This window comes from Spinacia oleracea, chromosome 2 (assembly GCF_020520425.1).
Source record: "Spinacia oleracea cultivar Varoflay chromosome 2, BTI_SOV_V1, whole genome shotgun sequence".
Classification (NCBI taxonomy): Eukaryota; Viridiplantae; Streptophyta; class Magnoliopsida; order Caryophyllales; family Amaranthaceae; genus Spinacia; species Spinacia oleracea.
In genome coordinates this window covers 31,287,234-31,359,322 of record NC_079488.1, presented here as the reverse complement: position 1 = coordinate 31,359,322, position 72,089 = coordinate 31,287,234, and the positions used below count along the sequence as shown (strand labels likewise).

At 39.0% G+C, this 72,089-nt stretch overlaps 2 protein-coding genes and 1 long non-coding RNA gene across 3 annotated transcripts; all 3 read right to left on the bottom strand.

The window, feature by feature from the left end:
* Positions 1–20,584: 20,584 nt before the first annotated feature.
* On the bottom strand, positions 20,585–22,254 carry LOC110794140 (S-adenosylmethionine decarboxylase proenzyme-like). Its single transcript, XM_021999083.2, has one exon. The coding sequence runs from the start codon at positions 22,092–22,094 to the stop codon at positions 20,769–20,771; it is 1,326 nt and encodes a 441-aa protein (XP_021854775.1). The 5' UTR covers positions 22,095–22,254; the 3' UTR covers positions 20,585–20,768.
* Positions 22,255–51,522: 29,268 nt separating this feature from the next.
* Positions 51,523–52,465, bottom strand: LOC130466864 (uncharacterized). The gene is made up of 2 exons (XR_008927007.1): positions 52,395–52,465; positions 51,523–52,212 (listed from the first exon to the last, which is right to left on the bottom strand). It is a non-coding gene; the product is annotated as an uncharacterized lncRNA (long non-coding RNA).
* A 529-nt stretch (positions 52,466–52,994) lies between these two features.
* Positions 52,995–54,753, bottom strand: LOC110794139 (ATP-dependent DNA helicase Q-like SIM). Its single transcript, XM_056835427.1, has 4 exons — positions 54,289–54,753; positions 53,570–53,737; positions 53,242–53,461; positions 52,995–53,150 (listed from the first exon to the last, which is right to left on the bottom strand). The coding sequence occupies exons 2-4, from the start codon at positions 53,631–53,633 to the stop codon at positions 53,057–53,059; spliced, it is 378 nt and encodes a 125-aa protein (XP_056691405.1). The 5' UTR covers positions 53,634–53,737; positions 54,289–54,753; the 3' UTR covers positions 52,995–53,056.
* Positions 54,754–72,089: the final 17,336 nt, after the last annotated feature.

Genomic DNA, 72,089 nt, shown 5'->3' with positions numbered 1-72,089 from the left:
CTAATTGACTTCGATTATTCCAACTAAGATATGCCATATCTTATGGACCTAGATTGTGAAATTACAACACACAATCATTGATGATCATATTTGGTCTCAAGTAATCATCAACATGATCTAACCTAGATCTTTATGATTTCTTGCCAAGTGGATTTTATACTTCTGAATCTTTGAACTAGCCAAACAGATTCAACTTATATCACATTTGAGTAAATAAACCTATATTCACTCAAATCCATGTGAAATAATAAAGTCATAAAATCTTTCTTTAGCTTTGAACTCTATTGTCTAGGCGTTCTAACAATAGTTCATATCTTTTGTTACTTTCAACAAGTAAGACTAGTTGTCTTAAAATGATCTAGAAATCAATCAACTTTCAAAAGTCCATCAAAATAGAGCTTATGAATGTTAACTTGTTGATATGGTCTAAGCAACAATGCCAAAGATTAGTGGAACTCAAATCAAGGGGTTGATTTGAACCTAGTAAAGTTCTTTAAAGAGTTGTTTGTTTTAATCAAGCATATTGACTCAACCTGTAATTGACCATTTCATTCAAATAAACAAACAAACATTGTCTTTGTTTTTCTTGAATGTGAGTCTTTCTGTGTTTGAAGCAGAAATTTAGGTATGCTGATTATGGAACAAAATAGCCATTAAGTTCCAGCCTTTGAAAGGACTTAAAACAAACTTAGATGACCCTACAATTAATGTAGCAATGCCATGCTTCATTTCCCACTTGTAGGTCATTAGTGTATCCTAGCTTCCATTGTTTGAGTTATTACCGAAGTAAGAACCTCAAGCGGTATATGATACCAAGGAAGTTTGATTGCTAGGTCACTTCTCTTTAAACATAAATTTATAGGTAGAAACGGAATCGTAAATTCCTTTCATTTGTTCCTTGTTTTCCTATTTCTTGTACCCTTTCTTATAGTCTTAAGAATTGAATTCTTTAGTGTTGACTTTTATACTTTGTTAGACATGTCCAATGTCACCAACAAGGTTCTTTACCATTTTAATTTATGTTGAATATTTTGTTTCAACTAGATGATCTTACCAGAAGCTTCTAAAGTTCTCTAAGCATCGATCTATTCGAATGTCTAGGGACTAGACTCATTCGAGAATTAAATGGACAAAGATATTACGTTGTTAACCATTGGTAAAGCTGAGCGTATTAAACTCAATGCTTTATGATCTCAAAACTACATTGTATTTTGAATTCACAAGCACCAATTGGTTTGCCATTCGATTTTGATATTCGAAAACAACCATAAAAAGTTGCTAAAAGAAACGTACATTTTAAATTGCTACTTTCTCTCATTTCCGTGAATCGTTCTTGGATTCACTACCAATCGAGGAAATTTACTGTTACCTTTCTAAAAGGATTTATTGCAGTGCAAGATATTTAATTATAAACAATAATTAAAACATACATTGAAGCATGCAAAGTCTAAACATTTATCATGAATAATAACTTGAAATTAAAGCAACCATGCAATTCAAACAAGTTATTAGCATTTTATTCGATTTTATTGTTCCGGCAGGTGTGAATAAAATGATTCCAAGATCCTAAAATCATTGAAGAACTAAGCACAGTTTGTCGACTTAATCCTAAAATATCTTAGGTAAGCAAAAGCCTTTTGCTAATAGTCTAGAAACTATTCTTGGTTGATAGGTACGTCTAAGAACTTATTAGGTAAACCTATCGATTTTGCCACGACATAAAAGGACTCCTTACTTATATCGTTGAGTTTCACCAAAACTAACATGTACTCACAATTATTTGTGTACCTTGCCCCTTTAGGACCAATAAGTAACACCTCGCTGAGCGAAAACTATTACTAGATTGATGTAAAGGATATCCAAGCAAGTGTATATTTTGGAATGGCACCTTTTAACTCAATTTTTAAGTTTGGAACTTAAGGCTCTTACTATGTTGGTTAGATTTTAAGTGAACTAAGATCCTTAATCATGCAACATAATCAAGCCACAATCTCATGCATAATTAAGACATATTTAAAGCAATAAATAACTTAAAGCATGCATAAGATAAATGTGATCTAGTATGGCCCGACTTCATCTTGAAGCTTTAACTTCAAAGTCCGTCTCGAAAATCTCCGTGGGAGGCACCATTTTCTTCAAATAGGATAAGCTATAATTAAAACTAATTACAACTATTTGATGGTACGCAGACCATATTTGAATTGAGAAACGACTTTGGTACTTTAGACCAATTACATTCAAATTAATGGTACGCAGACCATATTTTCTATCCTATTTGGGCCATACTAGTCACTTCATAACCTGCAAAACAGTACATATACAATATATACCATTCACCCATTCATTATCATGAATGGCCCACATAGCTGGTTAGTAAAACACATTATGCATCACGTAAACATTTGCAGCAATTAATCAAGGGCACCAATAATCTACCAATTATTCAGTCCTTATTAATTCTAATCAAGTTGTTTTAACCTTAAGGATTCGTAGACCTAACCAAGAGTTTATGACTAAAAAGCGCTCCCACTTAAACCAATAAATTTATATGCTTTACTAATTTTAAACATAAAAATGTATTTCTAGTCTAACCGGAAACATACAAATTTAATTAAAATTTAAAGCTCATATGAATTTATAATTGAATCCAAAAAGTTTAATTTAATTTCAGTCGTATTTAAATTAATTCATGATTTTAATTTTAGTAAAATAATTAGAATAAATAAAATTTATTATAATTACAATATTCAAAATTAAAATCCAAGAAAATAATTTAAATTATTAATTTTAAAATTAATTAAAATTACGTAAACTGAAAAATTTCAAATTAAACATTCAAAACGATCTAATCGCAACGCAAACACCCTACGCATCGCACGCCCATGGGCCACACGCACACAGCCATCGCTGGCCATGTGCGCGCAGCCCATGCGCTCGTCGCATAGCTGCTGCATCTTCCATCGCAAGCCATCGCACAAGTGGTGCTCGCTGCGCGCGCGCCAGCGCTCGATGCACGCGAGCCATCGCTCGATGCACGCGAGCCATCGCTCGCTGTGCGCGCTCGCCAGCGCTCGTTGCGCGCGCTCCAGCGCTCGATGCACGCGAGCCATCGCTAGCTGTGCGCGAGCCATCGCTCGCTGTGCGCGAGCCATCGCTCGCTGTGCGCGAGCCATCGCTCGCTGTGCGCGAGCCATCGCTCGCTGTGCGCGAGCCATCGCTCGCTGTGCGCGAGCAATTGCTCGCTGCGCGCGATCGACGCTGGGCGCAGCGCTCGTGGCACGCGAGCTTGCGCTCGCTGCGCGCGAGGCAGCGCGCGCTTGCGCGAGGCAGTGCGCGTTGTGGCGCAGCTCGCTTGCTGCCCACACGCGACTGCCCTGCCTTGCCTTCGCCCATGCCCATTCGTCCATAGCTCGTGGCCCACGACACAAGGCAGGGCTACTGCCTTGTGTTCGTGCACCATTCCCCTGCTCATTGCATTCGTGCCGCACGGGCGACGAGCTCCCTTGCTCGTCGTCGCATGCCCGCACTATACAACACCCCTTAAGGGTAACACGAAGCGTCCATTGCTTTGTGCGTGCAAGTTATATGAACGAATCGCATAAAAAATTTAAAATTTATATTTAAAATTAATGACAAATTAATAAATAATATTAATTTCATAATTTTAGGGCGAAAAATCGAAAATTTATTATTCAATTTATTTCCGATTATCATGGATTCAAGTCTAGGTCATAAAAATTTAAAATTTATCCTAAATTTATAATTTTTATGGTGGTTTTTAATCATAGGTTTCTAATTAAATTATAATTAATTATGAAAATCAAATTAATTCTAAATTATTATAATTTTCAACAAATTAATCATAATTACAAATTAGATTGCATAATTAACAAGGCTAGGCATTCAAACTTGTTAAACATATACAGTAGGTCAATAAAAAATTCAAGATTTATCAACAAGAATCGCAAATATTTAATTTAACATCTTAAATTTACGAAATTTTGCATTCGAAAAACTAAAACCTTCGAAAAGTCATAGTTAGGCTTCGAATTTGAGAATTCTGGGTTCGGCATTGACACACAAATGACTCGATTTGGATGAGTAACGAAGAAACTGCCGAAAAACTGCGTACGTATAATTAAATAAACGCAATTTGCAATTAATTAACAATTACGAAAATTAATCACCCCTTTTAATTCATGCAAATTTGTAATATTTAACCATGTTCATGCAATTTAGATTATGAAAATAATAAGGGGCTCGTGATACCACTGTTAGGTTATGATACATATGACAATTCATAAATCATGCGGAAATAATATTAATCCACAGCTTACTCTTGACTGAACCCGTAGGGTCACACAAATAGTACGTAAACGGATCAAGTATCTAATGGCATTAGATACTCTATCTATGAATATTCGGAATCGACGGATCTTGGTTTCAGTGGGAGCTGAGATCGTCACAGGCAAGAAATGAATACTCCGGAAACGATGATATTGCTGGAAACGGAAATATGGATCGTATCGGAAATATAAATATTATCCAAGTCGTAGATGTTGCCGGAAACGGAAACATGGTACGTATCGGAAAATATTATCGGAAATGGAAATATTGCCAGAATCGGAAATATTGCCGGAAACGGAAATATTGTCAGAATCGGAAATATTATCGGAATCGGAAAATAATTCCGGAAACGGAAATATTAAATATTTGTTCGAAACGGAAATTAATTCCGGAATCGGAAATGTTAAATATTGTTCGTATCGGAAATGAATTACGGAATCGGAAATTTAATCGGAAGCATATCGTACGAATAAGCATCGGACGAGGCCTGCCGGACGAGGGCCCAGCACGAAGCCAGGCCATCGCCCAGCAAGCCAAGCGCGCCACACGAACAGCCAAGGCCACGCCAGGCCCAGCGCAAGGCCAGGCCCAGCAGGCCGTGGCAGCGCGCGCAGCGCGCGCAGGTGCTTGCGTGGGCTTGTAGCTCGCGTAGGCCTCGCTGCATGGGCTGCTGCTCGCACGCACGCGCATGGGCGGCCCATCGTGGCTGCCGTGTGTGTGTGTGTGAGTTTGTGTTCATGCACGATTCCTAAAACGTGCAAAGTTCGGTTAATGATTAAATTCCTAATTCTATTTGATAAATTAATTAATTAGAGTTCTTGTAGGATTCTAAGTTTAATTCATTCGTATCCTAATAGGATTCCAATTCTCTTTCCATACCCCTATAAATATGTGGCCTGGGTTCACAATTTATAACGAGTTTAAAAAAGTATTCAAAGTGAGTTTTCGAGAGAAAAATTCAGTCACACATCTTGCTCAAAAGTGCCGAAAATTCTAGCACCTTAAGGGCGATTCTAGTTGGTCAATCTTAAGGCGGATCCGGACGTGCTGTGGACTATCTACGGAGGGACGACACTTGGAGTCCTAAAGACTTGTTCTTGTTCGGTTCGGGCGCAGCTAGGGAAGGCACGCAACAAAGAGTATGCATCTAAATTATGCTATATGATTATGTGTAAATAATATGTATTCCTGGGTTAATGGTTGTTTCCGCATGATTTATGTAATATCATATGTATCATAACCTAACAGTGGTATCACGAGCCCCTTATTATTTTCATAATCTAATTTGCATGAACATGGTTAAATATTACAAATTTGCAAGAATTAAAAGGGGTGATTAATTTTCGTAATTGTTAATTAATTGCAAATTGCGTTTATTTAATTATACGTACGCAGTTTTTCGGCAGTTTCTTCGTTACTCATCCAAATCGAGTGATTTTTGTGTCAATTCCGCATGTAAAAGGCATTCTAAAATTTTGACAAAAATTGTTTTTTTATGCCGAACCCAGAATTCTCAAATTCGAAGCCTAACTATGACTTTTCGAAGGTTTTAGTTTTTCGAATGCAAAATTTCGTAAATTTAAGATGTTAAATTAAATATTTGCGATTCTTGTTGATAAATCTTGAATTTTTGATTGACCTACTGTATATGTTTAACAAGTTTGAATGCCTAGCCTTGTTAATTATGCAATCTAATTTGTAATTATGATTAATTTGTTGAAAATTATAATAATTTAGAATTAATTTGATTTTCATAATTAATTATAATTTAATTAGAAACCTATGATTAAAAACCACCATAAAAATTATAAATTTAGGATAAATTTTAAATTTTTATGACCTAGACTTGAATCCATGATAATCGGAAATAAATTGAATAATAAATTTTCGATTTTTCGCCCTAAAATTATGAAATTAATATTATTTATTAATTTGTCATTAATTTTAAATATAAATTTTAAATTTTTATGCGATTCGTTCATATAACTTGCACGCACAAAGCAATGGACGCTTCGTGTTACCCTTAAGGGGCGTTGTATAGTGCGGGCATGCGACGACGAGCAAGGGAGCTCGTCGCCCGTGCGGCACGAATGCAATGAGCAAGGGCGTGGTGCACGAGCACAAGGCAGCAGCCCTGCCTTGTGTCGTGGGCCACGAGCTATGAACAAATGGGCATGGGCGAAAGGCAAGCCAAGGCAGTCGCGTGTGGGCAGCAAGCGAGCTGCGCCACGACGCGCACTGCCTCGCGCAAGAGCGCGCAGCCTCGCGCGCAGCGAGCGCAAGCTCGCGTGCCACGAGCGCTGCGCCCAGCGTTGCTCGCGCGCACAGCGAGCGATGTCGCGCGCCCAGCGAGCGATGTCGCGCGCCCAGCGAGCGATGTCGCGCGCACAGCGAGCAATGGCTCGCGCGCACAGCGAGCGATGGAGCGCGCGCAGCGTGCGCTGGCGAGCGCGCACAGCGAGCGATGGCTCGCGTGCGTCCAGCGCTGGCGCGCGCGCAGCAAGCACCACAGCGTGCGATGGCTTGCGATGGGAGATGCAGCAGCTATGCGACGAGCGCATGGGCTGCGCGCACATGGCCATCAATGGCTGTGTGCGTGCGGCCCATGGGCGTGCAATGCGTAGGGTGTTTGCGTTACGATTAGATCGTTTTGAATGTTTAATTTGAAAATTTCAGTTCTCGTAATTTTAATTAATTTTAAAATTAATAATTTAAATTATTTTCTAGGATTTTAATTTTGAATATTGTAATTATAATAAATTTTATTTATTCTAATTATTTTACTAAAATTAAAATCATGAATTAATTTAAATACGACTGAAATTAAATTAAACTTTTTGGATTCAATTATAAATTTATATGAGCTTTAAATTTTAATTAAATTTGTATGTTTCCGGTTAGACTAGAAATACATTTTTATGTTTAAAATTAGTAAAGCATATGAATTTATTGGTTTAAGTGGGAGCCCTTTTAGTCATAAACTCTTGATTAGGTCTACAAATCCTTAAGGTTAAAACAACTTGATTAGAATTAATAAGGACTGAATAATTGGTAGATTATTGGTGCCCTTGATTAATTGCTGCAAATGTTTACGTGATGCATAATGTGTTTTACTAACCAGCTATGTGGGCCATTCATAATAATGAATGGGTGAATGGTATATATTGTATATGTACTGTTTTGCAGGTTATGAAGTGACTAGTATGGCCCAAATAGGATAGAAAATATGGTCTGCGTACCATTAATTTGAATGTAATTGGTCTAAAGTACCAAAGTTATTTTTCAATTCAAATATGGTCTGCGAACCATCAAATAGTTGTAATTAGTTATAGCTTATCCTATTTGAAGAAAATGGTGCCTCCCACAGAGATTTTCAAGACGGACTTTGAAGTCAAAGCTTCAAGATGAAGTCGGGCCATACTAGATCACATTTATCTTATGCATGTTTTAAGTTATTTATTGCTTTTAAATATGTCTTAAAATGCATGAGATCAAAAGCTTGATTATGTTGCATGATTAAGGATTTTAGTTCACTTAAAATCTAACCAACATAGTAAGAGCCTTAAGTTCCAAACTTAAAAAATTGAGTTATAAGGTGCCATGCCAAAATATACACTTGCTTGGATATCCTTTACATCAATCTAGTAATAGTTTTCGCTCAGCGAGGTGTTACTTATTGGTCCTAAAGGGGCAAGGTACACAAACAATTGTGAGTACATGTTAGTTTTGGTGAAACTCAACGATATAAGTAAGGAGTCCTTTTATGTCGTGGCAAAATCGATAGGTTTACCTAATAAGTTCTTAGACGTACCTATCAACCAAGAATAGTTTCTAGACTATTAGCAAAAGGCTTTTGCTTACCTAAGATGTTCTAGGATTAAGTCGACAAACTGTGCTTAGTTCTTCAATGATTTTAGGATCTTGGAATCATTTTATTCACACCTGCCGGAACACATAACTTGAATAAAATGCTTAATAAACATTGAATTATGCATGTATGCTAGAATTTAAGTTTATTAAGAGAAACTGTGAATGGTTATCTATTTGTTTATTCTTTTCAATTGTAGTTTTTAATATGGAAAACAACAATTCATTCAACATTCGATCAATTCTCGAAAAGGAGAAGTTGAACGGGAAAACCTTCCTTGATTGGCAAAGGAACTTGCAAATAGTTCTTATGCAGGAAGAAAAGGAGTATGTCCTAGATGAGGCGATGCCCGAAGCTGCAGGCGACGGGGTCACTCAGGCAGCCCTCAATCGTTGGATTGATGCCAACAAGGATGTGAAATGTCTAATGCTCGCCACCATGAGTGCGGATCTGCAGAAAACGTTCATCAACTCAGATGCTTTCACAATCATCAGTGAGTTGAAGAACATGTTCCAAGATCTGGCTCGAGTCGAAAGATTCGAGACTCATAGGCAAATTCTTGAGACCAAGCTTAAGAAAGGCGAGCCCGTAAGTCCACATGTTCTCAAAATGATTGGACTCATTGAGAATATGAGTCGGCTGGATCAGCAATTTTCTCAGGAAATGGCTATAGACACCATCCTCCATTCTCTTCATAGCGGGTATGATCAGTTCAAACTGAACTACAGTATGAATAGTCTGGACAAAACGCTCACTGAGCTTCACGGTATGCTGAAGACCGCTGAAAAGACGCTCAAAAGTGATAAGCATGATGTGCTTATGGTGCGTGGGGGCAAGTTCAAGAAATCTGGAAAGAAGAGGAATGCTAAGAAAGGTGGCAACAAGGCCAGCCCAACTAAGCAAACTGGCGCCAAATCTGTAAAGAGGAAGGTCAGTCAACCCACTTCTGAATCCGAATGCTTCTACTGCAAGAAGAAGGGGCATTGGAAGAGAGATTGCTTGAAGCTAAAGGAAGATCAGAAGAACGGAACAGTCGTTCCATCTTCAGGTATTTTCGTTATAGACTGTATACTTGCTAATTCAACTTCTTGGGTATTAGATACAGGTTGTGGCTCACACTTATGTTCCAATCCACAGGGACTAAGAAGAAGTAGAAAGTTAAGCAAGGGTGAAGTCGACCTACGAGTGGGAAATGGAGCACGGATTGCTGCATTAGCTGTAGGAACTTACTATTTGTCGTTGCCCTCCGGGCTAGTTTTGGAACTGGAAGAATGTTTCCATGTTCCAAGTCTTACTAAAAACATCATTTCAGTTTCTTGCTTAGATGCTAAGGGATTTTCCTTTTTAATAAAAGACAATAGTTGTTCGTTTTATTTTAAAGAGATGTTTTATGGATCTGCTAGATTAGTCAATGGACTTTATTTATTAGATCACGACAAACAAGTATATAACATAAATACCAAAAAGGCCAAAAAGGATGATTCAGATCTCACCTATCTGTGGCATTGTCGATTAGGCCATATAAACTTGAAACGCTTAGAAAGACTTCAAAAGGAAGGAATTCTAGAACCATTTGACTTAGAGGATTATGGTAAATGCGAATCATGTTTACTTGGCAAAATGACAAAGCAACCTTTCTCTAAAGTTGGAGAAAGAGCAAATGAACTATTGGGTTTAATCCATACAGATGTATGTGGACCAATGAGTACAAATGCTAGAGGTGGTTTCAGCTACTTTATCACTTTCACTGATGACTTCAGTAGGTATGGTTATGTCTACCTAATGAAGCATAAGTCTGAATCCTTTGACAAATTCAAGGAATTTCAGAGTGAAGTAGAGAATCAATTAGGCAAGAAGATTAAGGCACTGCGGTCTGATAGAGGCGGTGAATATCTGAGCTATGAGTTTGATGACCATCTGAAAGAATGTGGAATTCTATCAGAATTGACTCCTCCTGGAACACCACAATGGAACGGTGTGTCGGAACGGAGGAACAGAACCTTGCTAGACATGGTCAGGTCAATGATGGGTCAGGCCGAACTTCCATTAGAATTTTGGGGACATGCACTAAATACAGCTGCACCCACTATAAATAGAGCTCCGTCTAAAGCTGTCGAAAAGACTCCATACGAATTATGGTTTGGAAAGCCTCCAAATGTGTCTTTTCTTAAGATTTGGGGATGTGAAGTATACGTCAAACGATTAATTTCAGACAAACTTCATCCAAAATCTGACAAATGTATCCTTGTGGGCTATCCAAAGGAAACAAAGGGGTATTACTTCTACAATACATCTGAGAACAAAGTGTTTGTTGCTCGAGATGGTGTCTTTTTGGAGAAAGATCACATTTCCAAAATGACAAGTGGGAGAAAAGTAGACCTCGAAGAAATTCGAGTCGAACAACAAACTCTAGAGAATGCTCAAGATGACATTCAGGATGAAACTCAGAGATCTTTAGAAGAATCTAGTGAGAATCATGGTCAATCTAGAAATGTTACCCCGCGTAGATCGCAAAGATATAGATCTCAACCGGAAAGGTACTTAGGTATTTTGACGAACGAGAGCTATGACGTTCTATTACTTGAAAGTGATGAACCTGCGACTTACAAACAAGCTATGACGAGCCCTAGCTCCAAGCAATGGCAAGAAGCCATGCAATCTGAATTAGACTCCATGTCTGAAAACCAAGTATGGGATTTGGTCGATTTGCCAGATGGCTATCAAGCCATTGGAAGCAAATGGGTTTTCAAACTGAAAAAGGACAAGGATGGGAAACTTGAAGTTTTCAAAGCTAGATTGGTTGCAAAAGGTTACAGGCAAGTCCACGGTGTGGATTACGATGAAACTTTTTCACCAGTTGCAATGCTAAAGTCTATTCGGATAATGTTAGCAATCGCTGCATATTACGATTACGAAATATGGCAGATGGATGTCAAAACTGCTTTCTTAAACGGCGTTTTAACAGAAACTGTGTTTATGACACAACCTGAAGGTTTTGAGGATCCAAAGAATGCTAAAAAGGTATGCAAGCTAAAGAAGTCAATCTACGGATTGAAGCAGGCATCCAGGAGCTGGAATATACGTTTTGATGAAGCAGTCAGTGACTTTGGTTTCATCAAGAACGCAGACGAATCTTGTGTATACAAGAAGGTCAGTGGGAGCAAAATTGCTTTCCTAGTATTATATGTCGACGACATATTACTTATCGGAAATGACATTCCTATGTTGAACTCTGTCAAGATTTGGCTTGGGAAATATTTTTCGATGAAGGATCTAGGAGAAGCACAGTACATATTGGGCATCAAGATTTACAGAGATAGATCTAAAAGGATGATTGGACTTAGTCAAAGCACTTATATCAATAAGGTGCTTGATAGGTTCAAGATGGCGGACTCCAAGCGAGGCTACCTACCCATGTCTCATGGAATGACTCTAAGCAAGACTCAGTGCCCAAAAACACTTGATGAGCGTAGACGAATGAATGGGATTCCATATGCATCATTGATTGGTTCAATAATGTAAGCTATGATATGTACACGCCCGGATGTTGCGTACGCACTCAGTGCTACGAGCAGATACCAGTCAGACCCAGGAGAGGCGCATTGGACTGCTGCCAAGAACATTCTGAAGTACCTAAAAAGGCACAAAGATGACTTCCTGGTCTATGGTGGAGATGATGAATTAATTGTTAAAGGCTATACGGACGCAAGTTTCCAAACCGACAAAGATGATTTCAGATCACAGTCTGGGTTTGTCTTCTGCCTCAACGGAGGAGCAGTAAGCTGGAAAAGTGCTAAGCAAAGCACCATTGCGGATTCTACAACTGAAGCGGAGTACATTGCTGCATATGAAGCAGCAAAGGAAGCTATATGGCTAAGGAAGTTCATAGGTGAACTTGGTGTAGTCCCCTCCATTAAAGGACCAATAGCCCTGTATTGTGACAATAACGGAGCTATTGCACAGGCAAAAGAGCTTAGACACCACCAGAGAGCCAAGCATGTACTTCGTAGATTTCACCTTCTACGAGAGTTCGTTGAAAGAAAAGAAGTCGAGATAAGCAAGATTGGAACTGATGACAACATATCAGATCCATTAACTAAACCTCTGCCGCAGGCGAAGCACAACTCGCACACTGCAGCTATGGGAATCAAGCATATTGGAGAATGGCTTTGATGTCTCTATTTAATGTTTTAAAGTTTTAGAGTTTAAACCTTTGTAAAACATTACTGGTTAATCATTCACAATAAATGAAAAGAATTCATTTTTCCATTTAATTTGTGGTTTATTAAATGATGAGTCCCTTCAATTTGACGATATATTCAAGATAGACTGTCAGGACCAGTCCTGTGACTAAGAAATGTCTATCAAGTGAACTTGAATGTCAAAGGTTGAAAATGGTCCCTAATCGGAGTTTTCTATAAAATTGGACGCATAGAAAACGTTAGACGATTAGAATGCAAGATGACTAGTAGTTCTGTTTCTTGAACTATGTGGACATGGCAATGTCATAATCATTTGCATAGATACTTACTTTGGGAAGATTAGTATCGGACAAGACCTATGAAACTTTACTGTAAGAGATGAAAATCTGTCATAAGTAAATTTCATTAAAATTATTAGACATTAAATCCTCAATACCTGAGTGATTTGAGATTACTTGTTTGAGAACTGGTTGCTTTGACGTTGACCAACCGTCGCACCGTAAAAGGAGGCTATAAAGGCAACGCTCAGGTAATCACCTATCAAACGAAGTCTAATCTCAAGATCGCAAGATTGGGATTCTCCTCCCATAAATCGGGATGAGATGCTTAAAAGTTGTACAAGGCCACTCGGAGAGCTAGAAACTGTGAAATGCATGGCCGTGCTCGGATGAATCATAGGCTATGATTATCTGTTTATTTGATCAGTTGAACTCTGAAACCGAGAAACACCTCTGGACATAATAAGGATGACAACTCTTACCTTATGTTCAAGAGCAAGCATCGAGCGACAAAGGAATTAGGAAATGCACACTTGTCCCTAAGGACAAGTGGGAGACTGAAGGAAATAATGCCCTTGGTCCAAGTATGCATTCTATGATAAGTCTAATAAATGCGGTTCAGTATTAATTAACAAGTTAATAATTCAGTGAGATCAAGTGAGCTGAATGCCTAGCTAGAGGCCGCTTCAGTTCAAGTGGAATTAATAATATTAATCCACAGCTTACTCTTGACTGAACCCGTAGGGTCACACAAATAGTACGTAAACGGATCAAGTATCTAATGGCATTAGATACTCTATCTATGAATATTCGGAATCGACGGATCTTGGTTTCAGTGGGAGCTGAGATCGTCACAGGCAAGAAATGAATACTCCGGAAACGATGATATTGCCGGAAACGGAAATATGGATCGTATCGGAAATATAAATATTATCCAAGTCGTAGATGTTGCCGGAAACGGAAACATGGTACGTATCGGAAAATATTATCGGAAATGGAAATATTGCCAGAATCGGAAATATTGCCGGAAACGGAAATATTGTCAGAATCGGAAATATTATCGGAATCGGAAAATAATTCCGGAAACGGAAATATTAAATATTTGTTCGAAACGGAAATTAATTCCGGAATCGGAAATGTTAAATATTGCTCGTATCGGAAATGAATTCCGGAATCGGAAATTTAATCGGAAGCATATCGTACGAATAAGCATCGGACGAGGCCTGCCGAACGAGGGCCCAGCACGAAGCCAGGCCATCGCCCAGCAAGCCAAGCGCGCCACACGAACAGCCAAGGCCACGCCAGGCCCAGCGCAAGGCCAGGCCCAGCAGGCCGTGGCAGCGCGCGCAGCGCGCGCAGGTGCTTGCGTGGGCTTGTAGCTCGCGTAGGCCTCGCTGCGTGGGCTGCTGCTCGCACGCACGCGCATGGGCGGCCCATCGTGGCTGCCGTGTGTGTGTGTGTGAGTTTGTGTTCATGCACGATTCCTAAAACGTGCAGAGTTCGGTTAATGATTAAATTCCTAATTCTATTTGATAAATTAATTAATTAGAGTTCTTGTAGGATTCTAAGTTTAATTAATTCGTATCCTAATAGGATTCCAATTCTCTTTCCATACCCCTATAAATATGTGGCCTGGGTTCACAACTTATAACGAGTTTAAAAAAGTATTCAAAGTGAGTTTTTGAGAGAAAAATTCAGTCACACATCTTGCTCAAAAGTGCCGAAAATTCTAGTACCTTAAGGGCGATTCTAGTTGGTCAATCTTAAGGCGGATTCGGACGTGCTGTGGACTATCTACGGAGGGACGACACTTGGAGTCTTAAAGACTTGTTCTTGTTCGGTTCGGGCGCAGCTAGGGAAGGCACGCAACAAAGAGTATGCATCTAAATTATGCTATATGATTATGTGTAAATAATATGTATTCCTGGGTTAATGGTTGTTTCCGCATGATTTATGTAATATCATATGTATCATAACCTAACAGATAGTGCCACAGTGTTTTGTTTCTTTGATGCCCAAGAAACGGCACATGCTCCTAGGAACTGAACCATCCATGATGTGCTCTTTCTGTTAACTAAATCCCCTGCATAATCAGCATCTGTATATCCTTTTAGGTCAAAGTGATCATAGTTAGGATACCATAAACATAAATCGTCAGTGCCTTTTAGGTATCTTAGAATTCTTTTGACTGCTGTAAGATGAGATTCTTTAGGATTAGATTGAAACCGAGCACAGACACCTACACTAAAGGCAATGTCTGGTCTGCTTGCTGTGAGATAAAGTAATGAACCAATCATACCTCTGTACCTTGTTTGATCTATACTTTTACCTTCTTGATCCTCATCTAGCCTTGTGGTAGTTCCCATGGGTGTATGATTGCTTTTAGCTGACTCCATTCCATATTTCTTTATGAGATCCTTTATGTATTTCTGTTGGTGGATCATGATGCCTTGTTCCGTTTGTTTAATTTGGAGACCTAGGAAGAAGTTTAGTTCTCCCATCATGCTCATCTGAAATTCTTGCTGCATTAAATCAGAGAATTCTTTGCAAAGCTCCTCGTTAGTTGCACCAAATATGATATCATCAACATATATTTGAACAATTAATATGTCTGTGTCTCTTGATTTAAGAAACAGGGTTCTGTCAACCTTACCTCGATTGAATTGATTGTCTAATAGAAAATGAGAGAGACGTTCATACCAGGCTCTTGGGGCTTGTTTTAGTCCGTATAGTGCTTTGTCTAGCTTGTATACATGTGAGGGGTATTCTGGATCTTCAAATCCTGGTGGTTGTTCCACATAGACTTCCTCTTTAAGATATCCGTTTAGGAACGCACATTTTACATCCATTTGATAGAGTTTGAACCCGATGTATGATGCAAATGCTATAAGTATGCGTATTGCTTCCATTCTGCCAACAGGAGCAAATGTTTCTTCAAAGTCTATCCCTTCTTGTTGATTGTACCCCTTGACAACCAATCTGGCTTTGTTCCTAGTAATAGTTGCATGTTCATCTTGTTTGTTTCGGAATACCCACTTTAGACCTATTACTCGATTGGTCAGAGGTGTGGGCTCATGGTGCCATACCTTATTCCTTTCGAATTCATTGAGTTCCTCCTGCATGGCAATGATCCAATCAGAGTCAGTTAGTGCCTCTTTATAATTTTTAGGTTCAATCATGGATAAATAGGCATAGAAAGCACAAAAGTTTTTGAGTTGTGATCTCGTTGTTGTTCCTCGTCCGAGATCACTAATTATTTGGTCAAGTGGATGTGAGCTTTGATGTTTCCAAGGTCTGGGTTGGAATGGTGTAGTGACTTCTTCAGCAAGCTGTTCCACTTGTGCATTTGGTTCTGTATGATCTTCAGTTTGTATCTGTTCCACTTCATCTGTGCCGCCTTCAGGTGTTTCTTCATTCTGAGCCTGTTCTTCTCTTTGAGAAGTTCTTCTTATCTCTTCGTCTTCTGTTTCTCTTGTGAGTCCTAGTTCGAAGTTTCCATCAGAGGTTGTACCTGTAACAAAGTTTTGGGAGTCAGTTTCATCAAATATAATGTGTATGCTTTCTTCCATGCACATGGTCCTTTTGTTGAATACTCGATATGCTTTGCTGTTTGAGGCATATCCCAAAAATATAGCTTCGTCGCTTCGTGCATCAAATTTTCCCAGTTGATCCTTTCCATTGTTGTGGACAAAACATTTGCATCCAAAGACTCTGAGATGTGTTATAGTGGGTTTTCTTCCTTTATACAGTTCATATGGGGTTTTATTTTTGATGGCTCTAATTAATAATCGGTTGAGTACATAGCATGCTGTGTTTAAAGCTTCTGCCCAGAAACATTTTGGAAGTCCACTAGCAATCAGCATTGTTCTTGTCATGTCTTCGAGAGTCCAGTTCTTTCTTCTACAACACCGTTTTGTTGAGGTGTTCTGGGAGCAGAGAAATTATGATCTATTCCTGATTCTTTACATAGATCGTCAAACCTTTTGTTTTGAAATTCTGTACCATGATCTGATATAATGTGGACCAGTTTGTGATTGCTTTGTCGTTGAACCCTAGAGGCGAACGCTAAGAATTCTTCAAATGTTTCTTCCTTGCTAGCTAGGAAAATTACCCATGTGTATCTTGAGAAGTCATCTACAATTACGAGCACATACTTCTTTCCACTCCTACTTTGAGTTCTCATTGGTCCACATAAATCCATGTGGATCAGCTCCAGTGGTCTTGTTGTACTGATTACTCCCTTAGATTTAAAAGATGTTCTTACTTGCTTTCCTTTGATACAGGCATCACAGACCGATAGTTTTGCAAACTTTGTGTTCGGGAGACCTGTGACTAAATTTTTTGAATTCAACTTGTTCATTAGAGAAAAACTAGCATGACCAAATCTTTTGTGCCATAACAAAGGATCATCTTCAATAACATTGAGACAGGTCAGATTGGAGTGAGGAACGGAGTTAAGGTTAACCACATATGTGTTCCCTTTCCTTTGTCCCTCTAAGATCACTGCTTCAGTGTTACTGTTGATGATTAGACATTTATTTGAGAAGAATTTTGCATAATTTTCTTTGTCACAGAATTGAGAAATGCTTAATAAACTATGTCCTAATCCTTCAACCAAAAATACATTATCGATGGAGTGAGACTTTGACTTACCAACCTTACCAATGCCAATGATGTTACCCTTTTTATTATCGCCAAAAGTCACGGTTCCACCTTCATAGGTCGTGAGTGAGAGAAATCTGCTTCTGTCTCCTGTCATGTGCTTGGAACAACCACTGTCTAGATACCATGTGTTGTTCCCCCTCACTTCGACCTGGAATTTTTCGCATGCTGAGTCTGATCCATCTTCTTCATGTTCAGCTACAAGGCATAGGTGATCGGTTTCTTCATTGGGTTGTTCCTGTTCCTCGTCTGAGGAAGAGTCTCCCCATGCAGCTATCATGGCTTTCCTTACCTCAGTTTTGGAGAAGGAGTTCCTGTTGTCTTTAAATCTGTCTTTGGCTGTTTCCTTTCCTTTTCCTCGTTCTTGATCCCAAAGGGGACATTCTCTATTGCGATGTTCCAGGTTTCCGCACTTATGGCATCCAGTGTTAGTTTTGGAGAATTTTCGATTTGGTTTGCTTCTATGATCTCCATCTTTGTAGTTTCTAAACATTCTTCTGAATCTCCTAGCAAATAGGGCAGTCTCCTCGTCTTCTTCAGAGTTTTCATCATTTTCAGTTTTTAGAGCAAGAGCCCTATTTTCAGTATTCTCTGAAGGTTGTGCATTCAATTGTAGTTCATGAGTCAAGAGAGACCCAGCCAGTTGTTCCAGGTTAAACTTGGTGAAGTCTTTAGTTTCCTGAAGAGCAGTAACCTTGGCCATCCATGGATCTTGTGGAAGACTTCTTAGAACCTTCCTAACTTGTTCCTCAAGAGTTATGATTTTGCCAAGAGAGTTCAATTCATTGATGATGTTCGTGAAGCGAGTAATCATGTCTTGAATTGTTTTAGAGGATTTCATGGTGAACAGCTCATAGTGGTGCATTAAGAGATCAATTTTTGATCTTTTGACTTCGTTTGTTCCTTCATGAGTGACCTGGAGCAGATCCCAAATCTGCTTCGCATTCTTGCAGCCCATTACTCTATTGTGCTCGTTTGGACCTAGTCCACAGTGCAGAATTTTAACAGCCATGGCATTGAGTTCAAGCTTTTCATAGTCAGCCTTGTCAAATTCTGCAATTGGCTTAGGAACAGTTTCTCCAAAGGTATTCATCTTAGTGACTTGGAAGTCTCCAACTTCAATAACTCTCCATACTTGATAGTTTTCAGCCTAAATGAAAATCTCCATTATGTTTCTCCAATAAGAATAGTACTTGCCACTAAACATTGGAGGTCGTTGTGTTGAGTATCCCTCTTCTAGTTTCTCAGTAGTGTTCATAGCTTCAGAATCGTTTTTCCCGACAGAGTTACCTGCAATTAAAGGGTTCTGGCTCTGATACCAATTGTTAGTTTTACAGAGTTCCTCAAGAGGGGGGGTGAATTGATATTTTACGGTTTTACACAAATTAAACTACTAGGAACAGAAACAGTTAAATATGCACACAAGATTTAGCGTGGAAAACTCTCTAGGCCCAATAGAGAGGAAAAAACCACGGCCCCTTTGGGGACTTAAACACATTCACTAATTAGGCAAAACAACTCAGTTTCTTTACAAGCCTAATCTACTCGGGCCACAATCTGTTATTCGCCTCTGATTACAGATGACTAGGAACAACCCTCTTTGTTCCTTCCCTTATGGAAACAGTCCCTCAACTGCTTCTCCTCACAGATCTCTCGTGAGATCTTCTCTCTTGCTCTAGTAAGCCTGACTCAGGCTTCTCATACAATAGCTCAACAACAATAATGAAACGAATAGATAATAAACTAATACTAACACAAGATATAAGATCAAGCAACAAATACTGCTCTATATGGGAACATGAACAGACTCTTTAAAGATTAAGACTTTAAGGATAATACCTGAAAGCTTCCGGTTAATGTAAAATAAGTCTGATGAAAACTTTCGTGAAGAACTTGAGGTCTATTTATAAGAAACTAAGAGTTTACCCTAGATTCCAATTCAACACAATTTAGGACTCTTTTCAAAAGATAGATTTTCGCAAATAACTTCTTTACAACGCGTTTAAAAAAAATCAATCTTTACGAATTTGAGAGTTGTATATTAACTCAAATTCTTAAGAGTTCAACCTCAAGTAGGATAGTAAAATCAGCTTTGAACATCGACACTTATCTTTTGTAAAACAAAACTGATTTAGGACTCTATGAAATGTTCTGTTCCCATACTAAGCTGTATTTGAATACACTGATCTTATACCTTTCTGGACTTATAAGACTTGCTGGGCTTCACACTTCTTAGCCCATGATTTAATCTTTCCATACGCTTTGGACTTGTACTCTTCATAGCTTCTCAGCTTGCTTCTCCATGTATTGTTCTTACTACGAGCATTATAGACTTATGGTGGCCTGTTGTGACATTCCTTAGACAAACCATTGTTAGCATAGTTTTAAGCTTGTCATCATCAAAACCCAGGAATCAACAGAAATAATAATAATCATATTGATTGTTTAATTTGAACTAGTGTGGTGATAACAAATTAACAAGGCCAGTCCAAACGGATGGGAGTCGAGATGGTGATGTTGATATGAAAATCAATAGTGTGATTACTTGGATATATACAAGGGGATGGGTCGGGTTGGCCTACTTTGTAGTTTGTACCATTCATACATGCACGTATCACAGCCCGGCCTATGACATAAGGAACACACTACCAAAGTCCTAAATACTTGTGATAGCTCATTCCGATAATTAAGTCACGATTCTGAGTATGAAATTGATATCCTTGTAAGTGGGTACTTGCGATATCTCTTTCTGATAAGTCACACTTCTGAATATGAAATTGTTATCCTTGTAAATGGATACTTGCAATAGCTCTTTTAAAATCACATACTCCTTTTCCCCGCCTTTAGTTATCCAAAAGATGTTCGTTTTTAACATTAGTTCATCTATTATCATTACTTTATGTTGTAAAGAAAGTGGTTCTTTACTTGAACGATCATTGTCTCGAATAAAGTGTACGAGACTTGCCTCTCTTTAACATCAAAAAAAAAAAAAAAACAAATATATAAAGTAATAGTTAAGGTTGACTTTTTCATTAATTTGTCAACTTTGACCTTATTAATTTCGATTTTTATAATTGATCGTCGTATAAAACGTCTCTTCCAAGTAAAATTTTCGTTAGGTTGATATAAAAAAAAGTTTATAAGAGGATAACGAGGTATGTTTTGTAGCATTTACAGGAGCATACTAGAAGTGTGCCCTTGTGTCCGGTCTTGAGTTCTCGGTAAAATTAATTAATACGAAATTAAAAGAATATCTCTTAATTACTAAATGTCATTGAATATGACAAAACAAAACCTAATTAAAAGAGGTGACACAAAAGCACAACCCAAGAGTGAAGAGTGAGTTGCTATTGTACAATCATTCTTTTGCATGCGAGCGGACTATTACGCACACGATCTTTTATATTCTAGCTAGTGAGCTCTTGTAATTCTAAATCCCAAAAAAAAGAAAAATGAATAAAAAAACTCAACTAGACTTATTTGACGACTATCTATGACGTTTGCACATGAAGCTGTTCTCATTATTGCATTTTCCCATCCTAAGAACCCACCACCCATAACACGGCCGTAAGCCGCCATCTCGTCACCGTCGCCCGCCACTTCTACAACTTCCGTTTTCCAACAAGGCAAAGTTATGATTGATTTAGGCACGCATGCCTCACGCGTTGGTACAACGGCCTCGTACGTCTTATATAAGACGAAACCGCCAGCTGGCAACTCTTGTTTCACTACACTCTGGCACGTGTAACCTTCCACGTCAGCGCTCTTCTCGCTTACCCAATCACGTGCCACACCATCTCCAAAACTCGTGACAGCGATAGAAAACTCTTTCGGTTCAAAACCCCTTAGCACTCTCTGGACCAATGGCTCGAACCGGACCGAACTCGAGTCACACCCCATGACTTCGTAACTACCGTAGCTGAACCCATCTTCGGGGGTCACGTGCACGGTCGAGTAAGAGCCGCCATCTACACCATTCATAGAGTACCCACAAGGATCAAAATCAACGTCGCAAATCACGTGACTTGAGATGATTTCATTAATCTTGGACATTTTGGTCATTTCCTTAGCCAAATGCCCCTCCTTTTTGCAAAATACACCGGCCTTTTCGCGGTTTAGCCCCGTCATGCACATCTCCAAAGTAACATTAGCCGTCTGATCCTCCACGTCAGTGGTGGACGACGCGGAGTAGACGTGCCAATGACGGTTTAACACCGTCGGATCGCCCAAAACGTAAGCATGGGGCCCAGATGCCAAATTACCAAAATACCTATTCAAGTAACTAACTTCCTCGGAGAAGCTTCTATGGGGGGCAACTTGGGCATTTGGGAAAATAAACGTCCCCCTTGAGTAGAGCACGCTTGACACAGTGAGTCCAACTGAGTCAGCGAGTTTGAGAACCGGATCAATAGCAAAGAGCAACTTGGTGGTCCCACATGTCTTTAGAATGATCTTATGTGGGTACACAAACAAACTTGACTCAGACAACACGTATGAGTCAAATTCCGAGCTGGACAACTCAGCCACAATAGTACAAGCAGCCGCATCAAGAAACGAGTCGAGTTGAGCCCGAGTTAACGACCGCAGTCCTAATCTGCTACCAGACGGACCATTAAAAACATGTAGGCCCGAGAATGTAATCTCGAGCCGCTTCTCAAACCCCTCAAACCCAATAGCTGAAACAACGGGTTGACCCGTCTCAACATTGTCGTTCTTTTCGCAATAAGAAACGGCCATTACTTAATATAATCAAATCACAAAACGTTGTTAACGTACCGTAACGTTTTATCGAGTTTATTTATATAAACTCTCTAGGAAACTATTATACTTAAAGGAGAGTGAGAGAGAGAAATAGTGTTTGTAATAAGTTTGAGAATTCTACTGCTTGACAAGATTTGGTGAAGTATATATATGGAAACAAAATGAATTGAAACAATTAAAAATGAAAAAAAAAAGATAATTGGATAAAATGGGTGGGTTAAATGGGCATGCTTGAATAGATGCAATGATACCAATAAGTGGTTCATGTGAAAATATAAAATGATGTGCCATGCTGATGCTGCTGCTGCTGCTAGCCTAATGGGCGTGCCAAAGAAGTGGTCTCCTGGTTTGCTGGGAAGATCATGAGATCAAGGCCACAACAACAAAATTAAAATGTTTTCATTAATGCACGTTGTTAGATATTAATGTTTTCATTAATGTTACCTTCAGTTTTCAGTTTTTAGTTTTTGGTTTTTTGGTTTTGTAAATTATAAGTACCGATATGATTTAGATTGAATCTTAAGTTAAAAAATTGGGATAATTGTCAGTTGGTTCAGTGGTGATTGAGATTGAACTTGGTAGGGCGGACCGCGTGTTTTATCCCCTACAACAACAATTTGAGAGGGAATTGGAACCTATCCACCCAGAATACACCCCGAATCCCGATTAATAGTTATACCTATAGTAATGATGTCAATTTTGAAAACTTCAACAAAAAGAAGCTGAAACTATTATATTTCCTTCGTTCCTTAAATATCTACCGTTTGGACTTTTACACCATAAGTTTTGACCATCTTTTGTAATTATATTGATATATAGTTTCTAATAAATAACAATTTTAATAATTTTTATTTATGGATAATTAATTTGAGATATTAAGTGTCAAAGTCATATGTTTAAAGCGTAAAAATTAACGTATTACGGTACAATATTTAGGAAACGGAGAAGAAATATAGTTAACTTGTTGTTTATTACTCCCTCCGTATTTTTTTAAGAGATACACTTGCCATTTTTGGTAACTTATCAACCCCACCACCTAATTAAATAATATATCTACTACACTTTATGACCCACCATCCAATTAAAAAATAATTTTACAACTATACCCACCCCACCCCCACCTCCATTTGTTCAAAAGGACATGGTCCCCAATGTACTTATTTATTAAAATATCTACTCCAACCCCACTTCTTTAATTTATTCTTCTTAAGACCCGTGCCCAACCAAGTGTATCTCTTAAAAAAATACGGAGGAAGTACGCAGTATGATTGTTGTTTCTTTTAAAGGTTACTCCCTCCGTCCCGAAATACTCGACTCGGTTTGACCGGCACAGAGTTTAAGGAACTTGAATTGACTTATTTAATTTAATAGGTACTAGTTGATAGTGGGGTATTATTTTAATGTAGTTAGTGGGAGGTGGGTTAAGAGGTGGGGTTGGGGGAGAGTAGGGGTTGAATTTTTAATTATTTTTTGTATGGAGTAGGGGGTATGTGGGTTAATAAAGGTGGAGTGAGAAATAATATAATATTGTTAGAATATTTCCATTTTTAGAAACAGGTCAAGTATTAAGGGACGACCCGATAAGGAAAACAGGTCAAGTATTCCGGGACGGAGGGAGTATTTATCAAGTAAATTATAGGCAGCTGCCAGCTAGGCAGCTACGACTACTATAGATTTTGGATCACTCTTTTTTGTACGGTTTGATATTGTGTGTAATCTTTCTTAAAAGGTTTGTGGAGCTGCAGTAGAACTATGTTTTTTGTCGGCCTGATGCCTCTCTCTATAACTCAATCTACTCCGACAAATTAATGTGGATATGAGAATGTTCGCGAATGGGGAATCCATTTTGGCATATCAATTACTGTGGATATGAAAATGTTTGCGGATTGAGAATCGATTTTGGCATATTAAATGTTGATTTAAGCACATTTATTGTAAGAGCACGATTTTATGTGTTTAAAAACCTTTTAAACGCATGTGTTTTAATTGGTAGTATCTAAATTTTCCGACATGGTTAACCGCCGAGCAATAACTTTGAACAACTTTGATTATAGTGGTAAAAGTAGTCGAAAATCAAGCAAAGATGCCTTTCGGCCAATGTGTAGTGTCTAAATTTTCGACAGCGTTAGTTGAGCAACAACTTTTAAGAACAACGGTAAAAAATAAAAAGTCAACCAAACATTTTGAATTGTTTTTTTTTCTAAAATTTTGAAATCACGTATCTTTGTGGCTAAAGACGAGCAATGAAAACCATATCAATGATATTAATGCCTCCCTCTATAACTCTATCTACTCCAACAAATCGATCACTGTGGATATAAGAATGTTTGCGGATCGAAAATTGATTTCGGCATATCAATTGTCGATTTAGGCACATTCATTGTAAAAACACGATTTTTTATGCGTGTCAGAAGCTTTTAAAGGTATGTCTTTCAAGTTTCAATGGTTAGTGTCTAAATTTCCGGACAAGCTTAGCCAAGCAACACCTATGATTATAGCGGTAAATACAGCAAAAAGTCAAGCAAAAATGTGTTTAAGAAAGAATTCCAAAATCAATCAAATGTGTGCCTTCCGACTTTCGGCCAACATATAGTGTGTAAATTTTCGACAAGGTTAGTTGAGCTGCAACTTTTAAGAACAACGGTGAAAATAACAAAAAGTAATATATTTTTTATTTCAAAATGTCAAAATCATAGATATTTATGGCCTAAGAGGCCAAGACGAGCATTGAACACCATATCAATGATATCGAGGATAGAAAATGTCACTCTACTGAGTCTACAGTCTACTCCTTACAACAAAATTAGTCCCATAATTTGTGTAGACTAATTATAATAAAACAACAGCTATATTAATGCTATTAATTTAATAAATTGTCACGCCTTCAGTTCCCATGCAACGTTTATGGACAAAAACAATTTCATAATTATGCCTCGAAATTAATAAATATTTAGTTAAAAATCTTTTAACATGTCAGTATATCTTAGTTACTCATTGCTAAGGCAGCATTAGCAGCGCTACATACTAGAGTATTATTCAGTCATGTTTGAGTCATCATCACTACAAATACTCTTCCGTATATATTTAGTTGCTAACAATTTACTTTTCACGCTTCTCGGTGTATAATTTGAATCATTAATAATTTTAATTATCAATAAATTAAAAAATAAACAAAAAGAAATTTGCAAAATATAAATTTTAAGATGAATTTAACAAGATCTCATATGAATAGGTTTTTCCTAAAGTATAGATCGATTATAAAAACAAACAAAATAGATAATGTGAACAGTGTAAAAAATAAAGTGTTACTGGTATTTTAAAATGATGGGAATATATATTGACTAACTATAATTAAGAGAGTCGGCATATACAATACAACAGTAGTTTGTTAAAAAGTAAGCAATTGAATCAAAATTACTTGCCTTAAAAGTTGCAAACATCCTTATTATCATCCCTAGCTAACATCTACTCTACAATGTATGAGTAAGTATAATGGTCGGATTAGTAAAGGTAATAATGTATTAATTGAAATGAGTACATAATTGAATGTATAGTTGAAGTGTACGTAACTCTTTAGTTTCTACAATTCTCCTCATTGATAGGAAAGATTAATTATTTACTCTATTACTACTCATATCTGTGGTTGTGCACTCTTCACCTAATTTTTACTAGGTTGCGCTTAGCTGTTCGAGAAAATTGTATGTACAAAATAAGTATAATATATCGTCCATGATAATTAGTAAAGGCGGTAATGTATTACTGAAATGAGTACGTAATTAAAATGACCTAACAAGTACGAAGTATAATTTAATTGTACTTAACCCTTTAAACTCTAATCCTCCAAATTGATAGGAAGATTAATTAGCCTAATTAGTTTATGCTTTTGAAAACTATATTTGTAATATAATCCTTTTTCAATTTTTTTTAGTAGGTAGGAATAACCCTATTAAACCAACACCTTTTCAGGTTAGTCACTTTAACTATATAGGTCAATACGTGAACCACTAGCATAACGTAGAAGATGAGAGTATGAGACTCGAGTTCCCCACCAATTCTACTAACTCGTATTGATTTCATATTCCTTGATATACTTGTCAATATATTTTTTTTTTCTTTTTTTTAAAATGTACAAGAAGCCAAGTGAAGAGGGTATTAGTATGATTTTCCTTTGAACACTCCGAAAAGCACATGATAATTAGATTGTCGTTGGAATAAAAATGGTGTTAGTTACCATGCCGACCAATGCAATGGCCCACAAGGGCGAAATGTTGGGCTATATTCACTTGGAAAATCATTAGGCATGGAAATCTTAATAAGCGTGAATGTGATTGTTATTGTTTCGTAGTCCCTTGTATTTATTTTTATTCGTCTATTTACAAATTCTAAGATTAGTGTGTTGAAATGATGATGATGGTAAGAAAATCATTAGGGAACTACTTGTTGATAAGTTTTTGTGTTAAATCATCATGTCCCATTATGTTTTTTAACTTCTACTCCATCCGTTTCATTTGAAAGTAAAACAAGACTGATGGAGCGAGTAGGATAACAAAACGTGATTCTCCATACAAAGTAAATAAATTAATACTGATCAACAAACACATTTGCGAAAAAAAGAGTCGAGAAAACGCCTCGTGCTATTCTGGGTCGTGCCCCTTACTAAATTTATTATTTTTTGGTTAATTCGTTAAAATAAGGGCGTCAACGTGTGAATCTTATCATGATCATGTTAGGTTCGTGCTAAGTTTCTAAAAATATGTTCATGCATGCCCTATGGCTCATCAGTGATTCAACGTGCCTCTCATGACGTGGCAGGATTACATATTGAGCTCGAGTCGTGTTGGTCCAATTCCATGCCGGGCTCGAATATCCCACATGTTTCTCGACCCATGTATAAGTCTACTAGAGTCAATTCATCATATACGGCTTGAATTTTCTTCAATACTTTTATTCATGCCTCTTATGTCTGGCTATTGCGTCTTAATAAAATTAAAAATATAACTGTCAATATAAAAAGAATCAGAATGAGTACGTATGTTTGTATGCAATAGCGGATGTTCTATATTTACGATTCCTTACAATTTTTGTATAAAATTGTATAAATTGCATACTACATTGCTTAATTCTTCTGACCCCTTCATAAAAGTGATCAAGATCTACCACTATTTTGATGTTTGAAGTTTATTATTTCTTTGTTTTGTAAATCGAAAATATTTTTAAAAAAAATATAGAATGGATTTGTAAATGCCATATCGCCAATAATGTGTTTGACCTCCAAGAATGTGTACTTGAATCCAAAAATTCACAATAAAAACATAAAAAGTTACAAACTAAAAAGATGGAATGAATTGAAGAGGCTTCATATATCCAAGAATAAGTAATAATGGAATGATAGTTTTTGTCGGTACCAAATCATATGTTAAAGAAGACGTTGTCGGATATAATAATATAATTCAATGGTTAATCAAAGATTAAATCGTACCATGTTGCGACAACTTCCATCCATTTCTAGACCCCATCAAATACTCAAGCATGCATGAATCTATCAAACTATGTATTGTGTCATTGTGTCAAGTCCTTAATAAGTTAATATTACATGCTAGATTGCTAGGTAGATCTTACGTAAACAATCCCCACGCTAATACACACCTAAAGATGGATGGGGCCTGTGGCAAGTATTGGTTGGGTTTCGTGTTGAGTCCATGTGTCTTGGGTTTAAGCGGCTCCGACCCCGTTTAAAGCCTATTTGTTTGTTTAAAGTCGGGCCAAAATTTATCAAAAAGATAGTCCAGGCACAATCCAAGCCCTTGTGTTTGGTTGTACACTTGTACGTACGCCTTATTTCACTAATCCATTTAACGTGTTTTATCGTATCGTGCTTTTTAAAAAATATGGCATGAGCCTAACCCATTGCGATGACTTATTGCTCGTGTCAAGACGTACTTTTTCATGCATGTTTGGTCAGCCGCATCTCAAGTCGACACGACCCAATTAATGTCAACTTTACATTTACATATTTCTTTCCTTAAATACTGCTTTATCTTTCTTAGGTCGTCCTTAAAAGATTGACTCATATCCTTTTATCTCTATCTAATTTATTATAGTTTATTACCCAAACATATGCTAAATGATAATTTTATCTACCCACTTAAGTACTTAACACAACTCTTCAATTTTTTTTTAAAATAAGATGAGATACTTGCTCCGTATTTTAATACTCCGTATGAGTTACACTTTAACCGGCATAAAGTTTTATGAGATTTGTGTTAAATTTAGTAAACTACTTTCTCCATCTCTTTTTGTTGTTTAAATTTTCCTTTATTGGTGTCCCAAAATATTCTTTAATTTCCTTTTATATTATCAGATGAATGTTTTTATATTCTACCAAATTATTATTTTAACCAATTGAATTCATTGAGTCATTTAATCCCTCACACTTTTCTATTGGAATATTAATTTTTTTTTTCTCATTTTCCCAATATCAGGATTTTGATAAAAGTGAAAACATTATTAATAAACGTAATTTTCCTTGTTAATAAAAAAATAGAGGAATCTCAATACATTAATTAGTCGTTAAAACGAGTGCAAAATACCAAATGTAAAGAACAAAAAGAGACGGAGGGAGTAATTGCAAGTGATCGAGGTATTGAGTTAATTATTCATTTTAAGAAATTGATAATGAGTAAATTATTTATCATGGGAAAAAATTGTGTAAGTAAATATGTTGTATGGAGCACGGAAGAGATAAAAACAAATAATAATATAATACAATTGGTAAAAGGTACACCCGGTTGTACGTAGCTCTACATACAATCGGGTAGTTTTGGTTTTTAACCTCTCAAAAAGCACAATTTTATAGTTTAATTTAAAGCACATTTTTACAGGTTAAAGTACATGTTTATAGCTTAAAAGCAGATACATTTCAAAAGAACACATTGTTAGTACAAAAGAACATACGAGCGCGAAGAATTTGAGAAGATATGTAAACTGATGTTGGTTGCTCACCTTTTAAGTTCAGGGTTTTTCCCAATTGGAAGAAGATATTCAATATCATAATATTGGAAAAACAAATGTGCATTAAAATTGTAAAAATGTGTTTTTAAATTGGAAAATGTGCCTTTAAACTGGAAAATGTGCTTTTTTGAGGGATTAAAAAATACAAAATGATCCGGTTGTATGTAGAGCTACGTACAACCGGGTGTACCTAATAATTTGTGATATAATAGGGAGTGAGGTAAGGAAGAAATAATGAAATAGATAAAAAAATATACGGAGTACTAAAAATAGAAAATTTAACTAATGTTAAATAATACGGCCGCTTTTAGTGTAACTCGTATTAAAATACGGAGGGTGTAATTTTGAATAGGTGAAAGAATTTCGATACTACGCTTTTTTTTTGCGTCAAAACGTCTTGCACACACAAGGTATACAATAAATTTATTGTATCAGTTAACTTCTACCTATTTTTTTGTAACTTTTAACATGTTTTTGTTAACTTTAATATTATAAAAAAAATAAAAAAAAATTGATGAATAAACATTGAAGGGTTAAATAGTTACTTTTATATATTATTAGTGACTTTTAAGGAATAATGTTTAGTAAAATGAAAAAAAAATTATCACTAAAAATAGATAACTTTTACGTATATCGCGGTAATTTTTAAGCATTTTGAGTTAATTTTTACCTCGCTATACTATATTTATCACTCACTCCGGTCCCAAACTTATAGTCCTGTTTTCTAATTCGGGCGTCCCAAAATTATAGTCTTGTTTCCTTATTTGGACATTAATTTCCCATACACTTTCACACTTTCTCACTTAGGCTACACTATATTCCACTTTTTACACTTTCTCATACACTACATTCCACTTTCCCACTTTCCCATACTCTATATTCCACTTTTCTTAAAACTCATCTTTTTAGTCAACCATGACTATAATTTTGGGACGGGGGGAGTATAAACCACTTAAAATAAGATTTTTGCTTTCTTATACGAAATAAGGCCATGTTCTTTAGAGATGAACTGAAATAAAATTAACTGAACTGAATTGAACTGAACCAAACTTAACTTAACGTAATAGAATGTTACTGAAATAAATAATAAATAATAAATAAAATAATAAATAATATATGGTTAATAATTAATAATAAATTATTAATTATTAATACTCCTTAATTAGTAATCTCTAGTTAATTATAAAATAATAATAAAAATATTAATTAATAACTAAATAAATAATTAAAGAATAATTAATAACTAAATAATAAATAATAATAATCTGTAATTAATCACTACATAATATAATAAATGATAAATGTTAAAAATAATTCATATTATTAATTAATAACTAAATAATTAATAACTAAGCAATTAATAAACCGTAATTAATAACTAAAAAATAATAATAAATGATAAATAGTAAATTATAGTAATTAATGATAAATAATTAGTTATATATAATAATAATATAATTATAAATATAAATAATAAGTAATATAATAATATAAATAATAACAATAATAGTAATAAATAGTAATTAATAATAATAATAATGTATTATTATTATTATTATTATTAATATTTTTATTATTATTATTATTATTATTATTATTATTATTATTATTATTATTATTATGATTATGAAGAAGAAACGATTACACAAAGTTGGATGTGAGCCTAGCCACTAATTGGGCTCCAACACCCTTATTCAAAGCAAAACACAAACGATGAAAAAGAAAAGAACGAATGTTAGCAGCAGCCGTGTTACTCTGAGCTACCCGTGAGACCCTAGCCATGAACTCGAGGGCATCACACCCTAGTTCTCCAAAGGTGGAGAAAGCAAAAGCGATAAAACCATACCCGTTGTCTATGCACTTCGCCTCATACTTCTTCTTCTTCCTGGCAACAGCGTTAGCGACAACAACCCCAGGAGCAAAAGCATCAACTCCTGGCCCGGTGAATGGAGAGATCCCTGTGACATCTAAGCATACATTCTTCCCTTTGTCCCAATAGTAGACAAGAAGGTCTGCAGGACGGAGATCTCTCCCTTCCTCAGACAGAAAACCCAAAGGCACCTCCTTCTGCACAACAACCCCAGCCTGCGAACATATATCCCCTAACACATCTCGCACCAAGTTATGGCGGAATTTCAGGCCAACATCATTACCACAATGCACAGCGTGATCCACGAAACGATCCATGACTTTCGAAGAGCAGCAAGGACAAGCAAAGTCAGGAGGGAACATAGGAATCGCAAGGCGATAACACAAAACACACCTGAATTGTCTTGGGTGCATCGTCTGCCCTAACCCCTCAATAGGGAGGGCTCTCAAGAAGTCTAAGGAGTGCGCCGCTCGGTTGCTAATGAGTATAGCCTTTTCTCTAGAACTCGGGTTGTGCTGTCCCATCATCTTCTTCTCTACCATATCAAAGTACACTGTAGCCAACTTTTTCATAAACGGGGGGGGCTGGTACCACAAGGCAAAGATCGAGAGGATCGAAATGACACAAATCCCGGAAGCTATTTAAATTAAAGCTAAATCACAAGCGAGGCCTAAACCAGAGTCACCACCATGCCCAAGAAGTTTGTTCTGGAGACCAAGAGACTGGAGACGCGAGGCAACAAAAGCATATGCGGAAGAATCCTGCGCAGTGTAGACCCCGAATCCACCCAAACGAAAAGGTAAAGTGGCACATCGCCACTGCCAATCTCCAAAACCCGCACCACCATCCACAATAATATCCTAAAGAACCCTCCTTAAGGAGAGATCAAAGGAAATAGGAGCAGACCCGAGCATATGCGGCGGACAAGTCCGTAAAGAGAAGTACAAACGACTAACCCCCACACAACACCGCAGAAGAAGGAACTTCGATTGAGGATCATTAAGCTCAGCCACAGCCTCCATCAAACCCACAGTCATAGCGACCCTGTCCTCTATCAAGCGGCTACAAATTTATTATTATTATAATAGCCTCCGATTGTTATTATTATTATTATTATTATTATTATTATTATTATTATTATTATTGTTGTTATTATTATTATTATTATGAAGCAAATGCTAACAAAGTCAAACATTTTACAAATAATTAGTGGGAAGCTAAGATACAATCTGGGTCCCCACTCCTCTGGCTATAGCAAAGTCTATCCTGGTGAAAATATGAGCAGCAATACGAACCCCAATGTCCTGAGTCATAGAGAACTTCTGAATCCGTTTCAGCAACACAACAACATCCTTATCCAACTCCCCCAAAGAAGAGAAAGAGAAAGAAAACCATAACCAATTGTCCGGCAACGTACTTCGTAAGTGTTATTATTATTGTTATTGTTAAGTTAAGTTGAATTGAATTGAACTGAACTGAACCGAATTGCAAAATAAGTCATGAAATTGAAATTAAGCCAAAAAACCATGGCCTAAAAAGAACTTTGTTTTTTTTTCAAAGTAGAAACTTTAGCGTACGTACGATTACATGCATTTTTTTGAATTTTATTTATGTTGTTGTGCATTGCATGTCGATCTACGTGGCCTGTGTTGCTCTACACTGAGTTTTTCTTCAATTGGGAGGAAAAAAAAGGGTAAAATAATCCTCCCAACACCACATAATGATTTTCATAATTAAGGTATTAACCCGTTCCTTTTGCTACGAAATTCAAGCGGCAAGCTTTCTTTATATAGTCGTTGTGCCGCATGCCTATAGCCTCGATCGGTAGGGTTGTCAAAGAGTCGAGTCGAGTATAGTTCCAGCAAAGCTTAATAAAAAAAGTTTAAGTTCGAGCTCAACCCGAGCCTAGCATAACATAGCTCTTAATCTTCTTGTTCGAGCTGATCATGAGTAACTCATTCAAATTTGAGTTCGGTTAAGCTTGAGCCGGGCTAGATTAAATTAAATTAGATTTGGATAAGTGAACCTGATTAAATGAGCAACATCGAATTTAACCGCGCATATGAGATATATGAACTTATTAAGTCAAGACTCTATAAGACGATTTATGATTATTTTTGGGAAAGTAAGAAAATGTATCCTTGTAATATTTACTACGGAGTATAAAATATATTCCTACAAAAAATTTGTCATTTGTTTTCATTTATAAAATCATGGTGAGCTTAACTTTAACTCACTCTATATAAACGAACATAGATGAGTCGAACACATTGTTATCTGAGTTAGACTAACTTGTTTATTTATCGAGTAAAACTAAAAATAATCAACCTCGTATATTTACTTAGCAAACGGACTTAATTTGACATACCTTGTTCAAGAGTTGTTAACGGATGTATCGTCTCCTTAACATCTCTAGTTCTTGCTTCTCCGGAAAGACTCAAGAGTTGTTAAATTAATGTTTAAAAAACTCATTCTCACCTGCTTTGGTCAAGTTATACACATTTAATGCTCTTTTGATTATTATAGGTCACATTTTGACTAAAATGATTTATTTCGGTCTCAAATTTCAACTAATGAACCTAAAATGAGTATTTTAAACCATTTACATTATTAATATACTTATATTTATGTTTCAAAGACTCATTATCACCCACTTTGGTCAAGTTGTAAACATTTAAGTCTCGTTACTTTAATATAGTTCATATTTTGACTAAAATGACTTATTTCGCTTCTAACTTTCAATTAACGAACTTAAATAAGTATTTGAAACCCTTTACATGTTGAATAAACTTAGTTTTATGTTTCAAAGACTCATTATCACTTGTTTTGGTCAACTTATGCACATATAAGGCTTGTTTGGTCGTTATAGGTCACATTTTGACTAAAATGACTTATTTCAGTCCCAACTTTCAACTAGTGAACCTTAATGAGTAATTTAAACCCTTTACATGTTTTATATACTTTTTAAATGTTTGTAAGACTCATGTTCACCTATATTGGTCAAGTTATGCATATTTAAGGCTCGTTTGATCGTTGTAGGTCATATATTGACTAATATGGATTATTTCGCTCCCAACTATGAACTAATGAAGCTATATAAGTATTTTAAACCCTTTACATGTTTAATATACTTATTTTTATACTTATAAGACTCATTCTCACCCAAGTTGGTCAAGTTATGCATTTAAGGCTTGTTTGATCATTATATGTCATATTTTGACTAAAATGGATCATTTCGCTCCCAACTTTTAACTCAATGTCACCTAGTTAGATCTAGTTACACACATTTAAGGTTTATTGGATCAATATAGGAGATTGTTTTCTTTCACAAAAGTTTGTTTTGAGCTAACCCATTTGTTCATTATTAAGTTATAACAAAGTTGACTTAGGTTTAGGTTCACTAGAAAGTCAACCTAAGTCAACTTATGTCAAATGCAATTGTAGAACATCAACACAGATGGCTGAAGGAAATATGTCCTTCACCCAAGGTGCATTAGTCAAATATCAAGGTTCAGATTAATTACGAACAATTAATTCATTGAGATCAAGTGATCGGAACAGCTAGCTGGAGCAATGCTTCCGATCAGTGAGTTCTAATCTACATTAGGCTCACAGCTCACTCTTGACTGAACCTATACGGTCACACCAATGGCATGTAACAGATCACCTGATTAAATGAATCGGAAATTCATTTAATAGCTTTTCGGGAATTAGTTCGGAAAAACATAATATACGATATGACGTTGGATTGGAATCGTATATCGTATCGCGAATATTCGTAAGCCGGGCAAAATGAATAATCGTATCGTACGACGGTGATTCATCGTGTACGATACGATAAATAATAGCCGTAAGGCGTTAGTCGCGAATACGAGCCGCAACGGAGCTGCTGGCCCATCGAGCCAAGCGCGATGCGCACAAGGCCTAACGAGCCAGCAAGCTCCCGTACAGCGAACGAGCCAGCCCGCGACACGGCATGTGCGCGCAGTTGGGCAGCAGCGCAACAAGTAAGCAGCAAGGCCCGCGGCCCACTGCTGCGTTGCTTGGCTGCCGCGCATATGGGCTTCTGTGAGTGTAGGCTTGTGTGAACAGTTAGGACTTGTGCCTTAGCCGGTTACACAAATATAACCTTAGGGTTACATTCCACACTTACTAGTTGTTTTTCCAATCAGAAAACCTAATTCTAATTATACGTAGTTTCAGTTTTGCTCTCTACACAAAACTGTTCTTCCCGAAAAAGCAAACACTCTTGTACGTTGTCTAAGCTACAATAATCAAGACGGATCTGAACGTGTCGGTGAACCCAATAGAGGAACAACAATTGGAGTTCTTTGTTCGTGTTCGTTGATACTATACTCGGGAAAACACGCTTCAAATGTAAGTATGCTTAATTTATGCTTTATACATGTTTCCTGGCTTTGGGGATGTTCCACACATGTTATGTATGTTTAACTGTATTCCCCCTACAGTGGTATCATGAGACTTATTTATTCAAAGCATCTTTTAGCGTGATTTATTGTTTTTGCTGTTGTCGAATTTTTTGGATTTTTTTATTGAATTTTTCGAATTATTATGGATTATTGGATGAATCGTGTAATAAGTTCTGAATTCAAAAAGTTTCTTAATTTCGACTTTTCTGACCCTAATCTGATTGAAAACTATTTTCTAATTTCAACTCACGAGAACGGAATTGCAAAAACAGGACTCGAATTATGTGTTTTTGGGCGTTTTTGTTAATTTGCGTATCAAAATTAACAAATTCGGAAAGTTTTTCAATTAATTGGTTGACCTAAACTACTCGGAATTGATTGAAATTTTGACACAATTCTGTTGGGTATATTTTAAAATTATGGTAAAAATTTAGGCCATAAATTTTTAGTATAAACCCTAATTTTTCTTTCCCCAAATTCGTAAATTTTAAATCGCTAATTGATTTTTTAAATAATTTGGATCTGGAAATTTGGTTAATTGGGAAAGGGAATATAATTTCATGTGAAGTGGAAGATTTTAAAAATTATTGGATTAAAAGTTTGATTAGATTCGTTAATTTTAATCAACACTTAAACCAAATTGGTAAAAATCTGAAATTTAAATGTTTAGAACGATTTAAAGTTTTGGATTCGATTATCAAAAGTTCAAATTTTTTTGTTGAAATTGTACGTTCTTAAAATTTGAATAAAGTTAGCCTAGATTTAATAAATTTAACAAAATCGGATTGTTGTTAAAAATTAATTAAATCGTAAAGTCATTATTTTTCGAAAATAAAAATTGTTAATTTTGTGAAAAATAACTAAATGCAAATATGTTCGTGAAATTGATTATTTTTTTAATTAGTTGGTCCTTTTGCACGAACCAAAGGCGGTGTGTGGACGTGTGGCTTGTTGTAGCCACGCGGGCTGTCTCCGCATTGCCGAGCCACAGCAACACGTGCAGCAGCAAGCGAGCTGCGTGCCGCGCGCGCTGGCCGAGTGAGCGAGCAAGGCAGGCAAGCCTTGGCTTGCGAGCTGCGAGCAAGCAAGGGGCAAGGCTGCCTTGCCTTGCGCGCAGCGTCGAGCATCACCAGAGCGAGCAGCATGCCACGATGCAGCGACGAGCTGCGGCATTTTTGCGTGATGGCTGCGGGGGCATGGGCGCAGTGCTCGTGTGCCTTGTAGGCCACACAGCACGAGGCATTACTGGGCTGGGCGCAAGCCTAGCCCACATTGCATTTTTTGGGCTTTTTTGTTTCGTTGGGCTTTAAAATTTGTATTTGCATTAAAATGGCTAACGGGATAATTAATAATTATTTTATTTAACTTGGGCCGGGCCGTGAGTTTAATTTAATATTTAAATATTTAATTATCCAGAATAATTATTGGTTTGAGTGGGAGCCACTTAATGAAATTAAAATGAAATAATTATTTTTAATTATTTTCGTAGGTCGCTTTATTTCAATTAAATTAAATTTTAATTAGAATAAATTCTAAGGATGAATAATTTGGAAATTGATTAATCTTTTAGGACGCGTTTATGTGAACGTGAATTTTAAATAATTCACGTAAATACTTGCATATTTAATTGGGCCATTCGTTTTAGAACACGAATGGGTGAATGCATAGAATGTATATTTTATGTAATGCAGGTACTCCAAGTGACTAGTATGTCCAATCTAGGATAGTTGAATACGGTATGCGAACCGTTTTATCTTTGAATGTAAAGTTTTAAATATTGTCTGCGTACCACTGAAATTTTGATGTAATTTTTATTATTTCAAGTATTTCTAGTTTAGAACTTTAAGTTAGCATTGAATGAAGATTCAAGACAATGCCAAGCTAACAAGATGGTGAATAAGATTGGATGCTTCAAGACAAGAGTTTTGGGCCATACTAGTTCACCAATTTTATTTATGCTTTTATATATTGAATGAATGTATATTATGCATGAATGCGTTGTTTGTATGCTCGATTAGGTTTAGTTCACTAAATAATCGAACCAACATAGAAACAACTAGGTCCAATATAATATTGAGTTCAAAAGTTGCCTTCCAAATCAAGCACTTACAAAAATCTAAGGATCTAACGTAGTAGGTTTACGCCAAAGCGAGGTGCTATATTAGTTGACTTAGATGGTAAGGCGTCCCAAAGTAGCACGTTGATTGTGGTTTCAACTCAAACAACAATGACATTATGTTGTGGCAATAGGATAAATTATGGTATTAATTTATTAACCAAGAGTAATTTGGAGATTACTAGCAATAGGTTTTGCTTACCTAGAATCTTAAAATACTTAAGACATGCCAAAGCTGCTTAAGGATTTAGGACTTTTAGGGTCTTGGAATCGTTTCATTCATTATGGACCATGTTTTATTTTTTGCATGAATGAAATGTTTAATAGCTTTAATGATTGCGTGAATGCTTTTATTCAAGTTATTAAAGTATGATAAATGTTTTCTTTGCTAGTTCATTCTGTAGAATAGTACATCTTCAACCTTATTGCGTTCGGACAATAGAACTGCGATATTTCCTCGATCGATTGGTAACTAATTGTGAGAGCGATTCTCAAAGAAAAGGAGAGTGAGAGCGTATCTTGAATGTTATTTTCTTATAGTGATCTTCATGGTTGTTTTCAAACTAAAATTTGAATGGTAGACCAATTGGACCTCATATATTCAGAATACTGGGTAGTTTTGGAATAATGAAGTATTGAGTTAAAGACTCATGTAAAACCAATGGTTAACAACCAATTTTTTTTTGATTCGATAATGAATTAGACTCATTGGATGTTTTCGTTCAAAGTGAATAAAAGAAAGGACTTTATAAGCATAACAAAGTAAGAAGATCAAGCAAAGAGTAAAATCTTTTGGACTATAAGAAAACGTGCTAGAAAGGATAGGAAAGGGGAACAAAAGAAATGAATTCAGATTCAATTTCTACCTAAAAGTTTGTGTTAAAGAGAAACGACTTATCAAATAAACTCCCATGGTATTAGATTACCGCTTGAGGTTTTAACTCTTGTTAAGAACTCAAATTCCGGGAGCTAAGTCTGGTTATTGACCTACAAGTCGGAAATGAAGCAAAGTTGTGCTACATTAATTGTAGGGTCATCATGTTTGTTTTAAAAGTCCTTCTAAAGGCTGGAACTTAATGGTATTATTTTCCATTAATCATCATATACAATTTCTGTTTGGATAACAGAAAGTCTCACATTCAAATTAAACAAAAACATTCGTTGAGTGTTTATTTGAATGAAATGGTCATTTAAGGGTTGAGTCATATGATTGATTAATAAACAAAAAAATTATTCACACTCAAACTTCAAAAGGTTCAAATCAAATATTTTGATTTGTGTTCCACATATTTTTGGCAATGTCATATGACCATATCAATAAGACAACATTCTACGATTCCATGACATGGATTTCTGAAAGTTGGTTAATTTAAGACACGTGGATCTTGCTTGTTGAACATGACATAGAAATGGACTTTTGTTAAAAGTTTCTAGACAATAAAGTTCATGGGCCAAAGATGGATTTTATGACTTACCTATTTCACAAGAATTTGAGAAAATACGGCTATATTTACTCAACGTGAAATATGTGAAATGCTTCAATGCGATTCACAAAAGGGTATAAAGTCAACTTGGCAAGAATTTTGGAACATCTAGGCTGGGTCAAGGTGATGTTTGCATGAGCCAAGAAATATTATCTAGATTGTGTATATGGAATTATGACAATCGAAGCTCCATAAGAATATAGTATGTCCAAATGGAGAAATCGGAATCTATTCGATTAACGATAATCACGACTATTTTCCTATATAGTTTCTAAATGATACTCTCAAGTGACTATCACACTAAACAAAGTTGTCAAAGATAAGGATAAGATGTCATAAGGATTGAACTTCGGTTCAGTACATATTTTCAGTACTATATATCTAGGGTTGTCAAACCCAGTGGGAGTTAGTGTTTATATCAAACAAACTCAAGTATAGATATATGTTTCTTTATGAGCGAGTCATAGAAACAAAAGGTATTGGTTCTACCACAAATCTGAGAACATATGGTTGTTGCTCTAGATAATATCTTTTAGGAAACCATCATATTTCCAAAAAGGTAAGTGGGAGAAAAACGACCTCGAAGTGAACTTCGAGTCAAGCAACAAACAAATGTAGGATACATAGGAGTCTTTGGAAAAGCTCCGTACTTAAAAGCCTTTGGAAGAGCTTCAGGAAGACTTTAGAAGTGCTTCAAGAGAATCCTAATACTCAAAGGACTTGAGTAATGTCTTTATATACACTAACGTTTGATGTTCAATACCTAGGTAAATCGTATAAGGAATAGAATTCAACCAAGATAGATACATAGATATATTGAGGAATGAAAACTATGAACACTTAAAATATCCGAAGTATCTTCATCTTAAAGAATCAAATCTTTGATTTGGTTGATTTGCATAAAGGGTTCACTCCCATTAGTTGCAAACATGTTTTCTAAACATACAAGGTTGATTTGCATAAAGGGTTCACTCCCATTGGTTGCAAACATGTTTTCGAAACATACAAAGATGATATTGTATACACATACAAAAGAAAAGCTAGATTGGTGGTTAAAGATTATAAACAACTTCATGGCATTGATAATATTGAAATCTTTTTCACCAAGTCGGAATGCTTGAACTATTTTGGATAAATCTAGCAATCATTGCATATGGCAATATGGAAATCGGAAAACAAAACACCTTCCTCAATTGGACTTGTAGAAAGGATTTGTACATCACACAATGTAAAAGTTTTGGATGCTAGATAAAAGAGCAAGCTTAAGAAATCTATTTGTAGATTAAAGCATGCAAGTGGGAATTGGAACATATTTTTCAACAAGGCTATTGAGCAATCATGGCTCTATGAAAATATGGATCATCTTGTATATGAGGAGTTTAGTGGGAGCTAAATCATGTTTATTGGTTCTATATATAAGATACATATCTCTCTATTGAAAATGACATTCAAATTCTAAATGGTTAGATTTGAAAGTATTTGTCAATATTAGAACCATGGCGAAACTTAGAACATACTGGGTTAAAGATCTATTGGATAGGATCTAAACCATTGTTTGGATTCTGTAAAATACATCAAACACGAGAGACTCAAGGGAGACTCTCAACCCATATGAGTAAGTCTAAGTAATGAATGCTTTAACTAAAGTATAAAGCTAGGCTGTTATCACTAAAGTTAAACATGAAGACCTTGAAGAGGTGTCTTCACCTTATCACATGGCAATGCCAAGATTTTAGCAAGATTCAGTATCTCTTGAAACATAGTAAAGCTAAAAGTCACATGGATAGATTTTAAAATGCGAATGGTTTTTTCATTACAATCAATCATGTATGATGTGATATATATATCGCCAAGATAACTCGTGAACATTAGATCGTGACGAGTTTATACCAATCTCTATTGATCTAGATCAGAGATCATTAGAACAATATCAAGAACATCCAACACATTTGGATATGTAGGATGAGCACTTGATAAGAGGAAGTGAAGATGAACTAAAGCTTTGATGCTACATGCATTTGCCTAAGAAAAAGTTGAATCTTTTTGTTAGGCAAACCACAAACATACACGGGCAATTAGGCGTCGTGATTAAAAGGTGGTAATAAGGTTCTAAACCATATGTGATGCATAGGAAACTAAATAAATGATTAGTTTCCAAGTTCTCAGTTGAAAGATGTATCTCCCACATCTTTGTGAACTGGTTGGAGTATTCCAAAAGGATAGCATCATTTGCGATTCTACATAATTGAAATAAACTCATTATTGCCTAAGAAGCAATGAAAGGGAATTGTTTCTAGTGGGAGTTCTTCAATGAACTCAGGTTGATAACAAGTCTGCTATCTGGATGATTTTCTATTTTGAATATGAGAATCATTCTAACAGCAACGAAAGACTAGATCATTCTATAAACATATTCAAAGATATTTTCATCTTACATCGAAAGGCTTTCGATAGAAAGGATGCTAAGAATAGCAAAGTATGATAAACTAAACCTCTGCATTGAATGAGATACAACACTCATATGCAGAAATGGAATCAAGTTTGAGTTCCATGAATGTTTTAAGTATTGGGTGAAAGGCCTATATCTGCAAAACATTAAATGCTTGATTTTGGGTTTGAGGCCCACAAATTGGTAAGCATTTGGTTTAAACATTTATCATTTATGAAATTTTAATAGATCATTTAATCTTTGTTTAGTATTAAATGATGAAGTCCAAGTGATTCAAAACATTCAAATGGGATGTCAAGATGGATTCTTTGACAAAGAAACACCCATAAGTGAACTTGAATATTGAAATCATAAAAGGATCCCTAATCCAGGTCATTGAAAGGTTGGACGACCAATGACTAATGAAGATTAGATTGCAAGTTGATTTATAGTTCTTTTTCTTGAACTAGATGTGTTGTGGGGTTTTTCCGGTGAGATACCTTGGAGGTTTCTTGGTAACTTTTAAAGATTAAACAAGATTGTATTTTTATAGAGAGAGAAAGTAGAGAGAAGGCAGAGCAGCAATTGCTCTAGAATGTATTGATTTTTACCCCTTTTTCTAGGGAAGTGGAAATATTTATAGTACTAGGTTTTTGTGGGAATGACCTAATATTCCCCTTACATGATTGGCTGGGGAATGGGAGAAGGACACGTGTCCTTTCTCCTTACAATTCTCTGATCCCTTGTAGCAATAGTGGGCTATTTGGGCCTATTGTACTTAGTCATTCACTTGGGATACATACTAATTAAGCCCTTTTCCAGGTATAGGTTTTATACGTACATCTATACATACTTAAATACATACAATGTAGATACCTAGATTAATACTCATGCCCCGGAGTAGACTTTGCATGATTTCTGCTTAGGGGGCGCAATACGTGCCAGGTGTCACATCCTCATTGGTGCACGAAGGCATGGTAATTTTGCCCACAACATTTGCCCCTCAAGAAGGGCATTTCTGGAAACACTTTCCGGGTATCGCTTCTTGATCTTTGATTTGCATCTTCATCTTTGGGTCAGGTGTTGAGGGGGTGACACGTGTCACCTTTCTCCATTTTGCCCCTCCCTATATATATAGAGGGGGGGGGGGGTAAATTTCATTTTTTTACATTTCGTTTTCACAGAGCTCTCATAGGCGATTTCCGGCGTGTTCCCACCACCATCAGGCGATTTCCGGCCACCACGAGACTCATCCTTTTCCTCGTCAAACTCATCCTGTTCTTCGCGAAACTCATCCCGTTCTTCGCGAAACTCATCCTGTTCTTCACCAAGTACTTCGCAGATCTTTCAAGGTTAGTTTTCGCCTTTCTTGTTTTTGTTATCCTCTCGTCATTTTTCTCTTTGTTAGCGGCCGACCTCTTAGTACTAGGTAAGGGTTTAAAGGTTTTATTTAAGATTTTTCCGCCGTTCATCTTTTGTCGGGGCGGACGTCCAATCGCGTCTTTTTCTTCATTGTTGGTCACCCCTAAGCCGTGCTTCGTTCACTATGCAGAAGGCATGGCTAGAACCAAGCAAACGGCAGATCTTACGCGTCTGCGCTTGCGGGAAGAAGCATCGACACCTCCTAGGGAGAGATATTCTTCCACCGCCTCGGCAGTCGACGAAGAATTTGCATAACTCTTTCAAGAGATCGACAAGTATGTCGAGGCGGGGGAGCAGGCGGCAAGCTCGTCGGAGGGTACAGCGAGCCAGGCAGTGGGGGAGCCAAGCGTCGCTCCATTGTCATCGGCCGCCGAGGAGCAAGAAGCTGCTCCCCAGCTTATCAGGCCCAGAGGACGGGAGGAGGCCCAATTGCTTCCGTCAGAGATTCACCCAGACGTGGGCTGGATGCGGTGGCTAGACAGGCACGGAGCCAAGATGAGGGATGACCTCTGCGTGGGGGAAGGGTACCAAATGCGCGTGCCGGCCGGTCTGGACTCGACCGTCAGCCTGCTTGCCGAGGGAGAATTCCCTGTGTATGCCGCGTCCATCAAACTCGGCATGAGATTCCCTCCACACCCCTTCGTTGTGGAGGTGTTAGATGGTTTTAATATTGGGGTGGCCCAGCTGACCCCCAACTCATGGGCGGATATCTTTGGCTACATTGCCAAATGTGCGCTGAACGACGTGGAGCCGTCCTTCAACGCCTTTCTGCATCTGGTCTCCCTCTCTCATTCCCCCAGTGCCGCCAAAGGGTGGTTTAATCTGAGCAGCCGTGGTACCTACCAGACAGTGGTCGGCAAGCTCAGCAAGTGGCATATGTGGAGGAAGAGGTGGGTCGTGTTTTACACGGACCACCAGGAGATGTATGAGAGAATGAGCCGTTGGAACTGTAACGCCAACTTCATGGATCGTGACGAGCCCCTTCCACCCCTTACTGCCGAGGAGTGGGATCAGATAATGGTCCTGTTCAGGGCCAACACTTACCACTTAACAGTGGATAAGAGTTTCCATGTGCCGGCCGAGTGGTTGCCGCACATTAGCCAGTTTCGGAACGAGGCCTTTCTAGCGGCCGCAGGCTTAGGATATTCCATGACTCGAGGTTGTATGCCAATTTATGTGCCGCTCTGCCTTGGTCTTATTCATTTTTCTAACTTTGGATTTCTTTTGTTGTCGGCGGATACCGGGAAAGGCGATATGACCGATTGGATGGCGGACATCTATGAGGCCAAGATGCAAAAAGCCAAGGCCGAGTTGGAGGAGAAGGTGAGTATTCTCTTAAGTTGTTTTTTTTTTTTGCAAGTTAAGCTTCCTCCGTCCTATTGTCTATAGTGGACGTCTTTTTAGTGACGAGCTGATATCCTGTCATGTGACCCATGTTTGCTAAGGTTGGCCTCGTCACTTTTTAATGACGGGCCCCTTTGTGAGTGTTTTTCCTGTGGTTGCCAAGGTGCGCCTCGTCACCTTTTAAGACGGGCCACCCCCACCCCTTTTTTACAAGTGACTCGTGGTTGATAGGGTAAGCCTCGTCATTTTCGAGACGGGCGTCCTTTTTAATGACGAGCCATTTTATAGGAGTGTTGCACTTGATAAGGTACGCCTCGTCATTTTTAAGACGGGCGTCCTTTTTTAATGACGAGCCACTATTTAGTGACTTGTGATTGATAAGGTACGCCTCGTCATTTTGGAGACGGGCGTCCTTTTTAATGACGAGCCACTTTTTAGTGACTTGTGAATTGTGATTGATAAGGTATGCCTCGTCATTTTTGAGACGGGCGTCCTTTTTAATGACAAGCCACTGTTCTGTGAGTGACTTGTGATTGATAAGGTACGCCTCGTCATTTTTGAGACGGGCGTCCTTTTTAATGACGAGCCACTGTTCTGTGAGTGACTTGAGATTGATAAGGTACGCCTCGTCATTTTTGAGACGGGCGTCCTTTTTAATGACGAGCCACTGTTCTGTGAGTGACTTGTGATTGATAAGGTACGCCTCGTCATTTTGAGACGGGCGTCCTTTTCAATGACGAGCCACTATTCTGTGAGTGACTTGTGATTGATGAGGTACGCCTCGTCATTTTTGAGACGGGCGTCCTTTTCAATGACGAGCCACTATTCTGTGAGTGACTTGCGATAGATGACGATGCCTAATATTTGACTGTCCTTTACTTTCTTTTTTAGCAAGCTAAGGACGCGGCTAGGGCGTCAGGGAAGAAGAAGGGGACGACTCTGTCCCAGCTGAAGAAGAGAGCTGTGCCGGCTGGCTCGGAGACTCCGAATACCTTCAAGAAGCCAAAACCCCTACCTCGCCGTCTCGTGAAAAAAGACGAGTCGAAGGTTGCTGAGGGGGGATGCCCTGATGACGAAGAGATGGGCGTGGACAAGCCGTCTCTGGTGGTGGACTTGGTGTCCAAATCGAGGTCCGGTGGGCATCCGGACGAGCTGGAGGACCCACTTTCGGGAATCCCGGCCGACGTCCGCTCTCAGATACCGGCGGAGGTGGCCCGCCGAGCTAGGTCTTCGAGCGGTAAGTATTATTCGAACGTCGTTCAGACGTATCGAGCCTCCTCTGGCAGTTCTTCTTACTCTCCGCGTCATCCTAAGGCCGTTGTTTTTCCTATAGCCAAAGACAAAGGGAAGGATGCAGCTGCTGCCGAGGACGAGAACGCACCTGCTACTCCCCACTATTCGTCAAAGGATAGGGTGGCTATATGCCGCAAGGTTTTTAAGGCCGTCCCCGCAGAGTATGTTGCTTCTCTTCCTGGCCGCAAGACTGACGCCCAGTTTGGTGCGATCCAGGCCACTCTTCTCGACGTAAGTCTATTTCCAACCTGCTTGTACTTGTCTTCTCTTTTAGAGTCATTTACTAATATGTAGCTTCTTTTGCAGTTGTTCTGCCGCATGGAATTCTGCAAGAGTTGGAAGACCCGCACTGCTGAGGAGCTCAAAGCTCAGGTGGCTGAGTCCACCCACCATGGCGACTATGCGTTCAAGTCCATTGAAGAGGTCCGCCTGCAGATGCAGACGACCATAGACCTTCAAGCGAAGGAGGTAGCTGCGTTGAGATCTGACAAGGCCGAGCTGCTTAAGAAGATCTTGGCGCAGGACAAAGACATGGTGGCAATGGTCGAGGAGGCCAAGACAGCGGCGGCGGAAATACGGGCGCTTCAGGACCAGTTGCGGGAGTACCCTCAGGTCAAAGAGGCGGCTGAGGAAGCCGAGCATCTTCGTGGGGAGCTGGAGACGGCCAGATCGCAAGTTCGCACCTTGCGTGAGCGTCTTCTGGAATCCTATGATCAGGGGGAACAAGCGACCAAGGACGCTGTTAAGCACGCCTGGGAGAGCCACATGTCAGAGTATGATCTTGGGTGGTTCCAGCGGCGAATGGAGCACAATGCCGCTGTGTTGGCTGCTGAACGTCTTGGTCAGCCGCCCTCTGAGTTTGTATCATCTGATGACGAGGACGATGCGGCCGCTCCCTGATTTGCTTCCTTTCCCGCTTTTTTTTAAAATTTTATTCAAGCATTCCCGTGCCTAAGGGCAAAAACAATTATGTTGTAAAGTTTTGGCGCTGATGGCGTCTGTATCATTGTGCCTGCTGAGCACACAACAATTTTCTTTCTTTTTTCTGGTCAAAAATTCTGAGCTACTTTTACACGCCTTTCTACGGGCGTTGTTTTATAAGTAAATAGGTTTTTTTGATGCTTCTCTTATCTCGCATTTATTTGCTCTTCATAATTTGATTATTCCTTAATCAATAGGCTTAATCAATAGGTATGATTGCCAAGGTGCAACCGAGTGTACACTAAGCACGTTGATGCCGCAGGCAACTGAGTATGCGCTAGGCACTACTTTGGTCGTCACTTTCTTTGGCGAGCGTGTCTATAACAATATTGATTGATGCAAGTCAATCAATAGGTATGATTGCCGCTAGACATGCTCGTCAAATGGACTGGACAGCCAAACATTCGTGCCGCCTAACTTTGAGCAAACAACCTTTGTTTCGAAGTTAATCGTGCCGTTGAACTTTTGAGCGGACAACCTTTGTTTCCAAGTGGTTGGTGCCGCTGGCAACTGAGCATGTGCTAGGCCCCACTGTGGTCGTCGCCTTCTTTGGCGAGCATGTCTATAACGATATTGATTGGCGCAAGTCAATCAATAGGTATGATTGCCGCTAGACATGCTCGTCAAATGGACTGGCCGGCCAAACATGCGTGCCGCCGCGCTTTTTAGCAAACAACCTTAGTCTCTTTGATATTGGTGCCGCAGGCAACTGAGCATCCGCTAGGCACTACTGTGATAGTCGCTTTCTTTGGCGAGCGTGTCTATAACGATATTGATTGACGCAAGTCAATCAATAGGTATGATTGCTGCTAGACATGCTCGTCAAATGGGCTGGACGGCCATATATTCGTGCCGCCGCACTTTTGAGCAAACAACCTATGTTTCAAAGTTGTTCATGCCGCTGAGCTATTGAGCAAACAACCTATGTTTCAAAGTTGTTCATGCCGCTGGGCTTTTGAGCAAACAATCTATGTTTCAAAGTTGTTCATGCCGCTGGGCTTTTGAACAAATAACTTACGATTAAAGTTTATTTGTGCCGCTGGCACTTATTATGCTGTACTGGTCGGCCAGCGGCTTGCTTATATTGGGAGGGGAGTTGGATAGGTGATCAGCCTACAACTTGGTGCTAATCTGGGCCACTTCTTAGGCTTCAAACAATTAGTCTTGCTGAGTTTTTGCTAATCTGGGCCACTTCTCAGGCCGTCATACAATTAGGCTTTGGTTATGCATTGGAGTGTATATTTTTATACTCATTGTGCGAGCAATAAATATTACGAGACAAAGAGTAGTATTATTTATAACTTTGCAAGGCGAATTTAGCCGGTTACAAAAGTAATTACTACCCTACTATGACCATTAGAGGCCGCCCCTTGGGCAATGGATCATGGTAAGTAAGACAAGGCTTAGCACATATCTAGAAGAAATATTTCTTGAGATTGTCGGCATTCCAAGTGCGCAAAATAGGGCGGCCTTGCATGTCTTGAATGCGGTAGGTTCCATCTCTAACCTCATCATAGATCTCGTAAGGTCCCTCCCAAGTGGGTGTCAGCTTACCTTGTTCATTTGCTCGTCCTGTGGACTCCATGTTTCTGAGGACAAAATCTCCCACTTTGAGCACTCTATTAGAGACTCTCTTGTTGTATTCTCTTGCCATCCTTATCTTGTACAGCTGTTGTCTGAGCGCTGCATTTCCTCTAACCTCGGGCAGAAAGTCCAAGGCTGCTTTCATTGTCTCCCAGTTAGCATTTTCGTCATACAGCATGACTCTCAACGTTGGTTCACACATTTCTATGGGTAGGACAGCCTCGGCGCCATAGGCTAGCAAGAAGGGTGTTTCACCGGTTGAATTCTTAGCTGTGGTGCGGATGGACCATAAGACATTTGGCAGCTCATCAGCCCATAGACCTTTGGCTTCGTCAAGCTTCTTTTTCATTCCTTCAGAAATAATTTTGTTGAACGCCTCAACCTGACCATTGGCTTGGGGTCGTCCGACTGATGCAAAACAGGTGTGTATACCGTGATCTGCCAGCCACTCTTTCAGCTTAGGCGTCTCAAACTGGGGCCCATTATCGAAGACGATAGCCTGTGGAATCCCAAAGCGAGTCATGATGTTCTTCCAAATGAATGCTCTCACATCAGCAGTTTTTATGTTTTTGAGCGCTTCTGCCTCCACCCATTTGGTGAAGTAATCTACAGCAACAATGACATAACGCCTTCCTCCTGGTGCGGTCGTGAATGGGCCTAGGAGATCCATCCCCCATTTAGCAAATGGAATTGGGCTTGTAATGGGCGTCAGAACTCGTGCCGGTTGGTGTATTAGGTGAGAAAAGCGCTGACATTTGTCACACTTCTTGACCAGTGAGATTGCGTCCTCCTTAAGGGTCGGCCAGTAATAGCCGGTTCGAAGTGCCTTTTCAGCCAAAGCCCTTCCACCAATATGCGAGCTGCACAACCCCTGATGAAGGTCTTCTAGAATTTCCTGCCCCTTCTCAGGTGTTACACATCTTAACAAAGGACGGGAGTAGGCCTTTTTATAGAGGGTGCCGTTCCACATTTCAAACCAAGAACATTTCTTTTGTAGTTTTGCCGCTTCCCTTGAGTCTTCGGGCAGGACTCCATTCATTTTGAAGTTTACTATGTCATCCATCCATGTGGACGTTCTGTCAAGAGTTTCCACCTCCATTTGCTCAACACTTTTGTGCTCTTTTACCTCCCAAAACACGTGCCGAGGGGTATCACAAGACGCGGAACTTGCCAACTTTGACAGGGCATCAGCTTGGTTATTTTCCGAGCGAGGGACTTGCCTTACTTCAAAACTTTTCAGTGGCTCTACTTCCTGATGGACGGCCTGCATGTATTTGACCATAGTCGGATCCCTAGCTTCGTAGGTCCCATTAACTTGGCTCACAATCAGTTGGGAGTCAGATAGTGCTACAATCTCCTCGGCGCCTGCCGCCTTACACATTTTAATGCCACAAAGCAGGGCTTCATATTCAGCTTCATTATTTGACGCCTGGAAGTTAAATCGCATAGCATATTCAAAAGTATCTCCTTCTGGGGAGTGACAGATTATCCCTGCTCCACATCCATTCTGTGTGGATGAGCCGTCTACATACACTGTCCACACTGTGCTTGTATTCTTGGCAAAGTCTGGCCTCGTCATTTCAACAATGAAGTCGGCACATGCCTGCCCCTTGACAGCTTTCCTCGGCTCATAGGTGATATCAAAGGCGTTCAGCTCTATTGCCCAATTCAGCATTCGTCCTGACGCCTCCAGCTTTGTGAAGGGCAGTTTGAGCGGCTGATCGGTGTAGATCACTATTTTGTGAGCTAAGAAATAAGGACGGAGCTTTTTGCTGGCCATGAACAGAGCTAAGCCAAACTTTTCCACTGTAGGATATCTAACTTCGACATTTTGAAGAACATGACTGACAAAGTATACCGGCATCTGTATTCCCTCCCTCTCTGTCAGTAGAACGGCACTCAACGAGTGCTCGGACACGGCGAGATACATGTACAAAGTCTCTCCTAGCAAGGGACTAACAAGACGAGGCAAGGTATGTAAGTGCTCCTTTAATCTGACCAATGCCGCCTCGGCCTCGTCCGACCATTCAAACTTGGCCTTCTTTCTGACAGACCTAAAAAAGTAGTGGCACTTGTCTCCAGCCCTGGAAAGGAATCTGCCCAGGGCGGCCAAGCAACCTGTGAGCCGCTGGACCTCCTTCACTGTCTTTGGTGAGCTCATATCAATTACTGCCTGGATTTTGTCTGGGTTGGCTTCAATTCCTCTTTCATCAATCAAGAAACCTAAGAATTTGCCTGCCGTCACCTCGAACACACACTTCTTAGGATTCAACCTCATGTTGTAAGCTCGAATAGTCTCAAATGTCTCCCTGAGATCAGTTATGTGCGCCGCCCTCAGCTTACTTTTTACGATCATATCGTCAATGTAAGCTTCAATATTCCTGCCGAGCTGCTTAATGAACACAGTGTTAATAAGACGCTGAAAGGTGGCCGGTGCATTTTTTAACCCAAACGGCATCACCTTGTAGCAGTAAAGGCCTTGTTCAGTAACAAAGGACGTTTTTTCCTGGTCGTCAGGCCACAACGGAATCTGGTGAAACCCTGAGTAGGCATCCATAAAGCTCATCATGGCATGCCCCGCTGTAGAGTCGACGAGCCGGTCAATCTTGGGCAATGAGAAACTGTCCTTTGGACATGCCTTATTGAGGTTGGTGTAATCAACACACATTCTCCAGGTACCATTAGGTTTTTTGACGAGGACCACGTTAGCAACCCAGTCGGGGTACTGACTAGGCCTGACGAACCCAGCCTCCATCAACTTTTGTATTTCCGCGGCTGCCGCCTGATTTCTATCTTCCCCATGGTTCCTTTTCTTCTGACGAACCGGTTTAAAGTTTGGGTCCACATTCAGCTTATGGACGGCCACAGCAGGGTCAATACCCGGCATTTCACTAGTGGAAAAAGGGTCATTTGCATCGCACTTTTAAGCACATTTGCGTCGCACATCGTGCGTGGCAAAAGCTCTCGACGCAAATGACTAAAAGTCATTTGCGTCGCACATTTGTGCGACGCAAATGAACCTTATTTGCGTCGCACAATTAGCTAATGTGCGACGCAAATAACTTTTCAGGCATGGTGCTGAAAAGTCATTTGCAACGCACATTAGCTAAATGTGCGACGCAAATGACTTTTCAATATGTTAAAAAAAATGTCATTTGCAACGCACATTAGCTAAATGTGCGACGCAAATGACTTTTCAATATGTTAAAAAAATGTCATTTGCAACGCACATTAGCTAAATGTGCGACGCAAATGACTTTTCAATATGTTAAAAAAATGTCATTTGCAACGCACATTAGCTAAATGTGCGACGCAAATGACTTTTGGATATTCTAAAAAAAATGAGCTGCTGATTTTATTTAATCCATAGATTAAATAAAATAAGCAGCTTTCAGTACTAGTATATTCAGAGCATAAAAATAAAAGTAAACTAGGTGAAAATTTTGACAATATTTCCTTTGTAATTTGACCCTCCCCAATACCGGGAATGTTATAATACATTAATATATACCTGTCAAAACAGTTTACAACCCAATAAAAGGCAAATTCACCATAGATCAACCAACATGTTGATAACCTAACTACACTTTAAACATAAAAGTTTAAGTAAATATCTCTATCCTGGATATAAAAATGGAAGATGTTAGAAATCAAATCTATGACAAATCAAGATAGGACTTTCAATACAAAGATGGGATGCATTACCAACGGTGATAGTCACAGTTAAGGCAGAGAACTTCAAGAAAGTCCAGCAACTGGTGAAAATAAACACTCTTTAGGCTGGCTTGGTTTTGTTCTTGTTTCAACTGGCTGCTGCCAGAATTGCTGCTTTCTACTTCTGCCAGAACTGCTGCTGCTGCTTCTAGCTTGTAATCGATAACTGTTGTTGCCAGAACACCTGCTGCTGCTGCTGCTGCTGAAGCTATGTTCACCAGTGCTCGGACGCTCAAGGGATGAAAGATGTCACCCAATGGATGACCGAACCAGGCAGAGTCGGCCAGCAGATAATTGACGACCTTAGAAGGATTACATGAGCTGTACTTTGGTTGCAAACCATCTCCATGGTGTCGCACCCCGATGCTGCTCCATGCCACCCTATTCCACAACATGCTCCTCTTGTTTCCTTGATGCCTACCACCCAAAAATTCACATACCATCACTACCAACATCACAACAGAATCAGCTTAGAGACATAATTATGCATATATAACTGCATAAGTAACACTAAGTATTGTACAACATTATAACCAGCATTGTTACAAGATCATAGGTTAAAAACAGTTCCACCAATGTAATGTAATGAAAGTGCTTACCATAGTGTTTAGGGTTGGACAAGATACGCATGAAGCCTTGGTAAACATCACAGAACACAAACTGGGCATAATGTAAATATTTAAACATAAACTGATAACCTAACTACACTTTAAACATAAAAGTTTAAGTAAATATTACAATAAACTAGCTAAATATCGACATTGCTCATAATGTAATCAGCCCAAAGAAAACAAACAAAAATAGCAGAACAATCACATTCTTAGCAACAAAGGCAATACATATTCACCCTTATTAAGAAAAGAAAAACATTAGAGTTGCATAACCCCAAACCTACTCTCAACAGGAGGTATAATAGTCTGCTAGTCTTGCTACCATTTGCAGTTTGAATTGCATTCAGAACAATTATATTCATATAAGGAAACAATAATTAAACCTCAATTATATGGGAACATTTCAGAAAAAGTAATAAACGCTAGCAAGAATTGGGGAATCAACAACAGAACATTAAAATTTGAACTTAGACCTCACAATAATCAAACACACGAGCTGTTATTTATTGTATGCACAAAATGGCAATGTGAAAAACATGTATCATTGGATAAGCAACTGAACATTTCAAACATAAGACATCCAAGGTGAGCAAGGGTGAAACCTGTAATCAGGTCTAAAGTCATGTCCCCATTTTGAAACACAATGTACTTCATCGATGGCAAATAAAGCTATTCCACGGTTCTCCGCAAGCCTCTGAAGTGGACTTATTAGTATGCATTATACACCTCATCAGACAGTGAAAGCTGAAATCATACAGTCCCAAGTGACAACAGCAGGGCATTTAGAAACAATTCAAACTACAAGCAATACCAGATGATGTACAAATGTGTTCACCTAAGCAGTGTTTCGAGGCAAACGTATACAACGGAATACATGCCGTTCATTGCTTTCTTCTCAACGGTGTTATCTGGTTGTCCTGATCCAAGGAAACATGCAGAGATGCCATGTTTTGATAGCTTTAAGCACTGGTCATGCATCAAGCTTATCAATGGAGAAATCACGACCACGACCTTCCCTGTCAAAAGCGCAGGTAGCTGAAAGCACAGAGATTTCCCTATAGAAACATTAAAGCCTCAAAAACATTGACACAGTATATACATTGTACAAAGGATTCAAGAAGAAATGCACAGAAAAGGGAGAATAAGAATCAGAAAATAAATACCAGACCCTGTTGCTGCAAGAACAAGACAGTCTTGCTGAGAAAACCAAGCACCAAGAGCTTCCATTTGAAAACTTTTCAACCCGGAGTACCCAAAATGTTTACGCAGCAGGCTGTTGGCTTTCTGGTCCCAGTCTGGTCCAAGTTCTACATCCTCTACTGTTCTATGGGCTGAGTTCAAACTGTAAGATGTCAGCGAAGATTTCTTCGAGGTTCCAAAAGACTAAATTAGTTGTTTTTTCTGTCATATATGTGGCATATGTGTGTCTATTAAGTTCTTGCTTCTACTGCAGGGTTGCCTAGCAATCATGGTAGACAAAGAAAAAAATCCAAAGGTAAATCTTACTGAATTTTTTCAACTGGATGGACTATATGTTTCATGATACTGTCTTAGCTAGTTAATGAATCTCTTTTAAGAGTTCGACATAATCAAAATCCTAAGATCAAAATCAAAATCTAGGGTTCAAACAATCAAAATTTAGATTCATCTGAAATCAAAATCCTAAAATCAAAATCAAAATCCTAAACAGATTCGACATAATCAATAACAAACTACAACATCTGAAATCAAAATCCTAAAATGAAGAGTTCAAACAATCGTAAAATAAATACTCAAAATCACCAACTAACTAACATAATTAAGCCCTAGATTCATCAAAACAATATGAAAAAGTTGCAAAATTAATTAAACATGGAAATCACGGTAGGGAGAGAGAAAATACCTTTAGATCGAAACAAGGTATTCAAGGTCGGTGGCGATAAAAACCGAAACTCCAGCACCAACACTTCGGCGTTGTTATGGCGGTGTAACTCGGGACCAACTCGGTCTGAGTCGACTCAACAGATTCCCCAAAAACTCAGCCCCACTTCCACCGCACCCAGATGAGTCGCCGCCGAGTCATCCACCTCAGAGCTGGAGTTTGCAGAGAATGCAGCTTGAAATCCGGCTGAAGACGTCATCGCTTTCAGATCTGGGTTTGCCTCCTTCGTATTCGCTAAGCTTGAATTTTAAAACAAATTTGAGATATTGGGATGATTTGGTGAGAGGAGACTTTGAAGGGAAAGCTCGATACTGATTCTGAAGGAGAGACAGAGAAGCTTTGGAATTTCAACAATGGAGATCTGGAAATTACGAGAGAGAAAGAGTTTGGGGAGGCAGGAAATGTATGAGGGAGAAAGGGAATGGGAGCAGGGCGTCGCACCAAATTAAAAAAGAAAAGGAAAAGGTAATAATTAAATTTTAATTAGAAACCGAAATTTTTTTACCTCCTTTGCGTCGCCGATTAGTAAATCTGCGACGCAGATGACTCTAAGAGTCATCTGCGTCGCAGATTAGTAATTCTGCGACGCAAAGGAGGTAATATTTTGCGTCGCATTATTATTAATCTGCGACGCAAATGACTTTAAAAACATCTTAGAGTCATCTGCGTCGCAGATTAGTAATTCTGCGACGCAAATGACTAATTTTAATGCTTAAAACTGTCAATTGCGTCACATGTTTAAATGTGCGAGGCAAATATGGTGATGCAAATGATTGCTTTTCCACTAGTGTTTCGTCCACCGTGAAAGCAAAGATATCTTCAAATTCTCTCAAAAGGTGGACCAACTCTGCCGCCAGCGGGTCGTCAGGAGAAATCCCGATGGGCACTACTCTGTCAGGTTTGTCTGTGTTTAAAACCACATTGAAATGGGCCCCAACAGGCTCTGGGCGTCTCTCTTCCATGTGCCCTGCTGAGATAGTTAATGTTTCTTTGACGACCTTGGGTTGCGTGTCGCCATATTTTCGTTTGTTGCTCGACGTCCCTTTCTCTTCACCCGTCCCCCATGCTTCTGGACTCAAGGTGGTTAGGTAGCAATCTCTAGCTTGTTGCTGGTCACCATGTATAGTGCTGACGCTCCCATCGTCACAAATGAACTTAAGAAGCATCAGATGAGTCACAATGACAGCCTTTGCCCTGTTCAACGTGGGACGCCCCAAGATGATGTTATATGCCGTCAGATCTTTCACTATGAGAAAACGGACATCCATTTGCCGAGATTCCTTTTTATTTCCCATCCTCAGAGGAAGGGTAATTATGCCGACTGGGTGGATGACACTACCTCCGAAGCCTATAATGGGATAGTGGATTTTCTCAATTTTTGAGGGATCATGTTGCAGCCGATTCAAGCACTCTAGACTAATTATGTCCGACGAACTTCCTGTATCAACCAAAATACGCATAACCCTTAGGTTAGCAACTTTTAACTCAATTACCAAAGGATCGTCATGCGGGGTGGAGATTTTCCCACGGTCGGCCTCGCCGATTTCAACTTTTGGAAACGGGTCAACTGTGGCCTTGCCGGACAGCATCACTTGCCCCAATCGCTTGGCATAATCCTTCTGGCCCCTCATGGTCGGCCCGCCGGCGGCCAATCCTCCTGAGATGACTGCCACGCACTCTGGGTCGGTACGATTCCCATCTTCCTCCGAGGGAGGGGATTTGTTTTTCTTGTAGAAGGGTTTGCCAGAACCTCCCGTGTTCCTGCTGATATAACTTTTTAAGAACCCCTTGGTGGCTAGGCCGTCCAATGCCCTTTTCAAGCTCTTACATTCATTGGTGTCACTGTGAAAGTGACAGTACAGTTTGGGGTCCCTACTTTCTGGTGGTGACTTCATGGGAAATGGACGATCAATGTCATATTTGGACCCGACGTCCATCAGGATTGTGTACATGTCTGTGTTATACTCGAATCGCTCCCGATCATAAGTTCTGGGCCGTTTCTGACCTGCCGCTCCGGGGGCCCTGTCTGATTCTTTTGCAATAGCCCACGTCCCGTTAGGCCGGTTCTTCTTTTCGAATTTCTCCTTTTTGGCCGCTAGCTCGGCGGTATCACTTCCTCTGGGGTCTTTCGGGACGCTGCAAATCTCTGTTGCATGAATGAAGGCCTCGGCCTCATCCATCACTTCTGCCATTGTTCGGACGCTTTTCTTTCCCAGATCAAACTTGAAAGAGCCCTTTTTAAGCCCTCGAATGAAGTTATCGAATGCAACACCATCTGGCAAATCCGGAATTTGCCCTGCCTCTAGATTGAATCTCTTCACATAACTCCTCAGGGACTCGTCCTTCCCTTGCTGAATCCTACTCAGATGCATGCTCGTCTTCTTCTCTTCCTTGTGAGCCATGAACCGAGTAGAGAACAATAGCTCGAGCTCCGAAAAAGAGCGAATAGTTCCGGCTGGAAGTCTCTCGAACCACTTAGAGGCTACTCCTTTGAGTGTGCCCGGAAAATACTTACACCAGGTTGAGTCAGTTGTTCCTTGGACATACATGTGATGCCGGTAAACCAAGAGGTGCATGTCCGGATCTGTGGTACCATCGTAAGCATCAATGTTGGGCGGCTTGACTTTGGGTTCCCTCGGGGCTCTCATGATGGAGTCTGCAAAAGGGGTGGTGTGCCCTAGGGCCATGTTGGACACCCCCTCCTGAATGTGATATACAGGGTCTTGACGCCTGGAGTAGGGTAGCCGCTGGGAGGACTCGCGTCCGCGAGTTTGACGAGTTGGACGGGTGGCCCCTGGACGTGCCTGGCTCAGATGCGTATAAGTTGGATGAGGGAGAGGTCTATCCGGCATGACGGGGGTTGACCCAGTGTCAGAAAGTTCAGACTCAGAGTCGGGCAACTGCTCTGCGCGTGGCTGCTCACGTCCTCGGGACGTTTCTCCGATCAGCCGCTCCGATCAGCCGCCGTGGCATTCGGCGTGGTAGGTAAGACATTGCCTGATTGGGCTGACTTGTTGGCGGCTGTCTCCTTAGGTCCTCGCCTGTCAGCCTGGTCCAGACATTTGGGGGGCGCAAAGAAAGTTTTGGCCTATTGCTTGCCGGCCTCTCATGATTTGCAGCCACAGCAGTGGTGTAAATCAGCATACTCTTCTGTACCTCAGCATTAACTGTCTTCCCCACATCAGCTTGGAACTCAGCCAAAATAGCCCGAAGAGCACCCACAGAGACAGGCGTATCAGGGTTCTCCTCTATTACCGTATCCATCCGAGGATCCAGGTGTCCTCCAGGAGGGGTGCGATTGGCCTGGTCGTCCTCCTCGCTGAGCACCTCTACCTCGGCAGTGTGACGAGGGGTGTGCCCGGCCGCAAATGTACGCGCGGCATCTTCAGTGATTCTTGTGGTCGGCGTATGATGTTCAGTCGGCATTTCTCTTTCGAGGGGTGGCCGCTCTACGCGCGTAGGCCGCCCAGCATCGTTGTCCTGTCGTTGATCTTCCATGTTACCGTACCTTCCCACAGACGGCGCCAAATGTTGTGGGGTTTTTCCGGTGAGATACCTTGGAGGTTTCTTGGTAACTTTTAAAGATTAAACAAGATTGTATTTTTATAGAGAGAGAAAGTAGAGAGAAGGCAGAGCAGCAATTGCTCTAGAATGTATTGATTTTTACCCCTTTTTCTAGGGAAGTGGGAATATTTATAGTACTAGGTTTTTGTGGGAATGACCTAATATTCCCCTTACATGATTGGCTGGGGAATGGGAGAAGGACACGTGTCCTTTCTCCTTACAATTTTCTGATCCCTTGTAGCAATAGTGGGCTATTTGGGCCTATTGTACTTAGTCATTCACTTGGGATACATACTAATTAAGCCCTTTTCCAGGTATAGGTTTTATACGTACATCTATACATACTTAAATACATACAATGTAGATACCTAGATTAATACTCATACCCCGGAGTAGACTTTGCATGATTTCTGCTTAGGGGGCGCAATACGTGCCAGGTGTCACATCCTCATTGGTGCACGAAGGCATGGTAATTTTGCCCACAACAAGATGGACTGGATGTCAGAAATCATTTGCATAGATAATTATTGGATCTTGTATCGGATTGACCATGAGAACAATTTAAGAGATTAAAGTCATGTCATAAGTAGTTCTCATTAATGGTGATTGGAACCTATTCCTCAGAACCTGAGTAGTTATGGCTGCTTGTTTGAGAATTAGTTCGCTTTAATGCTCGCTAAACTTCGCACAGTAAAAGAAGGCTATAAAAGCAGATATTGGACGTACTATGAATCAAAGTAAGTTGTTCGTAAGTTACAAGAAGGGATTGTCCTCCTATCTTTGATAGGATATGGTGTTATTGTTGTACAATGCCTCTCGAAGAGTTAGATACTGTAAAAATGCAGGACGTGCTCAGAATGGTTAAGGCTTAACCTTATGTGAAAGTTTAATAGTTGAACTCAGTAATTCGAGAAACACTTCTGGACCTAATAAGGATGTCTTGGATCTTACCTTATGTTCAGTAAGTAACACCAAGAGACAAAGGAATCGGAATACACTTGTCCTAATGACAAGTGGGAGACTGAAGGAAATATGTCCTCACCGAAGGTGCATTAGTCTAATACCAAGGTTTAGATTAATTACGAACAATTAATTCAGTGAGATCAAGTGATCGGAACAACTAGCTGGAGCAATGCTTCCGATCAGTGAGTTCTAATCTACATTAGGCTCACAGCTTACTCTTAACTGAACCTATAAGGTCACACCAATGACATGTAACAGATCACCGGATTAAATGAATCGGAAATTCATTTAATAGCTTTTCGGGAATTTGTTCGGAAAAACATTATATACGATATGACGGTTGATCGGAATCATATATCGTATCGCGAATATTCGTAAGCTGGGCGAAATGAATAATCATATCGTACGACAGTGATTCGTCGTGTACGATACGATAAATAATAGCCGTAAGGCGTTAGTCGCGAATACGAGCCGCAAACGGAGCTACCGGCCCATCAAGCCAAGCGCGCATGCGCGCAAGGCCCAACGAGCCAGCAAGCGAGCCAGCCCGCAACACTGCATGTGCGCGCAGTTGGGCAGCAGCGCAACAAGTAAGCAGCAAGGCCCGCGGCCCACTGCTGCGTTGCTTGGCTGCCGTGCATATGGGCTTCGGTGAGTGTAGGCTTGTGTGAACGGTTAGGGCTTGTGCCTTAGCCGGTTACACAAATATAACCTTAGGGTTACATTCCACACTTACTAGTTGTTTTTCCAATCAGAAAACCTAATTCTAATTATACGTAGTTTCAGTTTTGCTCTCTACACAAAACTGTTCTTCTCGAAAAAGCAAACACTCTTGTACGTTGTCTAAGCTACAATAATCAAGACGGATATGAACATGTTGGTGAACCAAATAGAGGAACAACAATTGGAGTTCTTTGTTCGTGTTCGTTGATACTATACTCGGGAAAACACGCTTCAAATGTAAGTATGCTTAATCTGTGCTTTATACATGTTTCCTGGCTTTGGGGATGCTCCGCACATGTTATGTATGTTTAACTGTATTCCCCTACAATGGCAACAGTAGAAAGTAGATATGTACAACTGTACAGATCAGAGATAACAGACTAAGCAGACCATTAAGCATCAGTGTAGATCATTAAGCATCAATGTAGATCAGAAAGCATCAATGCAGATTCGAAAAGCAGAATATGATCATATCAGAATTCAACGCATCAGTACATAAACACATAACATGTCCAGATCAGAATGCAACACAAAAAACACGGAATATGTACACGGTCAGAAACTGATTTCAGACTTTAAAAATGGCTTTAAAACTTTTTTTCTCGTGATATTAATTTCAGATATCAGAAAATGAAAAACTAAAATACTAAATATGACAATAACTATAAAAAAAAGTAGATCGTAAGATGTAAAATGAAGAGACATGATTGGGACAACAAAACAACAGCATGCAATCACCAAGGCAGGCAACAACAAGAGACCAGGTGTAGATCAGACCACAGTAGACTACAAAATTAGAACATAATTTAGCAAGAACTCAGACGAAAACCAAAATTAAAAACCCAACAGAACAAACTGCAACACCCCTAGACTAACACCAATTAGTACTGAATTCATTGAAATTGAAAGCAGAGACATATAGACAACCACCCATATAGACTAACCAACTTAAGGTGTCCAACCCAAATGCAAGTAGAAAAACATCAAACAATACATTAACCACTTTAACCCAAAATAAAACAAAATAACAATCACTTTAACCCAAATCTCCAAGTTGTGATGAAATGAAGAAGTTTATGCTTACGGCATAGTCTGCAATTATCATAGGAAAATGCAACATCCATCTTCTAAGGTCAACAAACCAAGCACTCTAATCACCATGAAATTAGACAATCATATTAGACTTTTAATTTGATTAAAATCAAAATTAAGGATAAAATGGAAGAACCAGACTTGTTGCTATGGAAAACCATCAGAAGATAAAAATTAAAGACATAAAGCTTGTTCTTTTCCCTATGCTAGGCTTGTTGTGGATAATCTTGAAGAAAAATTATAATTTGTCATGAAGTGGGTGGTTGTTACATAGAAGATGGTGGTAAAGAACTTAAGAAACCTGTAATTAGTGTTGACTGAATTTGGGCTGTCAAGCTATAACAAGGACTTAGATCCTGCACACAGAGATAGGTTATTCAAACTTGTTTTTGATATCATGTACAAGTCTGGAAAAAGAATGGTTAAGTAAAAGAATGGATGATTTTCATGATGATTTCAGTTCAATCCCATGGAAAAAAGATCGACTTATAACCTGATTGAAGGAATTATGTCCTTAGACATTTCCGGCAATTACTAAATATAAATAGGAATTAATTATGAAGATAATAAGTTAATTATTTTAGTAATCATATTTGCTTGCTAGAGAATAAATGTGATTAGCAGGACAATATTGATTGGACCTACAACTAAAATATATTAATCCTATAAGGTCACACATATAAGCATTAATTGGAATGGGCCCAAAAGGCCCGATGGCAACCGGTCTGTTAAGGGAAGAATGTTGGGCTTTAGTTTTGTGTTAACCTAAAACTCTCACATTATAATAGTTATAATGTCAGGGATTTAGAAAACTACGTGATTGAATATATCTGACACAAAAAGAAAACACAAAAAACCCTAACTGTCATTCTCTAAACGCCGTACATCCTAAACAAAGCAAGAGACAGATTGTGATCGTTCTCTTCCGTACTAGCATATGTGGGATTCAATTCGTGCTTGTGGACTGAGTAGAGGAGCAACAAGTGGGGCTCTAAGATCTTCGAAGCTTGCATACGAACGGGAGAACACGCTTCAAAGGTGATTATTCTTTCGACTTAATCTGATCTATACTATCGTTATGCATGAGATCCTGTGATAGATGTTAGGAAATTGTTTCCTGAAATTCCGCTTTATGCATCTATATGTTCCTACAGTGGTATCAGTTTTAGCCTCTTGCATAATATTTTATGATCATGATTGTATGCAACATTATTATTTTGATTCAATTAAGGGAAGATTTATTTATGGCTTGAATTTGCAAAATTAATATATGATATTAATTGATTGGAATCATTAAATCGTGATTTAATTAATTTTTGCTCAAAAAAAATTTATAAAATTCCGAAATTTTTATCACAGGATCGAAATTAACAGTTAATATCACATAAAAATTTTCGGATTTTTTAAAATTAAATTCGTCAGATTTTAAATTATTTATTGATTAATAAGATTAATCATGGAAATAATATGTTAACAATTAAAGATTTGATTTTTAATTTGTTAAATAAATCTACTGATTATCCCCTAATTTTTATACAACAGCCGATATTTTTTGGTAATTTTTTAACTAATTTTCGGAATTTTTGTATATTAATTATTGAATTTGGTTAATTTTTATGTTTAATTCGATTAATCATAAAATTTAAGGATAACAATTAAAATTTTTGATTTTATTTGTTAAGAAAATTCAATAGAACCTCCTAATAATTTAATTCGAAATTTTCGGATTATAATTGTCATTTTTCTGAATTATTTGAATAAAATGAAATAATTATGCCCTAAATCTTGAATTCTTATTAGATTTAATTTTAATAAAGATTATAAATTGAAATCTGATTCTAACAACCCTAAAATTCAGTTTAAGGTTTGTTATTTTATTCAAAATTTCTGCCATAATTTTCGGATTATCACACCTAATTAAAATTTGTTAATCATTAAACAAAAGTTGGATAAAGATTAATTAAATTTGGGTAATTGTTGCACAAATTTACAAATAAAACAACCCACCATGGCTGGGTGGCCCCACCTGCAACGGTGAAGCCACGATGGAGGGCGATTAGGGTGGTAGAAGGGGCGGCGTTCCCGGAGTCAGGGGTGGTGTGGCAGTCGCAGCGCAGGAGGCTGTTGTCTCGCTGCAGCCACCACCGCGACTGGCGCTGGTTGGCCTTGCTGCCGGCTTCGTCTGGTGGCTGGGTCGACCATCGTGGCTGTGATTATTGGTGGCTGGCCGGCGGTCCTGGTGGCTGCTGGCCGGCGTGTGGGTTCGGTTTTCTGTGCTTCACGGCGAGGCAGGGGGTTGGTATGGGTGCCTGCTGCTTGTTTTCATTATTCAAAAAAATAATAATAATAATATTGAGTTTAAGTGCTTTTCCTTACAACACCTATAAAGCCTTAGATCATGAGTAATAGGTTCTGCCAAAGCAGGGTGTTGCTTATAATTCCGGGGATAGTAGGGTAGGTTTTTTGAAACTTACATGTTAATGTTTGGTTTAACTCAACAAAACTATCAAAAGACAAAGTTTTGGGTTTTGAAGCTAAGAGATAGAAAAATACAAAGAGTTGTTAACCTGTCTACCAAGAGTTATAATTAGTTATAATTAGTAAAATGTTTACTTACCTCGAATACTATAAATTAAAGTAGCAGGGCCAAAGTCCGTTTGATTGTAGTGGGAGGGGATCTTGGTTAATTCTTTATTCAATGGGGACTTCTAATTTCTAATAAAGGGTAGTAGTGAATTGAATTTGTTTAATTGCTACTTTTGATAAACATTATATTGAATCTTGCTTTACTTTTTATTGTAGTTATCATGTCTGGTGCAAACAACTCTACTTTTAACTTGTGCCCTCTAATTGAAAACAAACTGAATGCACACAACTTCCTACAATGGGAAAAGGCTATGAGAATTGTTCTCAGAGCGGAAGGAAAAGAAAGTGTTCTTGAAAATCCACTCCCTCTTGAACCCCTGCCACAAAATGCTACTGATGCTCAATGTCGAGCTAAACAAACTCTCCAGGATAACTCTCTGCAAGTAACATGTTTGATGCTTGCTTGCATGGAACCAGAGTATCAAAAGCGTTTTGATGGTCTGGATGCCTACACAATAATCCAGCAACTGAAAACTTTGTTTCAGAAGAATGCTAGATTAGGGAGGTTGCATAGTATGATGGTTCAGGACGAGGGAAACTTACCTGGTGAACCTGAACATAAGGATGTTCTAATGGTCAAGAGAGGTAAGCATTTCAAGAGTATCAATGTCATAGAAGTTAATTTAGCTACAACTACTTCTTGGGTATTTGATACCGCTTGTGGGTCGCACATTATTGGTAATGTGCAAGGACTAAAAAGAAGTAGAAGCTTGAGCAAAGGCGAAGTAGATCTCCGAGTAGGCAATGGAGCAAGAGTTGCTGCTTTAGCTGTAGGAGATTATAGTTTACGCTTGCCTTCTGGTTTAATATTAGAACTTTATAATTGTTATTACGTTCCAGTTATTACCAAGAACATAATTTCTATTCCGATTTTGGATTCGGAAGGTTTTTCATTTCAAATTATGAATAATTGTTGTTCAGCATATTTGAATGGTATGTTCTATGTCTCAGCTAAATTATCAAATGGTTTATATGTACTAGACTTACAAAACCATATCTATCACATAGAAAACAAGAAACACAAACCAAATGATTTGAACCCTACTTACCTATGGCATTGTCGATTAGGCCATATAAGCTCAAAGCGCATAGAGAAACCTCATAAGGATGGAATTCTCAAATCATTTGATTTTGAATCATTTGAAGTATGTGAATTTTGCTTAATGGGAAAAATGACAAAGTCTCCTTTCACAGGCTCAAGTGAAAGGGCCAATGATCTTTTAGCCCTCATACATACTGATGTTTGCGGACCTATGAGTACTTTGGCTAGGGGAGGGTACGGGTATTTCATTACTTTTACTGATGATGTGAGCAGATTTGGATATGTTTACCTCATGCGACATAAGTCGAAATCCTTTGAAAAGTTCAAGGAATTCCAAAATGAAGTACAAAACCAACTTGGAAAGAAAATTAAAGCATTGCGATCCGATCGTGGTGGTGAATATTTATCTCAAGAGTTTGGTGATCATTTGAAAGATTGTGGAATACTTTCGCAATTGACTCCACCAGGGACACCACAGTTGAATGGGGTTTCCGAAAGAAGGAATCGAACTTTATTAGATATGGTTCGGTCCATGATGAGTCTTGCTAACCTTCCTGCCTCATTTTGGGGATTTGCGCTTGAAACAGCGGCATTCACACTCAACAGAGCTCCGTCCAAAGCAGTAGAAAAGACGCCATATGAGATGTGGACTGGAAAAGTTCCAAAATTGTCTTTTCTAAGGACATGGGGTTGTGAAGTTTATGTAAAACGTTTACTTTCTGATAAGCTTTCACCCAAGTCCGATAAGTGTCTTTTTGTGGGTTACCCAAAACAGACTAAGGGATACTACTGGTACAACCAAAGCGAAAACAAAGTGTTTGTTGCTCGCGATGGTGTCTTTCTGGAAAAGGAGTTTATTTCCAGAAAGACAAGTGGGAGTAATGTATATCTCGAAGAAATTCGAGATGAGCAACAAATGGATGAGGTTCACACCTCGTCAGAGACGACACAGCATGAAAATGCTCAGGAGGCGGTGAATTCCATTCATGCGCCTTCTACCGTCCCACTTGGAGATAATCCATGCGAAGTCCCTCAACCTAATGAGGTGGAAACTTCTCCTGTTGCTCCACAACGTAGGTCTAGTAGGACCGTCATTCCGTCAAAGAGATATATTGATTTCCTTTTGACTGAAAGTTCTGAAATAGAGATTTTAGAACATGAGGAACCTACTAGCTAAACAAATGCTTTGACGAGTCAAGACTCCGAGAAATGGCTCGAAGCCATGAGATCCGAAATGGATTCGATGTTTGAAAATCAAGTATGGGACTTGGTTGCTTTGCCTGATGGGGTTAAACCCATAGGTTGCAAATGGATTTTCAAACTGAAAAAGGACAAAGATGGAAACATTGATGTCTTTAAGGCAAGACTAGTGGCAAAAGGTTTTAGACAAATTCATGGTATTGACTATGATGAAACCTTCTCACCAGTAGCCATGCTGAAATCCATTAGGATAATTCTTGCGATTGCTGCCTTTCATGACTATGAGATCTGGCAGATGGACGTCAAAACCGCTTTCTTGAATGGGTTCCTGAAAGAGGATGTGTACATGACACAACCACAAGGTTTTGAAGATCCAAACAGTCCAAGAAAAGTTTGCAAGCTTAAGAAGTCCATTTATGGGCTTAAGCAAGCATCCCGGAGTTGGAACCTCAGATTTGATGAGGCAGTCAAATCTTTTGGCTTCCTCAGAAATGAAGAGGAATCTTGTATATACAAGAAGTTGAGTGGGAGTAGTATTGCTTTCCTAGTCTTGTATGTGGATGACATACTTCTCATAGGAAACGACAAGACCATGCTTGAGTCAGTCAAGGAATGGCTTAAAAGTTGTTTTTCCATGAAAGACCTAGGAGAAGCTGAATACATCTTGGGAATAAGTTTCCATAGAGATAGATCCAAAAGGCTGATTGGACTTAGCCAAGAGACTTATATTGATAAGGTTCTTGCAAGGTTCAAGCTGGAAAACTCCAAAAGAGGTTTCATTCCCATGCAACATGGCATTTCACTTGGCAAGACTAGTGTCCTTCGACACCTGATGAGGTCAAGCGCATGAGTAATGTTCCTAATGCCTCTGCAGTAGGGTCCATTATGTATGCCATGGTATGCACTCGACCGGATGTTGCATATGCTTTGAGTATGTGCAGCAGATACCAGTCAAACCCAGGAGAGGCGCACTGGATGGCAGCAAAGAATATCCTTAAGTACTTAAGAAGGACTAAGGATGATTTCTTGGTCTATGGTGGAGATAATGAGTTGGTTGCCACTGGATACACCGATGCAAGCTTCCAAAGTGACAAAGATGATTTCCGATCACAATCTGGTTTCATATTTTGTCTCAATGGAGGGGCTGTGAGCTGGAAGAGTTCTAAGCAGAGTACCATCGCAGATTCTACAACAGAGGCTGAGTATATTGCAGCAAGTGATGCAGCAAAAGAAGCTGTTTGGATCAAAAAGTTCATTAGTGAACTTGGTGTAGTTCCTTGCATTGAAAATGGCATTGAGTTGTATTGTGACAACAATGGTGCCATTTCCCAGTCCAAGGAACCCAGATCGCACTAAAAATCCAAACATGTGCTAAGGAGATTCCATCTTATTCGAGAGATCGTTGAAAGAGGGGATGTGAAAGTAAGCAAGGTTCATACTGAGGATAACGTGGCTGATCCTCTGACTAAACCGCTTGCTCAACCTAAGCATGAGAGTCATACTAGGTCTATGGGGCTTAGGCATATGGGAGAATGGCTTTAGTTTGTTTACTTTATGTTTACAATTGTAAAGACATTTATTATACTTTGAATGTTTATCAATAAAAGTTCATTCTTATTTAATTGTTTGGTTTAGTATTAAATAAAATGTCCAAATAACTTGTGTTTTCAAATAGGATTATCGAAAACGTTTTGATAATGGAACCCTATAAAGTGAACTGAAATCACAACTTATTAAGTCCCTAGTCTAAATCACTAAATTGGATATAAGTGATTTATGTGAAGACTAGCATGTAATTAATTGATAGTGCAGTTCCATGGGCTATGGAGACATAGGGATGTCTAATTGATTATATGGATGTATACTTGATGCATTGTGACTTGACCTAACTAGATTCTAAAAGTAGAATCAAACTTCTATATTTAGTGGATTCCTTAGACATGAGTATGTCTTATTAACCACGAGACAATTAGTTTAACTTTGACGCTGTTAAACGCCGCGCCGTAAAAGGAGGTTATAAAGGCAGTGATCAGGTGGGCTAAGAATTGAGTGGGAGTTATGGTCATACAAGAGTGAATAAGTCCTCCTATTTGATAGGAATGGTGTCTGGGCCTCTTGATGAGCGAGAACTGAAAATTGCATGGCCATGCGGAATGGGATTAAAAGTTAATCTTTATTTGAACAGTTCGAACTCGGCGATCAAGAAACTAGAATTTGAGAATTAACAGTGTGTTATCAAATTTTGGCATTAAGAGACTTAAGGAATTTAGCATTGCGTTCTTGTCTTCGGACAAGTGGGAGATTGAAGGAATTATGTCCTTAGACATTTCCGGCAATTACTAAATATAAATAGGAATTTTTTTTTTGGCAAATAATAATGAGCTTTATTTACCAAGCAATCAGAGTGTTAACAAACTCTGAAAACACCAACTGTCCAACAGACACAACCAAGCACCTAGCTAACCAACACAAGCTAGCAAATGAGCACAGAGGCTACTACTGACATCTACACTCAACATTAAACATAATGTTGCTAACAACAGTCTTAACTGAATCAACATGATCCCTAAAGACCTTAGCATTTCTTTGCAACCAAATACAATAATCAGACTCAATGAAAGCTATACTATACTTGCAAGCTTGCTTCTGTGTGCTTCTGCTTTTCTTCACTGCAATCTGAACTTCCTCATGCCAAGGCAACACAGTTCTATTTGTTAGGTTATGATACATATGACAATTCATAAATCATGCGGAAAAACCATAAACCCAGGAAAACATATTATTTACACATAATCATTTAGCATAGATTAGATGCATACTCTTTGTTGCGTGCCTTCCCTAGCTGCGCCCGAACCGAACAAGAACAAGTCTTTAGGACTCCAAGTGTCGTCCCTCCGTAGATAGTCCACAGCACGTCCGGATCCGCCTTAAGATTGACCAACTAGAATCGCCCTTAAGGTACTATTATTTTCGGCACTTTATAGGCGAATGTGTGACTGAATTTTTCTCTCAAAAACTCACTTTGAATACTTTGAAACTTGTGTTATAAATTGTGAGCCCTAGCCTCATATTTATAGCGGTATGGAAAGGGAATCGAAATCCTATTCAGATACAAATTAATTAAACCTAGAATCCTACAAGAACTCTAATTTAATTAATTTATCAAATAGAATTAGGAATTTAATCATTAACCGAACTCTGCATGTTTTAGGAAACGTGCACGAACACAAACACTTGCACACACACGCACGGCAGCCACGATGGGCCCCATGCGTGCGCGCGAGCAGCAGCCCACTCAGCGCCCGCGCGCGCTGCGCGCTGCGCGTGCTGTGCGCGCTGTGCGCTGCGCGTGCTGTGCGCGCTGTGCGCGCTGCGCGCTGCGCGCAGCCTGCTGGGCCTGGCCTTGCGCTGGGCCTGGCGTGGCTGTTTGTGCGGCGCGCTTGGCTTGCTGGGCGATGGCCTGGCTTCGTGCTGGGCCTCGTCCGGCAGGCCTCGTCCGATGCTTATTCGTACGATGCGCTTCCGATTAAATTTTCCGATTCCGGAATTCATTTCCGATACGAACAATATTTAATATTTCCGATTCCGGAATTAATTTCCGTTTCGAACAAATATTTAATATTTCCGTTTCCGGAATTATTTTCCGATTCCGGTAATATTTCCGATTCTGACAATATTTCCGTTTCCGGCAATATTTCCGATTCTGGCAATATTTCCATTTCCGATAATATTTTCCGACACGTACCATGTTTCCGTTTTCGGCAACATCTACGACTTGGATAATATTTATATTTCCGATACGATCCATATTTCCGTTTCCGGCAATATCATCGTTTCCGGAGTATTCATTCCTTGCCTGTGACGATCTTAGCTCCCACTGAAACCAAGATCCGTCGGTTCCGAATATTCATAGATGGAGTATTTAATGCTATTAAATACTTGATCCGTTTACGTACTATTTGTGTGACCCTACGGGTTCAGTCAAGAGTAAGCTGTGGATTAATATCATTAATTCCACTTGAACTAAAGCGGCCTCTAGCTAGGCATTCAGCTCACTTGATCTCACTGAATTATTAACTTGTTAATTAATACTGAACCGCATTTATTAGACTTATCATAGAATGCATACTTGGACCAAGGGCATTATTTCCTTCAGTCTCCCACTTGTCCTTAGGGACAAGTGTGCATTTCCTAATTCCTTTGTCGCTCGATGCTTGCTCTTGAACATAAGGTAAGAGTTGTCATCCTTATTATGTCCAGAGGTGTTCCTCGGTTTCAGAGTTCAACTGATCAAATAAACAGATAATCATAGCCTATGATTCATCCGAGCACGGCCATGCATTTCACAGTTTCTAGCTCTCCGAGTGGCCTTGTACAACTTTTAAGCATCTCATCCCGATTTATGGGAGGACAATCCCAATCTTGCGATCTTGAGATTAGACTTCGTTTGATAGGTGATTACCTGAGCGTTGCCTTTATAGCCTCCTTTTACGGTGCGACGGTTGGTCAACGTCAAAGCAGCCAGTTCTCAAACAAGTAATCTCAAATCACTCAGGTATTGAGGATTTAGTGTCTAATATTTTAATGAAATTTACTTATGACAGACTTTCATCTCTTACAGTAAAGTTTCATAGGTCTCGTCCGATACTAGTCTTCCCAAAGTAAGTATCTATGCAAATGATTATGACATTGCCATGTCCACATAGTTCAAGAAACAGAACTACTAGTCATCTTGCATTCTAATCGTCTAACGTTTTCTATGCGTCCAATTTTATAGAAAACTCCGATTAGGGACCATTTTCAACCTTTGACATTCAAGTTCACTTGATAGACATTTCTTAGTCACAGGACTGGTCCTGACAGTCTATCTTGAATATATTGTCAAATTGAAGGGACTCATCATTTAATAAACCACAAATTAAATGGAAAAATGAATTCTTTTCATTTATTGTGAATGATTAACCGATAATGTTTTACAAAGATTTAAACTCTAAAACTTTAAAACATTAAACAGAGACATCAAAGCCATTCTCCAATATGCTTGATTCCCATAGCTGCAGTGTGCGAGTTGTGCTTCGCCTGCGGCAGAGGTTTAGTTAATGGATCTGATATGTTGTCATCAGTTCCAATTTTGCTTATCTCGACTTCTTTTCTTTCAACGAACTCTCGTAGAAGGTGAAATCTACGAAGTACATGCTTGACTCTCTGGTGGTGTCTAGGCTCTTTTGCCTGTGCAATAGCTCCGTTATTATCACAATACAGGGCTATTGGTCCTTTAATGGAGGGGACTACACCAAGTTCTCCTATGAACTTCCTTAGCCATATAGCTTCCTTTGCTGCTTCATGTGCAGCAATGTACTCCGCTTCAGTTGTAGAATTCGCAATGGTGCTTTACTTAGCACTTTTCCAGCTTACTGCTCCTCCGTTGAGGCAGAAGACAAACCCAGACTGTGATCTGAAATCATCTTTGTCGGTTTGGAAACTTGCGTCCGTATAGCCTTTAACAATTAATTCATCATCTCCACCATAGACCAGGAAGTCATCTTTGCGCCTTTTCAGGTACTTCAGAATATTCTTGGCAGCAGTCCAATGCGCCTCTCCTGGGTCTGACTGGTATCTGCTCGTAGCACTGAGTGCGTACGCAACATCCGGGCGTGTACATATCATAGAATACATTATTGAACCAATCAATGATGCATATGGAATCCCATTCATTCGTCTACGCTCATCAAGTGTTTTTGGGCACCGAGTCTTGCTTAGAGTCATTCCATGAGACATGGGTAGGTAGCCTCGCTTGGAGTCCGCCATCTTGAACCTATCAAGCACCTTATTGATATAAGTGCTTTGACTAAGTCCAATCATCTTTTTAGATCTATCTCTGTAAATCTTGATGCCCAATATGTACTGTGCTTCTCCTAGATCCTTCATCGAAAAACATTTCCCAAGCCAAATCTTGACAGAGTTCAACATAGGAATGTCATTTCCGATAAGCAATATGTCGTCGACATATAATACTAGGAAAGCAATTTTGCTCCCACTGACCTTCTTGTATACACAAGATTCGTCCGCGTTCTTGATGAAACCAAAGTCACTGACTGCTTCATCAAAACGTATATTCCAGCTCCTGGATGCCTGCTTCAATCCGTAGATTGACTTCTTTAGCTTGCATACCTTTTTAGCATTCTTTGGATCCTCAAAACCTTCAGGCTGTGTCATAAACACAGTTTCTGTTAAAACGCCGTTTAAGAAAGCAGTTTTGACATCCATCTGCCATATTTCGTAATCGTAATATGCAGCGATTGCTAACATTATTCGAATAGACTTTAGCATTGCAACTGGTGAAAAGGTTTCATCGTAATCCACACCGTGGACTTGCCTGTAACCTTTTGCAACCAATCTAGCTTTGAAAACTTCAAGTTTCCCATCCTTGTCCTTTTTCAGTTTGAAAACCCATTTGCTTCCAATGGCTTGGTAGCCATCTGCCAAATCGACCAAATCCCATACTTGGTTTTCAGACATGGAGTCTAATTCA

Excerpts from the sequence above, each read along its gene's own strand:
- LOC110794140 (XM_021999083.2), bottom strand. The coding sequence starts at position 22,094 with ATGGCCGTTTCTTATTGCGAAAAGAACGACAATGTTGAGACGGGTCAA.
- LOC110794139 (XM_056835427.1), bottom strand. The coding sequence starts at position 53,633 with ATGGAAGCTCTTGGTGCTTGGTTTTCTCAGCAAGACTGTCTTGTTCTT. Across the intron at positions 53,462-53,569 it reads TCTTGCAGCAACAGGGTCTG|GGAAATCTCTGTGCTTTCAG; the intron begins GTATTTATTTTC and ends ATGTTTCTATAG. Across the intron at positions 53,151-53,241 it reads TGCCTCGAAACACTGCTTAG|CTTTCACTGTCTGATGAGGT; the intron begins GTGAACACATTT and ends GTATGATTTCAG.